The 58462-nt window shown below is 48.1% G+C and overlaps 2 protein-coding genes across 7 annotated transcripts; one reads left to right on the top strand and one right to left on the bottom strand.

The window, feature by feature from the left end:
- Positions 1-21230: 21230 nt before the first annotated feature.
- LOC123060818 (putative ubiquitin-conjugating enzyme E2 38) lies at positions 21231-26768 on the top strand. 5 transcript variants are annotated; one of them, XM_044483665.1, is made up of 8 exons: positions 21231-21527; positions 22163-22265; positions 22776-22802; positions 23746-23990; positions 24070-24133; positions 24884-25023; positions 25117-25254; positions 26267-26768. In XM_044483665.1, exons 2-8 carry the CDS (start codon positions 22196-22198, stop codon positions 26531-26533), a joined length of 951 nt encoding a protein of 316 aa, XP_044339600.1. In that variant the 5' UTR covers positions 21231-21527; positions 22163-22195; the 3' UTR covers positions 26534-26768. The 5 variants fall into 5 exon arrangements, with proteins under 5 accessions (XP_044339600.1, XP_044339596.1, XP_044339597.1 ...); XM_044483661.1 differs by having other exon boundaries at positions 21241-21527; positions 25117-25428; XM_044483660.1 differs by having other exon boundaries at positions 21345-21527; positions 22124-22265; positions 25117-25428.
- Positions 26769-26958: 190 nt separating this feature from the next.
- Positions 26959-30675, bottom strand: LOC123060816 (serine/threonine-protein kinase AGC1-7). 2 transcript variants are annotated; one of them, XM_044483658.1, is made up of 3 exons: positions 30325-30675; positions 28161-29077; positions 26959-28019 (listed from the first exon to the last, which is right to left on the bottom strand). In XM_044483658.1, exons 2-3 carry the CDS (start codon positions 29069-29071, stop codon positions 27143-27145), a joined length of 1788 nt encoding a protein of 595 aa, XP_044339593.1. In that variant the 5' UTR covers positions 29072-29077; positions 30325-30675; the 3' UTR covers positions 26959-27142. The 2 variants fall into 2 exon arrangements, with proteins under 2 accessions (XP_044339593.1, XP_044339594.1); XM_044483659.1 differs by having other exon boundaries at positions 28161-29071.
- Between the last annotated feature and the right edge of the window lie 27787 nt (positions 30676-58462).

The raw sequence follows: 58462 nt of genomic DNA, 5'->3' as shown, positions 1-58462 counted from the left end.
TTACACTTTGGCAACCCTTGGGGGCGGTCACCGAACCCTTACACTTTGGCAACCCTTGGGGGCGGTCACTGGAACCCGTCAAATTGCTCGGGGCGATCTCCACAACCTAATTGGAGACCCCGACGCTTGCCCGAAGCTTTACACCACAATGATTGAGCTCCGAACACCACCAACCATCTAGGGCACCCAAGCACCCAAGAGGAACAAGCTGAAGGGTACCAAGCACCCAAGAGTAATAAGCTTCTCAACTTGTAACTTCCACGTATCACGTGGAGAACTCAAACCGATGCACCCAATGCAATGGCAAGGGCACGCAGAGTGCCCAAGTCCTTCTCTCTCAAATCCCACCGAAGCAACTAATGCTAGGGAGGAAAATGCGAGGAAGAACAAGAAGGAGAACACCAAGAACTCCAAGATCTAGATCCAAGGGGTTCCCCTCACCTAGAGGAGAAAGTGATTGGTGGAAACGTGGATCTAGATCTCCTCTCTCTTTTCCCTCAAAAACTAGCAAGAATCCATGGAGGGATTGAGAGTTAGCAAGCTCGAAGAAGGTCAACAATGGGGGAAGAACACGAGCTCAAGAGATGAGGTTCATTGGGGAAGAAGACCCCCTTTTATAGGTGGGGAAAAATCCAACCGTTATGCTCACAGCCCGTACCCCTTTGAAAAACAACAGCGAGGAGGCAAAAGGCTAGTAGAACCGCTGGAGCGGTACTACCGCTTGTCCTCACGGTACTACCGCTCGACCTCACGGTACTACCGCAAATGGTAGCGGTACTACTGCTTGCGAGCGGTACAAAAAAAATACTTCCGTGCCTACTTCCGCTGAGCAAAACATGAGATTTTGGTCCGGAGCGGTACTACCGCTTAGGAGCCACGGTAGTACTGCTCTGGAGTGGTACTACCGCTCAGGAGCCACGGTAGTACTGCTCTAGAGCGGTAGTAAAAAATTACATCCGATCTAGCCACGGTAGTACCACTGCAGCCTTTACAAAAAGAACCATAACTTCTGCAAACGGACTCCGAATTCGACGAAACCAAGTTTGTTGGAAAGCTAGCGACAAGGGCTAACACAATCTTGATATAAATACCAATAAGAAGCAAATGAGAAAAGGCCCAAAAGAAAATGGTGAGAACCCTTCCTCGGATAAGACCGGTAAAACCTCCAACACCAAAAACAACATAGAAGACGCATGCAAACTCCGTTTTCGATGAACTCAAGCTTGTCATCAAGATGACCATAAGCTCTAAGACTCGAAAAGAGAACCAAACAAGAACCAAGAAAGATGATGCAAGGATGCAATGGTTTGAGCTCTCTATGAATGATACGATCAAGCTAGTTATCGAGAGCCCCCCTTGATAGTACGGCAATCGATCCTATAACCCGGTCTCCCAACTACCAGCATGAGACCGGTAAAATTGAAAACCTATCAAGGGCAAACCTTTGCCTTGCACATGGTCCACTTGAGCTAGATGATGACGATCTTGACTCCCTCAAGTTGGACCACCTTTCTTGATTGAGTTGGCTCGATGAAGACTAGTTGATTGCTCCCCCATACTCCACTATGGGTGAGCCACTCTTCCGCACATCTTCACAAGTCCATTGTCACCACAATGGATGGCAAGCTTCAAGCATTTGATCTCTTCGTGATGCTTCACTTGAATTTGCACACCGCAACCTAACCCCACAAAGAACTCTCACGAAGACCATGGGTTAGTACACAAAGCGTAATGGACAATGCTTACCATACCATGGGATCACTTGATCCCTCTGTACATCTTGTACGCTTTGTGTGTTGATCAACTTGATTCACTCTTGACTTAGTCTTGATCAACCTTGATTCTTTTCCAACTCTCTTCATTTGGATGATGTCTTGAAGGTAAACATGAATGATCAAACAATCTTCTTCTTCAAGACATGCTTGCAATAAGCTCAACTCTCAAATGATCAATCTTTGGATAATTCCTTGAATAGCACTTTGGTCGACACAAACTCTCCTTGAAACCAACACATGTACTCCAAGAAAAGCCTATGGACAAAACCTTCAAATATAACTCAAGGAAACTATTAGTCCCTAGAGATTGCCATCAATTACCAAAACCAAACATGGGGGCACCACATGTTCTTTCAGCTGCTATCATTTCCATCAAAGAGCACAAAATTTGTCCCCAAACCCTCCCGGATGAACTTAAACTGTGGGATGACGGTGGTTGGGACTGGCAGATCCGACAACTTTCTGAATTTCACTTCGCTGTGGTTTTCCCTTCCAAGAGTAGCCTCAGGATGATCTCCTCCTACACAAGCTTCACCCTACCTCTCAACTAGCTCATTGTATCTGTGAAGGCGGCTTCCAATGGTGCTAAACCTATCTCCCCCCTCTCGGAAACCTGTGTTCTTGTGGATGATATCCCCCCTACTTTACGCTCTGCTAAATTCGTGATGGCCTTCGGTGAGTTGATCGGCAAGCCTATCATGGTATACCCAGAGTCCCTCTCTGTTCGTGGCCCAGTGCGTCTCAACTCTGGTGGTGGATCCCTTGTGCATTCATGGTTCTGTCGATGTCTTTCCTTTGTCGGATGGCTTCAGGTTGCAGGTCCGCGTGGAGGGCGGCGCCAATTCCCACACTCCTCCTCCTACCCCCGGCCGAGAACCGTGGCAGAGGGGGGATGATGCTGGCAACCTGAGCGGGGGCTCACACCCTCACTTCACAACTTCGGAATGGGACGGAGTGGGCTCAGAATCCAGGGAGCTCTTCAAAGATAATGCCCCGAAGAGCAAGGAGGATGGAAAAGATATGGTGGTAGAGAAAGTGTTTGATCAGGTTGCTCCGGTTGCTCCTCCTGCGGGTACTCCTGTGTCAGGGGTCTGCTCCAACCCGCCGGTCCATCCGGGCTCTCCGTCTTTGTCTGGCATTGAGGACCTGCCCGCCCCCCCCTCAACATGCTACGGCTGGATCCCTCCCCAAGCGCAAGTCATCTGTCTGAAAGTTCTCCGCTCATAGTCGGGCTTCTTCGGGCACCAAGCTCTCCACGGCGGGGCTCTGCCACCGCCTGGATGCTGACTTGGGTGAAGCGGCAGGCCATGCCTCTCTGGTGGTGCCGCGCTCTACTCCGATGCGCTCCCCTTCATCTACGGCGCGCAAAAGTGGTCGGGTCCGTGACAGTGGAGTTCGGGTGGCTGACAAGGTGGCCCGCCGTGCGGCGGTTCGTGATCTCCCTGCTTCAGGTACTCCTCAAGCCCAACCTCCGTCGGTTCCTTCTTTTTCACCCTCCTCCCCTATTAGGCTTGTTTTGCCTTCTTATTCGGATAATCATTTGACAAAGGTCCTCACGGACGTTGGGATATCGCTTGACCATAATGTTGGATCTCCTTCCTCCCTTCTTGCTCTAATAAGGGCCAATGAGGTGGCCCAGGCTGCTATCGCCAAAGCAAAATAGATTGCGGCAGCGCCTCCTGCCTCTTCGGTTGTGGCCGTGGGGGTGCAGAGGGGGGGGGGGTCCAACCAGTTCTGCTGCCCCCGGGGCCTCTGTGAAAAAGGGTGCTCCTAAACCCTGCTTGGCACCCTACAGGTCGAGCTTACACATTAAGAACTTGTCCTTCAAATGAAAGCGCTCTTTTGGAATATTAGAGGTTTCGGGGCTCGGGGGCGCCGGGACCAAATTAAAGACGTTGTCAAGGGCAATAACATTGATCTGGTCGGTTTGGTTGAAACCTTCAAATCCTCCTTCTCCCCCCACGAGCTCTCTGCCATTACGGGGGCTGATCGCTTCGACTAGAACTTCCTTCCTTCCTCGGGCCATTCGGGTGGCATTCTAATTGGCTCTAAACGTGATGTTTTTGACTTGTTACTTTCGATCATGGTATTTTTGGGGCCAGTTTCATGGTGTCCCACCATCAACTTAATACGCTTTGGGAGTTTATGATGGTCTACGGCCCGACAGACTACTCCCTCTCTCCCTTATTCTTGGATGAAATCTCTAATAAAGTCGATTCTTGTACTCTCCCCCTTCTGATCGGAGGCGATTTTAACTTGCTGCGCTCCCCGTCTGATAAGAATACCAATAATTTCTCCTGGGTGCTGGCAGATGCTTTTAACGATTTTATTAGTTCCTGCGCCCTCCGTGAGATTCCTAGGGTGAGATCTAGATACACATGGACTAATCATCAGATCTCTCCTATTCGCTCGGTCCTGGATCGTGTTCTCGTATGCCCGAGTTGGGACTCTCTTTTCCCGCTTGCAACTCTCAAAACTAAGGCTATTGTAAGCTTGGACCATGCACCTCTCATTCTTGACGCAGGGCTTCAACGTGCTTTCTCCCCCCTTGGTTCCAGTTTGATGCCTCCTGGCTGCTTGTTGAAGGCTTTCATGACCTCCTTGGCTCTAGAATCCATGACTTTCTTTCGACAGCCCGTCGCTCCTTCGGTCCTATGGATGATTGGCACCAATGCTCATACTTGCTGCACAAGTTTCTGCGTGGTTGGTCTCGTAATCATTCGGCCCAGGAACGTAGAGAAAAAACCCTTCTCTTGGCCTAGATCGATACTCTCGATTCTCGGGCTGATTCTTCTGGTCTCTCTGACTCTGAATGGGCTTTGCACTTCTCTCTTGAACGATCTTTGGTGCAGCTTCGTCGTCTTAATGAAATTTACTGGTGCCAGAGGGGCACGATTAACTGGATGCTTAAAGGTGACTCCCCCACGGCCTACTTTTTGCCATCGCCAATGGGAGGCGGCGTAGATGCCTGATTGATAGCTTGTTGATTGATGGTGTTAGGGTTTCTGACCAAGGCATCTGTTGACACACGAACACGTCACGTGTACCCTCGACGCCGGGGGTGATGCACCGCAGCTCACGTCGAAGGAGACCCGACCGACAGCGCGATACGCAAGACAGTCGACGGGCGCTTTTGCAGACCCGAAAACCCCACACCCCCGGGAGGGACCCCGTCAGGGAGTGCGGCTGCTATGGGCTGCACTAGGTCGATTCGCTCGCCCCTAGAGCCTCGGAATTCGCAGCTCTCAAACACGAAGAACAGCGAAGAATGAGAGAGAAAACGGTGGAGAGATAAAACGTAGATGAAAAAGTAGTATATTGATTTGTTCGATTGTGTGTTGTTTCAATCGGCCGTCACCCCCAACATATATAAGAGGCGGCTGGACTTCCCGTACAAGCAAAGGATTTATCTAGGCTTTCCTTACAAGAAAATTACATCAATTCATGTCCAAAACCCTAGTCAAATTCGGACTGGTTTTATCCGAACTTTCCAAAACTTGTTCGGTTTAAACTGGCTGCACCTTGCGGGTCCTTTTTGCGGTGGTAAACGATCCCGGATGAAAACAAGCCCAAAAGCAATCTTGACCGTTTCGACGAGACGAACAACTTTCATGTTGAAGGTTTTTGATCAGAGATCATCTTGAGGGTCAGATCGGTCTCGCAACACAGGCTATCTCCTCGCGCTACCCGTCAGACATGCGTCTGGTGGGGCGCGCCACATCTCGCCTCGTGACAGGGCTGCACTCCGATTGCTCTAACTTTTGCATACAAACTCGGATTTGAACGATTTTTATATCAAAATCAATCGTTTCGACGAGACGAAGACAGCCCGTGTAGATCATTTTTTCATTTGAGGTCTTCTTGGGGCTTAATCGGCTAAACTATACTTTGAATATAAGATCTTGGTACTTCGAGCATAGTTTCGGCCTTCGAGATGAAATTGGACGGCGATGTCCCAAATTTCAAAGATGTTCATATCAGTAATACGGAACTCTTTCATGTAGATCACTTCTCCATTTGAGTCCATCTAGATAATCATTTGAGCCCATCTTCAGCTTCTGGTCGGATTGACTATCACGACCTCCATCCCAGCAGGCCTTCCACCCGGGTAAGCTTTCCGCACCGACAAGGTTTCACCCCGGCAAGGATTTTACACCGCCAAGGGTTCTCCCTAGCTCGGCAAGGTTTCTACCCCGACAAGAGTTCCTCCTCGGCAAGGTTTCTACCCTGGCAAGAGTTCCTCTTCGGCAAAGTTTCTCCCTCGGCAAGATTTCACACCGGCAAGCTTCTTCGCCGGCAAGCTTTCCATGCCGGCAAGCTTTCCACGCCGGTAAGCCCTCACATCGGCAAGGTTTTACCCCGGCAAGGTTTCATTCAGCCGGCAAAGGCCGAATACTTTCTCACTCAGGGCCGGCCCGCGAAGTGTTGCCTCTAACTTTTGCAGACGAACCCTGATTCGTGACCATGCCAAAATCTGGTGTCAACACATGCCCCCCTGTTTTTCGGCAAAGCTTGTGTGCCGAAAAATAACTTGTATTGTGTTTGTTCTAAGGACGATGTCAACACTCCATCGGCCATTTATTTTCCTCAGGACGATAATCAGGTATCGGCCATGTTTGTGCTAAGGGCGATAATCATATATCGGCCATTGCCCACTCAGGCTTCTTGCCACACACTTGGGTGGTATTTCTTCAAGTACTTGCCATTGAGAGCTCGAGGTAACAGTGCCCCTTGTATGGATTCCACCAAATAAGAGTTTCCGGGAACTATTCTTGCAATTCTAAAAGGACCTTCCCAACTTGGAGACCACTTCCCGAATTTTCTGTCTCTTGAACCAATCGGGAGAATTACTTTCCAGACGAGATCGCCAACTTGAAAATTCTTCAACTTAACTTTCTTATTGTAAGCCCTTGCTACCCTCAACTTGTCCTTCTCTATGGCCTTCAAAGCAGCCAAACGTTTATCGGCAACCTCATCAATATTGTCCATCATCAAGTTATAAAAGTCCACTGCCGATAAATCATTTTGCTTGGCTATTCTCAAAGCATTCAAATTCACTTCCATCGGTAAAACAGCCTCTTGGCCGTATACTAGCTCATATGGAGTCACCTTTGTAGCACCATGTCTTGAGATCCTATGTGCCCACAAAGCTTCAGACAACAACTCATGCCATCTCCTTGGATTATCCTCAATCTTCTTCTTGATGAGCTTGATTAAAATTTTATTGCTAGACTCAGCTTGTCCATTAGCTTGGGCATAATACGGAGAGGAATTGAACAACTTTATATTATAAGATTCGGCAAACTCTCTGACTTGGTGTGACATAAAAGATGAACCTTGATCTGTAGTTAACGTTTGAGGAATACCGAATCTATGAATAATGTGCTCAGTTATGAATTGAATTACCTCCGTATGTGTCATGTTCTTGAGAAGTACTGCTTCAGACCATTTAGTGAAATAATCAGTTGCCACTAATACGAATCGATGCCCTTTTGAGGAAGATGGATGGATTTGTCCAATGAAGTCTAAACCCCAACCTCTGAAAGGCCACGGCTTGATAATATGATCTAACATAGCAGCATGAGCCAATTGAATATCACCAAATTTTTGACAAGCTTCACACCCCTTATAATATCTGAAGCAATCATTAATCATAGTCGGTCAATAAAACCCAGCACGTCGCAATAACCATTTCATCTTGGGAGCCGACTGATGAGTGCCACAAATGCCTTCATGTACCTCTCCCATAGCAACTCTTGCCTGGTCTTCGTCCAAGCACTTTAGAAGAACATCATCGACTGTTCGGCGATAAAGACCGTCATCTCTCACTGTATACTTGAAAGCCATACGCCGAATAGACCTGTCCACCCTTTCACTCGGATTGCACAAGTAATCAACAATGGGCTTCCTCCAATCGGTATTGTCACCTGCACTAGATTTTTTGTTAAGGGCCGAATCAGTGGGTTCTGGGTTCGGCCTCTCCTAAATTGGCAAGACAAGACATTGGTCTTTGAGAAATATGAAACATGCCATGATCAGCATGATAGCCGGATGCTTGCTGTGCCAACTCATTTGCTCTCCAATTGTCATGCCTAGATATATGAGTAATGCTAAAACAATCCAATGTAGAAATTATATCCAGACATTTATCAAGATAAACATTAAGTGATTCGTCCAAACACTGAAAGACTTTGGATACTTGCTGCACTACTAGTAACGAATCACCGTAAGCCTCAATATGTGTAACGCCTATAGCAAGTAACATCTCTAGGCCGAATAACAATGCTTCATATTCGGCTTGATTGTTTGTGCAAAAATATTCTAGGTGGCACGAGGCTTCAAAAACAGCACCATGAGGAGATATATAAACAATACCAACACCTTGGCCATTGCTACAAACTGAACCATCAAAGTATAATCTCCATGGTACTACTAAAACAAGGTTCATATCAATATCATGCTTGTCATTAGTCCGATGTTCAACAATGAAATTAGCAACAATTTGGCCTTTCATGGATTTTAGAGATTCATATGCCAAATCATATTCAATCAAAGCATAAGCCCACTTGCCAATTCTACCACTAAGAATTGGCCTATGCAACATGTATTTAATGACATCGGTCTGACAAGCTACTACACAAGCACTCGGCACTAAATAATGTCTCAATTTTGTGCAAGCATAATATAAGCATAGACATAATTTTTCAATAAATGTATACCTTGTCTCGGCATCCAATAAGCGCCTGCTCAAATATGTAATAGCATGCTCTTTTCTTTCGGTTTCTTGAGTCAAAACAGCACCAATAACTCCTTCCTCTGCTGCAATGTAAAGCCTGAAGGGTTCCCTATGCTTGGGTGCTTTCATCACCGGAGGAGTGCACAAATAATTCTTGATCATATCAAATGCTTCTTGCTGTTTTGCCCCCCAAGTGAAATCAACATCATTCTTTAACCGAAGGATAGGAGTAAACGCATCAACCTTCCCTGACAGATTAGCTATGAACCTCCTCAAGTAATTGACCTTGCCAAGGAACTTTTGCATATCTCTCTTGCATGTTGGGGCTTCCACTTTCTGTATGGCCTCTATCTTTTTGGGATCAATCTCTATGCCATCTTCATGGATAATGAAGCCCAAAAACTTACCAGCTGACACACCAAATGCACAGTTCAAAGGATTCATCTTTAGTCCATAGTTTTTCATTCTTTCAAAAGCTAAACGCAAATCGGCCAAGTGAGATTCAAAAGCATCCGATTTTACAACAATATCATCAATATAGACTTCAAGTATGACGCCGAGTAAATCATGAAAAATCAAATTCATAGCCCTTTGATATGTGGCGCCAGCATTTTTTAATCCGAATGTCATCACTGTCCACTCGAATAAACCAAGAAAACCAGGGCAACGAAAAGCTGTCTTGGACATGTCCTCTTCGGCCATAAAAAATTGATTGTATCCGGCATTACCATCTAGAAAGCTAATAACTTTATGTCTAAAAGCATCATTAATAAGCATATCGGCTATTGGCATGGGATACTCATCTTTGGGTGTAGCCCTATTCAGATCTCTGAAGTCAATGCACACCCTCAACTTGCCGGATCCTTTCTTTTCCACTGGGACAATGTTAGAAATCCACTCGACATACCTGCAAGGTCTAATAAAATTAGCTTTAAGCAAACGACCGATCTCTTCCTTGATCCGGTTATATGTTTTTGGATTAAACTTTCTGGCCGATTGTTTATATGGTCTAAAACCAGCCTTTATAGGTAACCGATGCTCCACTAGCTCTCGGCTTAAACCTGGCATCTCATGATATTCCCACGCAAAGCAACAGACATATTCTTTCAACAACTCGATCAACTTAGCTTTATGATCGGCTCTTAAATTTGCATTTACAAATGTCGGCCTAGGAGTTGAACCATCTCCTATATCTATCTCTTCTAATGGATCGGTCGATGTAAAACCTTGTCCTAATTTATCCATATCATCTAACTCTTCTATGGACTCATACATATCGTTCTCATTGGACCGATATTCTACAAGCCGCTTTTGTAACCACTCTGAGTTAGGATCCATTTAAACATATCATACCTTGGAGCCGATTGCATTCAGTCAGCTTTAAAGAGACGGGCACGAAACCATTCTTGGTTGCGCTGAGAAAATCAAACTCTGACAAGTCACGTCCCGTCAAGCAAGTAGCATTTGGGTGTTGCCAATCCACTGATGCCTCGGCCAAAGCAACACAGGTTGAGTTATCTGCATGAATGACTTCCACTTCATCATCAACCCACTGGATCAAAAACTGGTGCATAGTGGACGGCACGCACTGGTTTGCATGAACCCAATCACGGCCTAGTATGACATTATAGTTACCTTGCACCTCAGCGACAAAGAATGCGGTAGCCAAAGTTTTACTTCCCACCGTGAGTTCCACATACATCACACCTTTGGCTTCAGTTTTCTCTTTGCCTTCAAATCCATTGAGCACCATGTTGGTCTTTATCAACTCTTCATCATGCAGCCCCAATTTTTTGAAGACCGAATACGACATAAGATTCACCACAACACCACCATCAACAAGCATCCGAGTGAGCAGTGATCCATTGATATGACCTCTGAGATACAACGGTTTCAGATGCGTTACTGGGTTTTTTGGCTTCTCAAATATTGCATTTTTAGGGCCAAAATCCAGCTGAGCCACCTCCCCTTCCTCATCTACAGCTCGAAACTCAGCAGGTAAGTAATACACCATATTGATATCCATACCTTCATGAACTGGCGTAGACTCATAGTCCAACATGTCATCCTCTTCTTCAACTGCATCCACCGATTCTGAAATTTGTCCAAGTGAAGGAGAAGTAAGAAGTGTCGCAGACGATGTAATAGCTGTCGCATCATCCTCCTTTGGTGGCGCAGGTGCTGCTGTGATAGGCGTAGAAGCGACTGCATCTTGTATTTGTTTAGGCCTCCACACTTGTTTTGTAGGCACCATGGGCCGAGTGTCATTGAACAACTTATCCCTCTGCTTCTCGGCTTCTTGTTTTGTCATCTCTTGACTCCTTAATCTCTGTAATTTCCTCTTTTGTGTTTTTGTCAGCCTTGGAGGACACCACTTTGGCTGAGTGTATTTAGGATCTCTCATCTTTACTTGGCTGGTGTTTCCTTCAAGGTCATTAGCCGAGTACTTTGGCGCGATAGCAAGTATCGGCTCAGTCGGATCGTTATGCATAATCGGCTGTTGTATGGCAAATGTTTCGGAGCCCAAGATGAGTGAATCGGTATTAGTTTTTTCCTTGCCTTTGCTTGACTCGACCATTGCAGCACTTGGCGATTTAACACACCATTCTTGCTTGCCGACCCTTTTTTGATTATCTTGCACTGGCCGATTGACACCATTGTTCAAACGGCCTCGTGTGGGATAAAAAAGTCTCTCATCAACGGGCCTCCTTTGTTCTGCCCAACCCGGATGAAAAGCATAAGGGGCCATTGGGGGCTGCCTCCATCCTCCATTGAAATCCCCCACGTAGTATGGCACATAGGGGGGTGGCGGCATCCATGGTCCTAACGCCCATGACCCATATGGCCTTGCATGATGCTGAAATTCTTCTCGAGGAGGTGACCTTGAGCACTTCCAATTTGATGACCGGTTAGAGCTAGAACCGGCCGCATGATTGGCATACTTGGACAACAACATATCAAAAGTTGGCTTGATTTTCTTGTGCTGCACTTTTGCCTCATTCCTCTTCCACTTGCCAACTTCTGGACTCTTGGGTTTGACAAATTTAACTCGAGTATTTTCTTGTACTTGCGGTTGCCCCCCGAGTGTAGGATTCTTAATGGTGATTTTGATTGTCTCCTTGCCACAGGGTTGCTTGTCAAGCACAACCTGTCTCCCCAAGACCTTGTCGCCCTCCTTGTCTTTCTTGGGCTCACCAACAATGACATTAGCTTTATTAGCAGATTCGGCAACCTCCGGCCGAATGAGTAGCTTCTTTCCCTCCAAATCCATGTTATTCATTGGAAAAGGCTGTTTATCAACTTGCATCTCAGAAAAGTTCAATCGTCCGTCATTAATGGCCGATTGTATCTGTCGTCGAAAAACATTGCAATCATTAGTAGCATGAGAAAAAGAATTATGATACTTGCAGTAAGCGCGCCGTTTCAGCTCTTCAAACGGCGGTAATGTATGAGATATTCTAATAATCTTAGCCTGCAGCAAAGCGTCAAATATTCTATCACACTTTAGCAATGTTAAAAGTAAACTTCATCTCCTCATCACGATTCTTATGAATCGGTTTTAGATCATTGCAAGTAAAGAGTTTGGCCTTAGATGGCCAAACAAATTCAGTAGAAAAAACATCACCCTCATCGTCCAAGTGATCACTATCATATTCCACCATATTCATCTTTGGACGATCGGCTTTGTATCTATGCACTTCTTTGAGGTCTTTGCTTCGGCTTTCCTGAGCCAAAGCCCTTTGTAAGACTTGGTTGATATTTAAGAACTCATAGCCTTCTAGCTTCTCTCTAATGGGAGTTCTCAAACCACTCAGCACTAGGTCCGCCAAGTCCCTCTCGGTTATCACCAAACTAAAACACCGATTTTTTGTTTCTCTGAATCTCTTGACGTATTCGGAGACCGATTCATCGTGCTTCTGTTTAACCGATGTTAGATGTGACAACTTGAGTTCATTGTCGCCGCTATAAAAGTGATCATGAAACTTCTGCTCTAGCTGCGACCAAACCCGAATGGAACCATGTGGTAAAGAAGAAAACCATGAAAATGCGGTACCAGTTAATGATAAAGGAAATAAACGCACTTTCAATTCATTCAATGAGCCTGCCTCACCTAATTGTGCTAAATACTGACTAACATGCTCCCATGTGGTTTTTGTGCCTTCTCCATTAAACTTAACAAAATCAGGAATTTTATATCCTGGAGGGCACTGTATGGCATCAAAATACTCGGGGTACGACTTTTGGTAAATCCGATTCTGAGGTAACTCAACTCCAAAATTCTCTCGAAGCATCTTAGCCATCTCCTCTCTAAGATTAGCTAGACCAACATCCATAGTGGACGATGAAGCTTGTGGCAGTGGCATAGGAGGAGTAGGGTTACTAGCTGTAGGTAAGAATTGTGGCATGTATGTCGACCCATAATTTGGTAGTGGTCGAGTGGTTGCAGCTGTAGGTAGGGTTTGGTTCGGCGTTGCCACCGAACCTGGCATGCTCATGATAGGACTAATGGGTGTAGCCACAATCTGATTTGTTTGGGTAGGATAATAAGCCATCGGCACGGGAGGCGCCGATGTAATAGGTAAAGCCAGATTATGGTTTTGCACACTAGCAGCTACACCATCATTACCACTAGACGATTGAGATGTATTCTTCTGAGCATTAGTATTTTCTATGAAAGTTTGGTAGACTAGATTGTTACCATCAGCAATACGACTTTCAATCTCAGCCCACTGCTCAGGAGAAAAGGCAGTACTTACAGAGGGTTTAACCTGCTCGGCTTGAAGAGGAGGGAACTTGATTTCCTCAATCGGAGTGATGTTGCCTTGGCGATCCTTCTTGAATTTTGCAAGGAATTCCTGTAAGTCCTTCTCCTCGTGAGCCTTCTTGTACTCCACATAAAGTTGGCGATGACCGGCCGATATCTCATCAAGACTGGGCTTAATGATGTTATCGGCGTCTACCTCAGATGGCTTGGGAATATCAGACATGGTGGATGATGATGATTGATCTTCGTTCCCCAGCGGAGTCGCCAAAAAGTGTGTTGACACACGAACACGTCACGTGTACCCTCGACGCCGGGGGTGATGCACCGCAGCTCACGTCGAAGGAGACCCGACCGACAGCGCGATACGCAAGACAGTCGACGGGCGCTTTTGCAGACCCGAAAACCCCACACCCCCGGGAGGGACCCCGTCAGGGAGTGCGGCGGCTATGGGCTGCCCTAGGTCGATTCGCTCACCCCTAGAGCCTCGGAATTTGCAGCTCTCAAACACGAAGAACAGCGAAGAACGAGAGAGAAAAATGGTGGAGAGATAAAACGTAGATGAAAAAGTAGTATATTGATTTGTTCGATTGTGTGTTGTTTCAATCGGCTGTCACCCTCAACATATATAAGAGGCGGCTGGACTTCCCGTACAAGCAAAGGATTTATCTAGGCTTTCCTTACAATAAAATTACATCAATTCATGTCCAAAACCCTAGTCAAATTCGGACTGGTTTTATCCGAACTTTCCAAAACTTGTTCGATTTAAACTGGCTGCACCTTGCGGGTCCTTTTTGCGGTGGTAAATGATCTCAGATGAAAACAAGCCCAAAAGCAATCTTGACCGTTTCGACGAGACGAACAACTTTCATGTTGAAGGTTTTTTGATCAGAGATCGTCTTGAGGGTCAGATCGGTCTCGCAACACAGGCTATCTCCTCGCGCTACCCGTCAGACATGTGTCTGGTGGGGCGCGCCACATCTCGCCTCGTGACAGGGCTGCACTCCGATTGCTCTAACTTTTGCATATGGACTCGGATTTGAACGATTTTTATATCAAAATCGATCGTTTCGACGAGACGAAGACAACCCGTGTAGATCATTTTTTTCATTTGAGGTCGTCTTGGGGCTTAATCGGCTAAACTGTATTTTGAATATAAGATCTTGGTACTTCGAGCATAGTTTCGGCCTTCGAGATGAAATCGGACGGCGATGTTCCAAATTTCAAAGATGTTCATATCAACAATACGAAACTCTTTCATGTAGATCACTTTTCCATTTGAGTCCATCTAGATAATCATTTGAGCCCATCTTCAGCTTCTGGTCGGATTGACTACCACAACCTCCACCCCGGCAGGCCTTCCACCCGAGTAAGCTTTCCGCACTGACAAGGTTTCACCCCGACAAGGCTTTTACACAGGCAAGGGTTCTCCCTAGCTCGGCAAGGTTTCTACCCCGGCAAGAGTTCCTCCTCGGCAAGGTTTCTACCCCGGCAAGAGTTCCTCTTCGGCAAAGTTTCTCCCTCGGCAAGATTTCACACCGGCAAGCTTCTTCGCCGGCAAGCTTTCCATGCCGGCAAGCTTCTCCGCCGGCAGGCTTTCCACACCGGTAAGCCCTCACATCGGCAAGGTTTTACCCCGACAAGGTTTCATTCAGCCGGCAAAGGCCGAATACTTTCTCACTCAGGGCCGGCCCGTGAAGTGTTGCCTCTAACTTTTGCATACGAACCCTGATTCGTGACCATGCCAAAATCTGGTGTCAACAGCATCATCATGAGTCACATAGTCGAATTTTTCTCCTCCCTCCTCTCTGCCAAACCTGATCAGGGGTTCAGACTATCTTCTAATTTTTGGGGCCAAGGGGTTAGGGTATCCCTGGAAGAAAACCTCCCCCTGTTGATTCCTTTTTCTGAAGAGGAGATTTACTCCGCTATTAACAAAGCCAATGCTAACTCTGCATCTAGCCTGAATGGCTTCTCTATTCCTTTCTTTAAAATTTCTGGCCCCAACTCAAGGCTCTTATCTGTGCGGTTATTCAAGGATTTTGTTTGGGGGCGGTGGACATCTCCAGGCTCAACTATGCTGTCATCTCTCTCATTCCCAAGATTAAGGGTGGAGAGCTCATTTCCCAATTTAGACCCATTGCTCTTATTAATAACTTTGCCAAATTCCCCGCCAAGTGTTTGGCTTCTCGTCTGACACCGGTGACTCATCGTACTCTTTCCCCTACTCAATCTGCCTTTGTCAAGGGGCGTTTCATTCTTGATGGGGTCCTCTGTCTGCATGAGATCATTCATGATATCCACAATTCAGGCAGCAAGACTGTTATTCTTAAACTGGACTTTGAAAAAGCCTATGATTCTGTGAGCTAGGGCTTCCTAAGACAAGTGTTGTTGGCTAAGGGCTTTGATGGTGGTGTAGTTCATCAAATTATGCAGTTGGTCATGGGTGGCCATAGTGCCATCTCTGTTAATGGGAAAGTTAGCAACTTTTTTAAAAATTCTAGAGGCCTTAGGCAAGGTGACCCGACCTCTCCCATCCTCTTTAACTTTGTAGCGGACGCCCTCTCTAATATCCTGTCTAGGGCCACGGGGGCTGGCCACATTAATCTTGTTAGCTCCCACCTTATCCTGGAAGGGATCACTCACCTTCAGTATGCGGATGACATGATTATTATGGTGGAACTCAATGATCATTGCATTGCCCATCTCAAATTTTTCCTCCTTTGCTTTGAGGCACTTTCTGGACTAAAAATCATTTTCTCCAAGAGTGAAGTCATTGTCACTGGGGTCTCGGGCACTGAGGCCTCACGTGTTGCCCGCTTACTGAATTGCCCTCTTGGCACCTTCCCTCTTAAATATATGGGTCTGCCAATTATGTCTGACAAGATCTTGGCTAAAGATTTTGCTCCTATGGTGGCCGAGGTTGGCAATCGTGTCATGCCCTGGAGGGGCAGATATAATACCCAGGTCGGGAAAGTAGCCTTGATCAATGCCTACCTTTCTTCTCTCCCTATGTTCCTTATAGGATTCTATTTGCTTACGAATGGCACCCACGCCGGGTTTGATGAACATAGATGCGTTTTTTACTGGAACGCGGCTGATAACAAACACAAGTATCGCATGATCAAATGGGACCATATTTGCAGACAAAAAAGCCTTGGGGGCTGGGTATCATTAACACTTTAATCATGAACAAATGCCTGATCATCAAATGGTGGTGGAAGATCATGACCATTACCTCGGATAAGCCTCTTTGGTACAACATCCTCAAAGCTAAATACTTCCCTTCTTCTAGTCCTATGTTTGCCCGCGCCTCGGGGGCCTCTCAGTTCTAGAGAGACCTCGTTAAACTTAGGCCTATCTTCCAAGGTCTCGTAAAGTTTGTTGTTTGCAACGGCAGGTCCACTAGGTTCTGGCTTGATTGGTGGTGCGGTTCGTCCATGTTGGCAGTTTCTTTTCCTGTTCTTTTTTCTTACTGCTCTGATCTTGAGATCTCAATCTTTGAGATCGCCTCCAATAACTGGGATCTGCATCTGCATCGCTCCCTCTCTCCTGAAGAGTTGGCTGATTGACAGCGCCTTGTTGCCTTCTTCCCTATGCTCTCGGAGGAGGAGGACACGATGGTCTGGCCCCACTCCCCTTCGGGTCGTTTTTCTGTGAAATCATTATATGGTAAGATGATTTCGGGGTCCACCACTTCCAATTTCAAGTGGATCTGGAGGCCTCGCATCCCTCCTAAGATTAAGATTTTCCTCTGGCAAGCCTCCCGCGGACGGTTGCCGGCTGGTGACCAGATCCGCAAACGCAACGGCCCTGGGTCTGATCGATGCACCTTGTGTGGGCTTAGAGAAGATACGATGCATTTTTTCTTTCATTCTGTATTGGCTAAATTATTCTGGTGTTGTGTCAGATCTTGGTTGCGTGCTCCCTGGAGACCATCTTCTTTTTCTGATCTTCGACTCTTGGCTAATAACTTGGTTGGGGCCCAGAGGAGAATGTTTTGGGTGGGCTTCGCAGCGATTTGTTGGACTCTTTGGACGACAAAAAACAAATATACTATTGAACATGTCTTTCCTACTAAACCTGTTGATTGCTTATTTAAAACTTGCATATTCTTGCAGCAGTGGAGATTATTGACTAAGGAGGAGGACACGGATGCGTTCGACATGATGATATCCAAGATTCGGGCTTCTGCTATCTCCCTTTCTCCAGTTCAAGCAGGCAATTAGGAGTCGTTGGCCTTGTTGTTGCTGTCTTTAGTCCTTCCGGCATGCGTGTCGTGTATTGGCCTGGGAGCCATGTACGTTCTACTTTAGTCTATGCGGTTCTAGGCGTGCTATGTGGTTGATTGTTGTGGTTGTTATGACTCTGCCCGGTGGCTTTATTTATAAAGTCGAGCTCTGGCCTTTTCTCTAAAAAAAAGAAGAGGGTTGGCCGGTTAATTAATGGAAGACAGGGCAAAAACCGTCACAACACGCTCGCAAAAACTAGGCACCCTAGGTGAACTGGCAGCCCACACAAGAACAAACACGTCGACTAGGAGAAAAGCGCCATTAAGGTTGCAACCCGGTGTCATCGTCATCACACCTTTGCGATGGCGACTCTGACTCCATCATCGACGGCCACCAACTAGCTTGCACCGCAAAAAGCGCTAAGGCCTGCGCTGATCGAAGCCAAATAGTCAATCGATGACCAGGCAGCTTCGACTTTGTCGACGAGCATTGTAGGAGAAAAGCGTTGGGCCTACGCCGAAACCGACTACCCACCTCGTGTCATCGTCACCGCAAGGTCCTCCTCAGCAGCACTAACTTTCATAGAGACAAAGTGAGCACAACAACCCCTTGAACACGAGGAAGAGACCGACCACCAGAGCACAACCGCAAACCTGACTCCACCTAAGCCGCCATCGTTGCCACAAACAGGAAGCTGCACAAACCTCTGCATCATCGGACGGACACCTGCCAACCGCAATGTCGCAAGCGTCCGACCCCTGGAGCACGCAAATAGGATCCGAAACTCTTCAAGATGACGCCCCAAAGAGGGAAACGATGATGTCGATGGCGTCTCCCAACCCCGCGGGGCCTTAGGCTTTCACCTGAAGACCTGGATTCGAGGGTATGCAGGGGGTAAACTCCACGATGGCGCCTCCAATGAGGTAACACGACGTCCATGGACGCTGATGCCATCGGGCACCCAAAGCCCATCAAGCTTTAGCCAGGATCACCACCGAACACCACACTCCACGCACCGCACCTCTGCCTAGCTTGCACACCTCTCACGAAGCAGCCACGGCATGACCAAGTAGGAGACACAACAATTATCACCGCCAACTTGTTCGGCCGTATTTAACCCTTTAGAGCAACTCCAACCGAACGAATCATTTTGTCCGCTCACGTTCGTCTGGGTCACCGCGGAAAAAAACGATGGCCCAACATGCCGACCCATTCCCAAAATCGGTCCACTTCACGTTTGCGTAGACCCCTTTCTGGCCCAAATACGCGTCCCTTCGGTGTCGTCCCCTTAGTGTCTGCCGTGGCCCCACATGTCGGTCGACCAACAACCCAAGCAGTCATAATTAATGCGGTCACCTACCGAAGGCCCGCCTGGCAGTGTGTGCATGGGCCGCATGGCCGTCCTTTTTAATGGACGCGTGTGGCGGGGCCGGCCTCATCCACTCCTCCCGTCCACATCTTGCCACCTTTGCTCCCTCGCCGGCGACTAGGAAACCCTAGCTAGCTAGCCAGCCCCAAACCCTAGCAAAGCCATGGGCATCTTCAGGGGGAGGGGGGAAGGGGAGGTTCCGCGACGGAGCGAGCTCTTCCCGCGGGCTCCTTCCTGCACCGCCGCCGGCTAGACGCGGCACGCCACCATGGGAGCAGGAACGGTTGCACATCCTAGTCCACCAGGCGCGGTAGCACTGGGAGTACCGTCAGCCCCTGCTATATCCAGATGTGAACTTGTCGCACGACTGGCATTTGGACCCGCAGCGCATCCCCATCCCGGCGGCGCCGCGGTCCACGAGGGCAGACGCGGAGGAGGTTTCCTGGCGGTGTGAGCTGAGCTCCTTACGCCGGAGCAGCGCGTCATACGTGCCTACGCGCCAGACTCTCCTAACTGGGAGCGCTGGTTTGCGCTAGAGCATGAGGAGGAGTGCCGCCTCGGTGCCCACATCGACCACGACGTTCCACGCCGCCCGTGCGGGTAAAACCGGAGGAAGAGCAGGCAGAGGCGGACTACCAAGCCGCCCTCGAGGAGGCCCTGTAGCACGCGTTGGAGGCGAGCCGGCTCGAGGAGGACGCCCATTGGGATGGGCTGGAGCAAGCTCTTGCTCTGTGCGCAGCGAGGGACTACGTCCACGTGCCCTTGTTCGTGTCGCCACGGCCGCCGTCGCCGACCCTCGTCGAGCCAAAGGCCGAGCCAGAGCTGGAGCCGAAGCGCGAGCTAACGCCCACACGGAAGTGGTCACCGCCACCCCCCACTTGGCCTCAGGAGTCCTATTTGTGGACCGACCAGCTCCGCGAGTGGGTGAGTGCGCCTCCCTGCTACTTCGCCTCCACGCTGGATGAGGAGGCGACCCACTTGAGCGCTGGAAGGCGCATTGGATCGTGAAGGAGGGGGTCGACGCCGAATTGCAGATGCGTTGGGAGTAGCAGCAGCGACGCGAGGAGGAGGAGGAGGAGGAGCACGCCCGCCTCGCCGCAATGCCGCCGCCGTAGCAGATGCCGGAGGAGGCTGACCTGGCGGCCTATCAAGCCTCGTTCGGTTGGGCTGGGCCGCCTCCTGTCTTCATCGTCCTCACCGGCGGCGGCAAGGGCAAGGCGGTCTATTAGGGCAGCGTGTGGGCGTTTATTAGAATTTGTAATTTTTTTGTTATGTTTAAGTGGACTTTGGCCGGCGTTTGACCGGTCATTTATGTATAATTATACTTAATTACGTCAGTGTCGGGCACGTCGGCAAAAATGTATATGCCTTCCAATGAGTGCACCTGCCGACCCAAATAAAAACGCGTTGGAGTTGCTCTTACCCTAATTTTTTTTAGCAATTTTATCCTTGGGGTTGCCTAGAAGCACCTCCATGCAATTTTACGAGAATAACCTGCGGAAAAATAGACTGCACACAATTAAAGAGACAGAAGAGAGTCGTAAAATACTAGTATCTCTCTCTTCTCTTTCTCTGTCAAAGAGCGCAGGATATGTGTTGAAAAAGATGGGTGGGCTGAAGGGAGTGCGGGATGAGTACTATGCCCATCACCGTCGTGCGACAGTGATCGCTCGACTGAAGTGTCCGAAGCCGACGACCGGTCCACGCTCCGGGCTTGGCCGTATCTTGCGTCAGACGAAAGCCAAGCTGCGTGCGCGTGATGTTCGGCCGGATGCGTCCATGCGTGCCTCTCTTTTTCCCGAAAAAGAGAAAATGTTTCCATTTTCCGTATCCACGTCCCGTCTTCTTCTTATCTCGTGCTTATCTTGCTATATAAACCCGTATATATATACATGGAAAAAGGAGTCGCGGGCAGGCTGGCACTTTCCACTCCTGTATGCACGCGAGATTCCCGGCCTTTTAACCTAGCATAGCACAGAGGCACGCACAGCACAGGTAGTAGGTCCTATGGCCGTAGGAGGAACGCAGGCTACAGATCACATGCCGGATTTCGCCATTGTCGCTTCCTTTCAGAGTCTCAGGGAAAAGGAAGGGCTCCCAAAACGAGCAGGAGAAGAGAATCACCGGACGCGCGCCCCTGATCACGGCCACGATGCCAAATATGCGTATGGTAACCCCGGCTTGCGGTTGCAGAGGGGGACGCGGTGCACCGTGCTTGGGGCCGGTCCGTCTGGTCTGGTCTTGCGGGGCGGAGGCGGGGCAGGCAAAAGCGCCGGTTGGGGCCGAGCTTTGCCTCCCCGGCACGCAAGCGCCCTCCCCATCCGTGTGGTGTGACCCCGGGTTCCCCTCCCCGCAAACCCGGGCTCGGGCTCGCGCACGGGCGCAGTTGGGCCACTAACAGGTGGGCCCGAAAGCAAGTTGGCCCACCTGTCAGTAACCCAACTGCGCCCTGCAGTACGTCAGGGGAGCCGAGTCCCCCTGACCGGCCGTCTCCTCCCCCTCCTGCACTCTTTTTCTCGCCTCGCTCTTTTTCTCGCCTACTACTGGCGACTGCACCACTACTACTGACTGTTCCCCTTCGGCGCTTCCCTTCCCTCCCCTTCCCCGGCGACCGGTGTCGGCGCCAGGACCGACGGAGCAGGCGAGGGTTCCGGTCTGCTCCTCCTCCGACTCCCTCCTGCTCTGCTCTGCTCTGTTCTCCTCCGTGATCGTGCTGGTTTGCTCGCTTCTTTCTTCAGTACCTCGCGATGGTGCTCTACTCTTTTGATTGATTGTGCGATCTGGGGAGGAGGAGGGAGGGGATGCCCCCGAGATTCTGCAATCATCTTTCGGTTTCTTTCTGGCCTTGTGGAGTTATTGTCATGATGCGATGATACTCTTTGCCCCCATGATGTTTTGTTTTCTTTCTCTCTCCTGCGGTGTGATGTTCTTGCGTGCTTTGTTTCGTTTTGTCTGTTGCTGGGTTTGGTCGTGTCGTGGGTCCATTGGCCCGACCATGGCGTCACTCAGGCACTGATTGGAGTGCCTGGGTTTTGTACTACATAAACAACTCACTGGGGCCGACGAACATGAGTTCTTCATATATTATATATATATAAAGCGGAAAGGAGAACAAGAAATCAACTAAGTGGGAAAAAAAGTTCCTCCTGTCCAAGATTATCATGTTCTTCACTTCCATGCATATGTCGTTCATGCGCATGCGTCGATTTACCTCTGTTATCCGCCTAATTGCGTCATCTTTCTTTCTAGCTGTTGGTTCCAAATCCAATGGCGTTTCATGCTTTTCAGGTGCTTTCTCTGTGGCGTGGATTGGATTAGAGGATGGTTCTCAAGAAGCTGCTTCAATTCTTTGGAGTTGGCAAGAAAAAGAAGAAGAATTCCAACAAAAAAGGTGATGATGTACCTTCCCTGGTTAACTTGGTTTATTTCTCAGCGGGGGGTGCGCATCACATGATCACTGGATGCTCCTTGCCCTCTTTAAAACAATAACCTGGTTTGTCCAATGGTGGTCTCATCCGATAACCATGTGTTTCTTTTTTTGGGTAATGATGATGCATGTGTGTGTTCTTGGTGAAACTGCATACCAATGGGGCAGTCGTAAGTTGTTGGAATAACAGAATAATTAGAGCCTGTTGTATGGTCCAGGTAGTTATGTCAGGATGCTTAAATCTTTATACACTTATTTGTCTTGATTGTGTTGGACCTACTCAAGTATGATATCATTGATAGAATCTGAATGCTACTATGTTATAGTTGGATATAAACTGGCATATGAATGCATGTCTGTGATGATCGACGATGTTTTGGAGTTTGTTATATCAAACCAATTACTTGTTGGAAAAACATTTTATAGAACTTGTTATTTCCCTGAATGTTCTAATGAATGGTTCTATTTATGCAGGCAAGTCCATCGACCCTCTTTGGCAAGGTAGCTTCGGATGACCAATGTTAAATTTTGAAATGTTCTGTTTGTGCCTCCTGATTGGTTTTTTTATTTTTATACTTTAAATGGCATCTGATAGTATCTGAGAAATATCTATTACAATTTATTTTTCACTTGCAGTACTGATTACAGCCCTCAAATGGGTATCTGAGTTGTGACTCTTGACTATAAAATACTTATGTCATTCTTACTACATGCGAAAGAAGATGCACGATGCAGCTACTTCAGTGGTTGTACTTCCATTATCTGAAAAAAAATGCAGCCTCTTAGAAATATAGGAGTCTGTATCACTGGTTTCAGGAAGCAATTAGTTTAGTGCTCTGTGTAAACAAGGGCTGGATGTCAGGGATATACTACATGTATTGTTTCATGCTTGAGGAAATTACAACTATTAGCTTAATGTTATGTAGATTTTACACTGTACCATTCCTTTATGGCTTCTTGCTTTCACTAAATTTAACATGACATTTAGCTGGCTTTCATTAGGAATGAGAGCAGGCATTAATGAAATGGCATTAACCTGTCGTTGAACTGGTAGAGGTTTCAGACCAATTTTAATGAAACCTTGATGTTAGTGCTCCCAGCAAAGAAATACTTTACAATTGGCAGGGATAGCACCATTAAGAAAGCTGATAACCAGCTACTAGTAAATTTTTGGAATGTGTCTTTTATCCTTGATGATGGGCAATCCATGTGATGGAGGAACCACATAGGCATTGTTGCTGTGGCCCCCAACGAGATGAGTGATCTTGGCTGCATTAGATGGGATCCCATCCTGTACAGGCTTGTTCTTCTTCTAAATTAAAATGCCGTAGTTGCTAGTGCCTGTTGGTCGAGTTTCTCCCCCTCTGTATCTGTCCAAAATTCTAAAAGTATGTACATATGTGGTGATAACATTCATACTTAGGTCATAATCTTCTGAATTCAGGTGCTAGTGCTGCTCCACACTCCACTGTAAACGTCCTTGCAAGTAACATTCTTTTGAATCCCTGTTCAAGTGGGTCTGGTAATGTGTTGTCACTGCAAAAACATGAACCTGAATGTTCAAGTAACATCTCATCGGCGATAAAGGCAGTAGATGGATCTGAGAACGAGGATCACAAGTTATTTAACCAATTTGACGTTGTTCAAGATTACTCTGACCACCACTATGCAAAGACCTCAACAGGGAAGGTATGCTATGTCCTTTTTTGAACTCTATATCTATTGGGTTCAACTGTGAATTAATTTCCTGCCACCAATATGTGAACAGACGAGCAAAGATTGGACGAAAACAATCCAAAATGAATGGAAGCTTCTACAGAGAGATCTACCTGGTCGGTACATATATTTCTTTATGATTGGAGTATATAATTTTTATCATCCAACTATCATGACATTGACGACGAATACTGAAAGCATCCAATGGTCCTTTATTATTGTCATCAAACTGTTGTTTGTGCTAATTATATCTAATTTATTTGACCTGCTAAATATAGTATGCTAAATATTTGTTGACTTCAACGTAGTATCACATTCACAACACCGTATCTGAACTTCATTAGGATATGCTCATTGATTCTTCTAACTTGATTGAGTTGTGTGTGCTTTAACTAATGTCCCCCCAGTGGAAGAATTCCTTGATACCATTTTTGTATGTACTAGTGTCCCCCCAGTCTGTAACTATAGAAACTTTAATGAATGGTACTATTGTTTCCATATAGGCATCGTTCTCTGCATTTCTTGGCCCTTTTCTGGCAACATCTAGTATGTACACCGGGGTTTAGGTGCACTCCTGCAATAAGCCCCTAAGACAACAATTAAAAAAGTCATGATTATTTTAGAACTCCTTTCCTATCATATTGGATATACCGTGTCAGATAGTATCATTCAATACTTGGAGAAGAATGGGAAAAATGGAAAAAATAGTAACTGTTAAATCATGTTGGCATATCACTAACCCTAACCTAATTTGTCAGCGACTCATGTCATATTTGCACTGCAGCCTTTCTTTTAGAGGATTTACACCTGAAATCACTTTTTTATTAATAAAAACGTGGGTCTCAATTTGGTTTCAAATTATGCAGGATCTATATATGTTAGAGTTTATGAGGACAGGATTGATCTGCTAAGGGCTGCTATTGTTGGGCCTTCTGGAACTCCATATCATGACGGTCTTTTCTTCTTTGATGTTCGTTTTCCTCCTGAGTACCCGCGATGTCCACCGGTAAGTTGGCACTTCACACCCACCTTCCCCTTCTTTTTCAGATTTATCACCACAAATGCAATCTCTTAACAATTACCTATCCAATATGCACAGAAAGTGTACTACCATTCAGGTGGGCTTCGACTAAATCCAAACCTGTATGAGAGTGGAAAGGTGTGCCTTAGCCTGCTGAACACTTGGTGGGGTTCTGGATGTGAGAAGTGGAGCAAGTCGAATTCCACCATGCTGCAGGTGTTGATCTCCATCCAGGGCCTTGTGTTGAATGATAAACCATATTTTAATGAGCCAGGCTACAAAAACACGGTTAATACACCTCTTGGTGAAAAGCATTCCATGGCATATAATCAGACTGCATTTGTACTATCCTGCAAGACTATGTTGTATTCACTTCGGAAGCCTCCAATGGTAATTACAGAACCCTCATTTCTTGCCATCGTAAATAGATGTCTTGGTTACTCTTCATGGCGTAAAAGAAGATTCTCAGTTGACATGGTTACAAAATTGCTGATACCCGTCCTTAAAATAAACTGCATAGATGCATATTGGGTTAGAATAAGCTCCGACGATACATAAGTAAATCAAAATCTTTTGTGTTATCATTTTTTACGATGAACATGGAAGCATATCTTTTTTATTCTGAACAATTTGAGAAACAATCACAGATTACTGGGACGCCCTAATAGCTAAATTTTGTTTCTGTTGTAACAATTGTACCTGCCATCTCCTTAATTCCTTTTTAACTGTGATAAGTCAGCTCTGTAACGTTAGACAATCTGCACCCATAGAGAGAGGAGTTGTTTCTTGTGAGTTGTGACATGAAATTACCAACTTCAAATTTTCCACATCTTCATAACACCTTATATTTTTATTAATGGAATGTTGAACAAATAGAGCAAGAAAAATGTGTTTCTGAAATATCACCACCATTGCGCACCAGTATTTTCTAAAGAAAACCGAGGTCCCATCCCAAGTGGAACTGGTTTGTACTCCCTCTGTTCCTAAATATAAGTCTTTTTAGAGATTTCAATATGGACTACATACGGATGTATATAGACATATTTTAGAATGTAGGTTCACTCATTTTGCTCCGTATGTAGCTCATATTAGAATCTCTAAAAAGACTTATATTTAGGAATGGAGGGAGGTAGCACATAGCAAAAAATACATCCTTCAGTTTTGTACCACATGTGCATTGTTCTTCATGCCACCGAATTCATTCTTACAAGCCTTTCACCTGGTGCAGCATTTTGAGACCCTTGTCGTGCACCATTTCCACGAGCGGGAGCGTGCCATCCTGGACGCATGCAGCGCATACGCGTCTGGCATTATCGTCGGATCATCGGTCAGGGATGGCGCGAAGTACGCCTGCGATAAGTGCTTTGCCGGTTTCAAGAAGTCTCTGGATGCACACACCGAACTTCTCGCAAAGGAGTTGGCTAAGAACAGAGCTCAAGCGCTGGAACTGAAGGGAGACACGCCAGCTGCAGATGAGATCGCGTCTACCAGCTAGGGTTCTTGGGCTACCTGACCATTGCTAAATTCACCTACTTAGGGAGTAACTCGGAAGAAAAAGGGTGTGTAAATCACAATCCACACGAAAGTTATGGAAGAAGTCCAGGGGTGGTGGTATAACTGTAGATGAATTGGTCGTAGTTTAGGCCGTTTCTGGAAGATGAAATTTCGCCACGTTATATGTCTACCTCACTTTGTGATTTTATACATGCTTGGTGCATGAGGTGTTGATAGCTTCAGTGCCTCTGGAAGTGTGAATAGAACATGTGCCACTTTTATGACCACTAGCAAAATAAAAACAAGGAGGCAAAACAAAAGGATATTACAAAACTTCAGTCATGTGCACAATCTTCAGCTTTCAGGTTAGAAAGATAAGCAGACATGTCTAATCTAATCTAACTATAAAAGAATGTCTGCATCTCACAAAACTTGATAGTTCAATTAGCAGCCGTTAGCAAATGAGACATCTCATCAGGTATATAACGGAAATCACAACAGTACAGTACAGTACAGGAGGTTTATACAGTGATATAAGAACACGGGGTATCTGTATCTGTATCTATGGTGTCCAGTAGTCCTACAAGCACTCAAAAAACCCGATGCAGCTCTAGAAATACTCGAACTGGCCGGAGCCCGTCTTGGCTGCCGCAACAGCGCCCGTCGACAAGCTGCTCAGAGTGGTGCCAAGGCCACGCTCTGCCGTCTTCTTCTCTTTGCCTAGGTACTGCCTAAAGTCGACGGGGTCCGGCACCGACGGCGGGTGAGCGCTCCTGACGAGCGCCCAGTTCACCCCCTCGAAGAACGGGTGCTGCTTGATCTCGGTGGCGCCCCTCTTGGTCGCGATCCTCTTCTGGGGGTCCTTGGTCAGCAGTCCCCGGATGAGGTCCCGCGCGACGTTGCTCACCGGCGGGCTCTCCGGGAACCGCAGCGGCTGCTCCACCACGTTGCTCAGCGTGGCGCGGTTGCCGTTGCCCTTGAACGGTGTCATGCCGTGCAGCAGCTCATAGAGGAAGATACCGAAGGTCCACCAGTCCACCGCGCTGCCGTGGCCCTCCCCTCGGATGATCTCCGGCGCCAGGTACTCGTGGGTGCCGACGAACGACATGGACCGGGCGTCCGTCGGCTCCGCGTTGAACTCCATTGTCTGCAACCCGTGGAGGCTGAGGTCCGACTTGGTCTTGTTGCGGTTCCTCTTGCTCATGCTCATGCTCAGCATCCGCGGGAAGAACGCCGACGGCTGGATGCACCCGTTGCTCATGCCCTCCGTGTTGGCCAGCCCTTTCTCGATGCCGTTGGGGCCTGCGTGCACCGACGACGACTTGACGAGCATCGGGCTCACCGAGCACCGCAGCGACAGGTCGAAGTCGGACAGCATGATGTGCCCCCCGTCTCGGACGAGCACGTTCTCCGGCTTGAGGTCTCGGTACACGATGCCTAGCATGTGGAGGTACTCCAGTGCCAGCAACACCTCAGAGGCATAAAATCTAGGCAAAAACAACCAGGGAAAGAGAATTATGATGAGCAATTGAGTTATATATGTGTCATCGCACAAACACTGAACCGAATCGAGTACCAATAACAAGGTTGTACTAAATACAATAATCTGAACTCTGAAGTGAACCAACCTGGCTGCTTGCTCGGAGAAGTGCTTGTTCAGCTGCTTCTGCCGAAGCGAATGGAGATTACCGCCGCAGCAATACTCCATGACAAGGCAGTAGAACTTGTCTGTCTCAAAATGAGTGTACAGCGTGGGCAGGAAAGGGTGATCGAGAAGGCCGAGTATCTCCCTCTCTGTTTGCGCCCTGATCAGCTTGTTCCTGCTGATGAGTGATTCCTTGTCCATCACCTTCATCGCGAAGAACGTGTCTGTGCCCCTGAGCTCCACAAGGTAAACACTGCCAATGTCTCCGTATCCAAGGCGCTTCAGAAGTCTAAAGTGGACTAGGCTGAGAGGGGAGTCCCTGGAGGTGGCCAGCTGGACGGCCTCCCATCGGCAGTCCCCTCCGGTGTGATGCTTGACATGGCCGGAGATGCAGCTATCCAAGCTGTTACTTCTTGGACTGTCAGTGCTACCTTGACGAATGGTTAGAGCGGAATCACTAAGTTTCTCTGGTGTATTACTGTTCATGCCTCTGGATGCTGCTTTTGTTGGTGTCAGCACAGGGCTCTCCGCAGGATTAACGAGGCGTTTTGTCATGTGGTTTGGGTTTCCTTTGTCAGCAAAATCTTCTTTCTTGGGACGTGGTTTCTTATCCGAAGGGATCTGCGAGTGTGCAGCCTGTTTGGATGCTGTGGATGGATTGGCTGAGACACCTGGTTGATTCCGGTCTAAGGCGCCATTGAACGCTGTATTTCCACGAGTGCTGAAGTCCATTGGGATCTGCGAGTGTGCAGCTGGTTTGGATGCTGTGGATGGATTGGCAGACACACCTGATTGATTCCGGTCTAAGGTGCCATTGAACGCGGTATTTCCACGGGTGTTAAAATCCATTTTGTCATTCGCAGTGTCCAGTTTGTTGTATGACCTGGAGTTCATCTGAAACTTCACAAAATAGTTTATTATTACAGTAAGAATGTGCAATAGTAGAACCATTTAACGCTAGAAATAGAATTTGGAAGACCAAATGGTGCATTATAATTCCAAACAAAACAACAACTTCACAATGATCATGATGACTACTTCCTCCGTTCCTAAATATTTGTCTTTCTAGAGATTTCAACAAGTGACTACATACGGAGCAAAATGAGTGAATCTACACTCTAATATATGTCTATATACATCCGTATGTGGTAGTCCATTTAAAATCTCTAAAAAGACAAATATTTAGGAACAGAGGGAGTAGTCATTAGTCAACTTCCCAGGAAGAAATAAAAAAACTGAAGAACTTTTTTGCTGTCATAACCATTGCTCTAATTCTGTATTCCTGGGTAAAGCCTTCTCATATGATACATCATTTTGAAGACATATACATTGTTTTAGACCGACAATGTCTAAAGTGATAATAACGCATTACCTAATAATAATGAATTTGTACAAGAATGAAAATACAATTGTATTGATCATTAATTCCAAATGCTTATATTGACATTGTTGCCTTAATAAGCTGTATACAAATGGACATTGTTACCGTCCTCAAACTATCACATATGCCATTTTAAAATAAACATATCCATGAATATGCAAGAAGTGTAATTTAGAGACAGAACATGCACATACAGACCAGTCAACTATATGAAGTCATGTATCTCCTAGACTCCTAGCTCAGAAGTTACACATTTGTCTGTCATGGTATTACATAACAGTCACGGACAGGCATACATATGTAGAATACGATTATAAATCCGTGAGCCGTTATCTGAAGGTGTTTAAGTAGTAAAATTGGCCTAGCTGGGAACTGTATGCAGTACAGCCCTCTTTTGACTTTCTCTGAACATAACAACGCTGTGTCAAACTGGCATGTGATCGTGCCTGATCATGTATGCAAGCACCGAACAATCGCGAAGGTACATATTCAAAACCAATCAAAATTGAAGCGCCAAACCAAGCAGACATGTATTTCACACCTTGCATTTTACAACGCATTGGAATTTATTGATCTATCTACTCCCTCCGTTCCACAATACATGCCTTCCCTCTGTCAAAATATAGATGTATCTAGACATGTTTTAGTATATAGGTACATTCATTTTTGGACAAATGAAAGTCAAGTATTTTGGAACGGAGGGAGTAGCACATTGGAACAGGCCAGCAGGGGTGGCTGATCGCCGGGGGAAGAGGCACAAACCAACCTGGAGTGGATCAGATGAGGCGGACCAAGCCCCGGCGGCCCCTGCAAACGCCACGGCAAGGCACCGTCTGGAAAGGGGGCAGACGCGAGGTCACCCTCCCATGGGCGGGGAGGCGGCGACGGTGGAGGTGGTTGTTTCGCGGGGAGGCGACGGGGCCTGGAGAAGGCTGGGGTGGGACGGGGAAGGCGCGCGGGAATGGGTGGAGAGGAGGCATTGCTAAATTTAACAAGGAGCACGCGCTGGCGCGGCGGAAGTGGGATGGGGAGGCGGCGGGGAGAGGAGGAGGAAGGGGTCGAAAGAGGTGACGGCCGGGGCGGCGTTTCCCAAGGCGGGCCGGACTGCGGAAGACGAGCCGGCACTTGGAACGGTGTGGTGTGGTTGCGTGATTTTGAGGTTTGGAAATAAACTGGGAACACGACATGTCTCAATTTTTTTTTTTTTTTGTATTTTCAAAAGGGGGTTAGAGCATCTGCAGCAGTCTCCCAAAAAATATCTCCCTATACAGGTGTGTGCCCTTGTAAACCTTTCCCTATAGTTAGAGCAACTCCAACGGACCGATCCAAACGAACAGCGATTTTGTCCGCTTTTTGTCCGTTTGGATCGGTTAGGCGGACACAAACGTCCACTTCCATATTTGAGTCGACGTATGCGTCCAACGCTCACCCGACCCATTCTGATGGTGCTAAATCCTATTTGGGCAGTGCTACGCGTCCGCCGGGTGATAAACCGATAAGATCAGCCGCCTCGGCAACCGTCGGATGCCATCCAAAATAGCCGTCCGATCTACCGTCCTAGCCAATTGGGCGCCTTCGCAACAGCTAGTTTGTTGCGCTCATGGCTTTGCAACAAGGACCTTGTTGCGAAGGTCCACTGAGACAGCACCACTGCCTCGCCATGGACTGAGTAGCTCGGCCATGGAGCATCCCCGGCCACTGGAGTCGTCACGCCTCCTCCAAACCAGCACCCCGGGCATCTGCCGCTACTCCAGCACGACAACGATGAAGTCTTACACCAGACACTCCTCTGGCGATTTCTGCAACCGAAGCTATGTTTCTGAAACATGTCTCGTGTTGCAATACTTGCCCTCGTACGCTCTGACGCGGGGTGCTCATTCTGCGCTTTCTGCAGCCGGGGCTATGTTTCTGAAACACTACCCTTGTTGCAGAAGAGAAAATATTCATCGTCGAACCATTTTTCTTCTTTCTAAAACAAGACCTCTATTGCAGAAACTTTCTAAAACTAAACCCTGTTGCCGAAAGAAAAACTTCACCGCCAAACACCTTTTTTCTTTCTGAAACAAGATCTCTGTTGCAGAAAGCTTCTGAAACAAGACGCTTGTTACAATAAATAAATAAATAAATAGTTGCACGAGACTTGTCGCCAGTGCGAGCGCTCGATCAAAATCAATCCGACGGCTACGCAGGCGGCGGATGTTGTGCATGCATCAGCCGGCTGAAGGTGAGTGTTTTCCTATTTAAAATAGAAACAACTTAATTAAATATTAAAGCCGGTCAGGAAGGCCGGCGAGAGTCCACGCGTCCACATTAGCATTAAATAAAACTAAAAATAAACTAAACTACGAGGTGGCGCGTTGCCCTAGGCGTCGTCCTCGGGGTTGGTGAAGTCGATGAGCGTCGGCGCATGGCCGGTCCAGGGGAACGCCGTGTTCCAGGTGGCGGTGATGTCGGCCGCGGGCAGCTGTGCCGCCTCGGGCAGAGCCGGTGAGTGGGGACTGTGCAGCCGCCTGTGCAGCCGCGGCCTGGCGCGCCTCCTCCTCGGCCTCGCGCTGCTCCTCCTCGAGGTCGCGCTCAAGTATCTCCTTGTACTCACCGCGACGACGCTCCTCGGTCAGCCGTCGCTGGCGCCACGTCTCGAGGTACGCTGCCTCCGGTGCCGGCGTCCTCTCCATCCAAACCGGTGGCGCGGAGACCCACTCGCGCACTACTCCCGTCCAGGAGTAGCATTCGTTAGGGGGCGGCTCCGGCTCGGCCTTGACGCGGCGTCGGGGAGGGGACGGCGGGGCCACCGGCGGCAGCACGCAGTCGCCTGCCGCGAAGAGGGCAATGGCCTGCACCATGACTGCCTTGTACCAAGCCTCCTCTTCCTCCACTGCCTCCACCCTGCACCGCTCGTCCTCCTCGCTCTCCCGGTAGACGGCCGCAAGGGCCGCCTAGTAGGCGTCCTCCACCGCCTGGTCCTCCTCGCGGATGACGAGCGGCGGCGGCACGTTGCGGTCGACCTCGCGCACGCTGCGTCGCCTTGCCTCCTCGTGCTCAAAGGCGAACCACCTCACCCAGTTGGGCGAGTCGGTTGCGTAGGCGAGGTCGTGGCGCTGCTCCAGCGTCAGCATCGCTCGTCGGCGCCGCACCTCCTCCGCGTGCGCCCTAGCCGACCGCGACGACGCCGACACTGGGATCCTCTCCGGATCCAGATGCCAATCGTGCGGCAGGGTGGCGTCGAGGTACGGGAGAGGCACGCGGTGCTGTCAGCACCATTCCGCCTGGTGCACTGGCACGTTCACGCGCTACCTCTGCCGGCGAGCCGACACCGGCGGATGCGGGAGGAACTCTGAGGGGAAAGGGATGGCGGGGGCCTTGCCCTTGGCCTTGCTACTGCTGGCACCGAAGAAGAGCCCCATCTCACTGTGGTGGTGGTGGCTAGGGTTTGCCGGCGACGGGGAGCAGAGCTTGCTAGATGTTGACGACAATTGGGATGAGGACGGCCTCGGTGCACGGTCGGCATAAAAAAAGACGACCGTCGTCGCTGACGCGTGGGCCCAAGGTCATAAATTAAGCTGGCCAGGTTGGCCACGGGCGGTTGGACGACCGCCAGGTGGGGCCGCGGCGGACACCGAGAAGGTGTGCGTGGCGTCCGTTCCGCGTCCGCGCCAACGCATTTGGGGCACAAATTTGGGCCGCAAATGCGTCGGCGTGAACGCGAAACGGACGAGATTTGGGTTTGGGTCAGCGCGTTGGACCATCACTTTTGCCCACACCGACCCAAACGGACGCATGCGGACGAAATGGGTCGCCCCATTGGAGTTGCTCTTATACCCTAACATATGAACCACATATGTCAATGACCAATTTATCTTCTTCTTCTCTCCTACATACATGTTAGACATCGACGGAGCTTCGGCGACCCGCGGAACTGTGCTTGCGGGAAGCGATGAGGCAATAGTGGTACGACATGGTGACGGAACAGGCTGCAGCGGCAGGTGTCGGTGTCAAAACTGGCAGATCTCGGGTAGGGGGTCCCGAACTGTGCGTCTAAGGATCGGAGGTAACAGGAGGCAGGGGACACGATGTTTACCTAGGTTCGTGCCCTCTTGATGGAGGTAAAACCCTACGTCCTGCTTGATTGACTTTGATGAATATAGGTGTAACAAGAGTTGATCTACCACGAGATCGTAATGGCTAAACCCTAGATGTCTAGCATGTATGATTATGATCCCTCTACGGACTAAACCCTCCGGTTTATATAGACACCGGAGGGGGTTAGGGTTGTACAGAGTTGGTTTACAGAGAAAGAAATCTTCATATCCGAATGCCAAGCTTGCCATCCACGCAAAGGAGAGTCCCATCCGGACACGGGGGAAGGCCTTCTATCTAGTATCTTCTTGGCCCATTAGTCCGGCCCATATCACATAGCCCGGACGCTCGGGGACCCCCTAATCCAGGACTCCCTCAGTAGCCCCTGAACCAGGCTTCAATGACGATGTGTCCGGCGCGCAGATTGTCTTCGACATTGCAAGGCGGGTTCCTCCTCCGAATACTCCAAAGCAGTTAGTCAAAAGAACTATGTTCGGCTCCGTATAACAGTCACAACCCTGAACCACAAGGGCAAAACACTTAAACAAAATAAGCCATGTCCATGGACAGCTTCTTCGGCGAGACATTATGTTCTTGCCTTATTATTATTATTATTATTATTATTATTATTATTATTATTATTATTATTATTATTATTATTATTATTATTATTATTATTATTATTATTATTTCGAACCGTTTTTAGCCTCCCGCTTCGTATTTCGAGGCGCGGTCCTCATTGACACGCCTTGTCAAAACAAAGATCGTGTCCCCTTATTACGGGATTCTCATCAATACGGGTTTGGGTAATCCAACTGTGCCATAAGCACGACCCCTTGGGCATAGGCGAGCTTTAAGGCTGGGGGGCTTGATATTCACTGCCTTTATAAGGAGATAAAGATTCATCTTTTTACCCCGCGCCTTCCTCCTCCTCAGCCCATCCGCCATTGAGCTCTAGCGCCCGAGTTCAATTCCTTCCGACCCCGGCAAACAGCCATGTCTGGATCTGGCGCTCAAGGCAAGTGGATGGCCTCCGTCACGGAGGAGAACATCCAGGAGCTCCGGGAAGCAGGGTATTTAGCCAAGGAAATCGCCCACCGGCTTCCGGCCAAGAAGCAGACCATACCTACTCCGGAGCCCCATGAGAGATTAGTATTTATTCCTCATTTCCTTCACGGATTAGGGTTTCCCTGTTGGGGAACGCAGTAATTTCAAATAAATTCCTATGCACAGTCAAGATCATGGTGATGCATAGCAACGAGAGGGGAGAGTATTGTCTACGTACCCTCGTAGACCGTAAGCGGAAGCGTTATGAGAACACGGTTGATGTAGTCGTACGTCTTCAAGATTCGACCGATCTAAGTACCGAACATACGACACCTCCGAGTTCAGCACACGTTCAACTCGGTGACGTCCCATGAACTCCGATCCAGCAGAGCTTTGAGGGAGAGTTCCATCAGCTCGATGGCGTGATGACGGTGATGATGATGCTACTGACGTAGGGCTTCGCCTAAGCACCGCTACAATATGACCGAGGTGGATTATGGTGGAGGGGCGCACCACACACGGCTAAAAGATCAAATGATCAACTTGTGTGTCTTGGGGTGCCCCCTGCCCCTGTATATAAAGGAGCAAGGGGGGAGGCATCCCGGCCCTAGCAGGGCGTGCCAGGAGGAAGAGTCCTCCTCCTAGTGGGAGTAGGACTCCCCTTTCCTAGTCCCACTAGGAGGGGGAAGGAAGGAGTGTGAGAGGGGAAAGGCAAGGGGGGCGCCGGCCCCCTTCCTTGTCCTATTCAGACTCAACGGGAGGGGGCACGTGGCCTGCCCTGGCCGGCCCCTCTCTATCTCCACTAGGGCCCAACAAGGCCCATTAACCCCCGGGGGTTCCGGTAACCCCCCAGCACTCCGGTAAAATCCCGATTTCACCCGGAACTATTCCGATGTCCAAATATAGGCTTCCAATATATCAATCTTTATGTCTTGACCATTTCGAGACTCCTCATCATGTCCGTGATCATATCCCGGACTCCTAACTACCTTCGGTACATCAAAACACATGAAATCATATTACCGATCATCACCGAACTTTAAGCGTGCGGACCCTACGGGTTCGAGAACTATGTAGACATGACCGAGACTCGTCTTCGGCCAATAACCAATAGCGGAACCTGGATGCTCATATTGGCTCCTACATATTCTACGAAGATCTTTATCGGTCAAACCGCATAACAACATACGTTGTTCCTTTTGTCATCGGTATGTTACTTGCCCGAGATTCGATCGTCGGTATCTCAATACCTAGTTCAATCTCGTTACCGGCAAGTCTCTTTACTCGTTCCATAATACATCATCCCGCAACTAACTCATTAGTTGCATTGCTTGCAAGGCTTATAGTGATGTGCATTACCGAGAGGGCCCAGAGATACCTCTCCGACAATTGGAGTGACAAATCCTAATCTTGATCTATGCCAACCCAACAAGTACCTTCGGAGACACCTGTAGAGCACCTTTATAATCACCCAGCTACGTTGTGACATTTGGTAGCACACAAAGTGTTCCTCCGGTATTTGGGAGTTGCATAATCTCATAGTCATAGGAACATGTATAAGTCATGTAGAAAGCAATAACAATATACTAAACGATCGAACGCTAAGCTAACGGAATGGGTCAAGTCAATCACATCATTCTCTAATGATGTGATCCCGTTAATCAAATGACAACTCATGTATATGGTTAGGAAACATAACCATCATTGATTCAACGAGCTAGTCAAGTAGAGGCATTCTAGTGACACATTGTTTGTCTATGTATTCACACATGTACTAAGTTTCCGGTTAATACAATTCTAGGATGAATAATAAACATTTATCATGATATAAGGAAATATAAATAACAACTTTATTATTGCCTCTAGGGCATATTTCCTTTAGTCTCCCACTTGCACTAGAGTTAATAATCTAGATTACATAGTAATGATTCTAACACCCATGGAGTCTTGGTGCTGATCATGTTTTGCTTGTGAGAGAGGCTTAGTTAACGGGTCTGCAACATTCAGATCCGTATGTATCTTGCAAATCTCTATGTCTCCCTCATTGACTTGATCGCGGATGGAATTGACGCGTCTCTTGATGTGCTTGGTTCTTTTGTGAAACCTGGATTCCTTTGCCAAGGCAATTGCACCAGTATTGTCACAAAAGATTTTCATTGGACCCGATGCACTAGGTATGACACCTAGATCAGATATGAACTCTTTCATCCAGACTCCTTCATTTGCTGCTTCCGAAGCAGCTATGTACTCCGCTTCACACGTAGATCCCGCCACGACGCTTTGCTTAGAACTGCACCAACTGACAGCTCCACCGTTCAATAAAAACACGTATCCGGTTTGTGACTTAGAGTCATCCAGATCAGTTTCAAATCTTGCATCGACGTAACCATTTACGACGAGCTCTTTATCACCCCATAAATAGGAAACATATCCTTAGTCCTTTTCAGGTATTTCAGGATGTTCTTGACCGCTGTCCAGTGATCCACTCCTGGATTACTTTGGTACCTCCCTGCTAAACTAATAGCAAGGCACACATCAGGTCTAGTACACAGCATTGCATACATGATAGAGCCTATGGCTAAAGCATAGGGAACATCTTTCATTTTCTCTCTATCTTCTGCAGTGGTCGGGCATTGAGTCTGACTCAACTTCACACCTTGTAACACATGCAAGAACCCTTTCTTTGCTTGATCCATTTTGAATTTCTTCAAAACTTTATCAAGGTATGTGCTTTGTGAAAGTCCAATTAGGCGTCTTGATCTATCTCTATAGATCTTGATGCCCAATATATAAGCAGCTTCACCAAGGTCTTTCATTGAAAAACTCTTATTCAAGTATCCTTTTATGCTATCCAGAAATTATATATCATTTCCAATCAATAATATGTCATCCACATATAATATTAGAAATGTTACAGAGCTCCCACTCACTTTCTTGTAAATACAAGCTTCTCCAAAAGTCTGTATAAAACCATATGCTTTGATCACACTATCAAAATGTTTATTCCAACTCCAAGATGCTTGCATCAGTCCATAGATGGATCGCTGGAGCTTGCACACTTTGTTATCACCCTTTGGATCAATAAAACCTTCAGGTTGCATCATATACAACTCTTCTTCCAGAAATCCATTCAGGAATGCAGTCTTTACATCCATTTGCCAAATTTCATAATCATAAAATGCGGCAATTGCTAACATGATTCGGACGGACATAAGCATCGCTACGGGTGAGAAGGTCTCATCGTAGTCAGCTCCTTGAACTTGTCGAAAACCTTTCGCAACAAGTTGAGCTTTGTAGACAATAACATTACCATCAGCGTCAGTCTTCTTCTTGAAGATCCATTTATTCTCGATGGATTGCCGATCATCGGGCAAGTCAACCAAAGTCCACACTTTGTTCTCCTACATGGATCCCATCTCAGATTTCATGGCCTCAAGCCATTTTGCGGAATCTGGGCTCATCATCTCTTCCTCGTACTTCGTATGTTCGTCATGGTCTAGTAACATGACCTCCAGAACAGGATTACCGTACCACTCTGGTGTGGATCTTACTCTGGTTGACCTACGAGGTTCAGTAGTAACTTGATCCGAAGTGACATGATCATCATCATTAGCTTCCTCACTAATTGGTGTAGGAGTCACAGGAACAGATTTCTGTGATGAACTACTTTCCAATAAGGGAGCATGTATAGTTACCTCATCAAGTTCTACTTTCCTCCCACTCACTTCTTTCGAGAGAAACTCCTTCTCTAGAAAGGATCCATTCTTAGCAATGAATGTCTTGCCTTCGGATCTGTGATAGAAGGTGTACCCAACAGTCTCCTTTGGGTATCCTATGAAGACACATTTCTCTGATTTGGGTTCGAGCTTATCAGGTTGAAGCTTTTTCACATAAGCATCGCAACCCCAAACTTTAAGAAGCGACAACTTTGGTTTCTTGTCAAACCACAGTTCATAAGGTGTCGTCTCAACGGATTTAGATGGTGCCCTATTTAACGTGAATGCAACCGTCTCTAAAGCATAACCCCAAAATAATAGTGGTAAATCAGTAAGAGACATCATAGATCGCACCATATCTAGTAAAGTACGATTACGACGTTCGGACACACCATTACGCTGTCGTGTTTCGGGTGGCGTGAGTTGCGAAACTATTCCACATTGTTTCAAATGAAGACCAAACTCGTAACTCAAATATTCTCCTCCACAATCAGATCGTAGAAAATTTATTTTCTTGTTACGATGATTTTCCACTTCACTATGAAATTCTTTGAACTTTTCAAATGTTTCAGATTTATGTTTCATCAAGTAGATATACCGATATATGCTCAAATCATCTGTGAAGGTGAGAAAATAACGATACCCGCTGCGAGCCTCAACATTCATCGGACCACATACATCAGTATGTATGATTTCCAACAAATTTGTTGCTCGCTCCATAGTTTCGGAGAATGGCGTTTTGTCATCTTGCCCATGAGGCATGGTTCGCAAGTACCAAGTGATTCATAATCAAGTGATTCCAAAAGGCCATCAGAATGGAGTTTCTTCATGCGCTTTACACCAATATGACCTAAACGGCAGTGCCACAAATAAGTTGCACTATCATTATCAACTCTGCATCTTTTAGCTTTAATATTATGAATATGTGTATCACTACTATCAAGATTCATAAAAAATAGACCACTCTTTAAGGGTGATGACCATAAGAGATATTACTCATATAAATAGAACAACCATTATTCTCAAATTTAAATGAATAACCGTTTCGCATCAAACAAGATCCAGATATAATGTTCATGCTCAACGCTGGCACCAAATAACAATTATTCAGGTCTAAAACTAATCCCGAAGGTAGATGTAGAGGTAGCATGCCGACTGCGATCACATCGACTTTGGAACCATTTCCCACGCGCATCGTCACCTCGTCCTTAGCCAATCTTCGCTTAATGCGTAGTCCCTGTTTCGAGTTGCAAATATTAGCAACAGAACCAGTATAAAATACCCAGGTACTACTACGAGCATTAGTAAGGTACACATCAATAACATGTATATCACATATACCTTTGTTCACCTTGCCATCCTTCTTATCCGCCAAATACTTGGGGTAGTTCCGCTTCCAGTGACCAGTCCCTTTGCAGTAGAAGCACTCAGTCTCAGTCTTAGGTCCAGACTTGGGCTTCTTTACTTGAGCAGCAACTTGCTTGCCGTTCTTCTTGAAGTTCCCCTTCTTCCCTTTACCCTTTTTCTTGAAACTGGCGGTCTTGTTAACCATCAACACTTGATGCTCCTTTTTGATTTCTACCTCCGCAGCCTTTAGCATCGCAAAGAGCTCGGGAATAGTCTTATCCATCCCTTGCATATTATAGTTCATCACGAAGCTCTTGTAGCTTGGTGGCAGTGATTGAAGAATTCTGTCAATGACACTATCATCCCGAAGATTAACTCCCAGTTGAATCAAGTGATTGCAGTACCCAGACATTCTGAGTATATGTTCACTGACATAACTATTCTCCTCCATTTTGTAGCTATAGAACTTATTGGAGACCTCATATCTCTCAATCCGGACATTTCCTTGAAATATTAACTTCAACTCCTGGAACATCTCATATGCTCCATGACGTTCAAAACATCGTTGAAGTCCCGGTTCTAAGCCGTAAAGCATGTCACATTGAACTATCGAGTAGTCATCAACACGCGACTGCCAGGCATTCACAATGTCTGCAGTCGCCAGCGCGGGTGGTACACCTAGCGGTGCTTGCATGACGTAATTCTTATGTGCAGCAATGAGGATAATCCTCAAGTTATGGACCCAGTCCGTGTAATTGCTACCATTATCTTTCAACTTTGCTTTCTCAAGGAACACATTAAAATTCAATGGAACAACAGCACGAGCCATCTATCTACAACAACATAGACATGCAAAATACTATCAGGTACTAAGTTCATGATAAACTAAAGTTCAATTAATCATATTACTTAAGAACTCCCACTTAGATAGACATCCCTCTAATCATCTAAGTGATCACATGATCCATATCAACTAAACCATGTCTGATCATCACGTGAGATGGAGTAGTTTTCAATGGTGAACATCACTATGTTGATCATATCTACTATATGTTTCACGCTCGACCTTTCGGTTTCAGTGTTGTGAGGCCATATCTGCATATGCTAGGCTTGTCAAGTTTAACCCGAGTATTCCACGTGTGCAAAACTGGCTTGCACCCGTTGTATGTGAACGTAGAGCTTATCACACCCGATCATCACGTGGTGTCTCGGCATGACGAACTTTCACAATGGTGCATACTCAGGGAGAACACTTATCCCTTGAAATTTAGTGAGAGATCATCTTATAATGCTACCATCAAACTAAGCAAAATAAGATGCATAAAGGATAAACATCACATGCAATCAATATAAGTGATATGATATGGCCATCATCATCTTGTGCCTGTGATCTCCATATCCAAAGCACCGTCATGATCACCATCGTCACCGGCTTGACACCTCGATCTCCATCAAAGCATCATTGTCGTCACACCAACTATTGCCTCCATGACTATCGCTACTGCTTAGTGATAAAGTAAAGCAATTACATGGCGATTGCATTTCATACAATAAAGCGACAACCATATGGCTCCTGCCAGTTGCCGATAACTTGTGTTACAAAACATGATCATCTCATACAATAAAATTTAGCATCATGTCTTGACCATATCACATCACAACATGCCCTGCAAAAACAAGTTAGACGTCCTCTACTTTGTTGTTGCAAGTTTTACGTGGCTGCTACGGGCTGAGCAAGAGCCGTTCTTACCTACGCATCAAAAACCACAACGCGGTATAGTGATTGCCTTTTGATATTTAGAAAGAACCCTGTTCATTGAATCCGATTCAACTAAAGCTGGAGAAACATACACCCACTAGCCACCTGTGTGCGAAGCACGTCGGTAGAACCAGTCTCGCGTAAGCATACATGTAATGTTGGTCTGGGTCGCTTCATCCAACAATGCCGCTGAATCAACAATCAACTAGTGACGGCAAGCAATATGTATATACCCACGCCCACAACTCCTTTGTGTTCTACTCGTGCATATGGCATCTACGCATAAACCTGGCTGTGATGCCACTGTTGGGGAACGTAGTAATTTACAAACATTCCTACGCACACGCAAGATCATGGTGATGCATAGCAACGAGAGGGGAGATTATTGTCTACGTACCCTGAACGCGGTTGATGTAGTCGTACGTCTTCACCATCCGACCGATCCAAGTACCAAACGTATGGCACCTCCGAGTTCAGCACACATTCAACTCGGTGACGTCCCAGGAACTCCGATCCAGCAGAGCTTCGAGGGAGAGTTCCATCAGCACGATGGTGTGATGATGGTGATGATGATGCTATCGACGCAGGGCTTCGCCTAAGCACCGCTACGATATGACCGAGGTGGATTATGGTGGATGGGGGCACCGCGCACGGCTAAAAGATCAACTGATTAACTAATCAACTTGTGTGTCTTAGGGTGCCCCCTACCCCTGTATATAAAGGAGCAAGGGGGGAGGCCGACCGGCCCTAGCAGGGCGTGCCAGGAGGAGGAGTCCTCCTCCTAGTAGGAGTAGGACTCCCCTTTCCTAGTCCCACTAGGAACGGGAAGGGAGTGGCAGAGGGGAAAGGCAAGGAGGGCGCCGCCCCCCTTCCTTGTCCTATTCAGACTCAAGGGGAGGGGGTGCGCGGCCTGCCCTGGCCGACCCCTCCCTCTCCACTAGGGCCCAACAAGGCCCATTAACCCCCGGGGGGTTACGGTAACCCCCCGGCACTCCGGTAAAATCCCGATTTCACCCTGAACTATTCTGATGTCCAAATATAGGCTTCCAATATATCAATCTTTATGTCTCGACCATTTCAAGACTCCTCGTCATGTCCGTGATCATATCCGGGACTCCGAACTACCTTCGGTACATCAAAACACATAAACTCATATTACCGATCGTCACTGAACTTTAAGCGTGCGGACCCTATGGGTTCGAGAACTATGTAGACATTACCGAGACTCGTCTCCGGCCAATAACCAATAGCGGAACCTAGATGCTCATATTGGCTCCTACATATTCTAAGAATATCTTTATCGGTCAAACCGGATAACAACATACGTTGTTCCTTTTGTCATTGGTATGTTACTTGCCCGAGATTCGATTGTCGGTATCTCAATACCTAGTTCAATCTCGTTACAGGCAAGTCTCTTTACTTGTTCCGTAATACATCATCCCGCAACTAACTCATTAGTTGCATTGCTTGCAAGGCTTATAGTGATGTGCATTACCGAGAGGGCCCAGAGATACCTCTACGGCAATCGGAGTGACAAATCCTAATCTTGATCTATGCCAACCCAACAAGTACCTTCGGAGACACCTATATAGCACCTTTATAATCACCTAGTTATGTTGTGACGTTTGGTAGCACACAAAGTGTTCCTCCGGTATTCGGGATTTGCATAATCGCATAGTCATAGGAACATGTATAAGTCATGTTGAAAGCAATAGCAATATACTAAACGATCGAATGCTAAGCTAACGGAATGGGTCAAGTCAATCACATCATTCTCTAATGATGTGATCCTGTTAATAAAATGACAACTCATGTCTATGGTTAGGAAACATAACCATCATTGATTCAACGAGCTAGTCAAGTAGAGGCATACTAGTGACACTTTGTTTGTCTATGTATTCACACATGTACTAAGTTTCTGGTTAATACAATTCTAGCATGAATAATAAAAATTTATCATGATATAAGGAAATATAAATAACAAATGTATTATTGCCTCCAGGGCATATTTCCTTCATTCCCCCATCCTTTCGTCCACGGCCTTATGTTTTACTATGGGCTAGATTTCCATGGTCTAGCCCCGAATTCCTTTCTCAACATTTCGGCGTTCATCGTCGTGTGTGAGGCATTCCTCTGCATCCCTCCCCACTTCGGCCTATGGCTCAAGGTCTTCAATGTGAAGCCAAAAGTGGTGGACGGTCAACACGCGGAATGCGGTGGCGCCATGGTGAGCAAGCTCCCCAACATCACTTGGCCCAAAGGCACCTTCATGGAGACCGTGAAGTGTTGGCAGCAGGGGTGGTTCTACGTCACGGAACCCCGTGACTCCACATGGGCCGCTCCTCCCGAGTTCAAGTCCGGGCCTCCACTGCGGCTGACATCCTGGCTCAATAAGGGCCTGGACTGGGCATCATCCGACGAGGTGACGATGCTGCAGAAGCGCATCAAGAGTATGGTAGACAAGAATACCAACCTTGCCAGTGCGATCCAGGTAATGCTCTTTCGCCGGATTCTCCCCTGCCAAGGCCGAACTCAGCACATGTGGGAGTTCGACCCGGCCGGTCCCCGGACCCTGCAGCGATTCTTCGGCACGAAGCATGAAGACATGTGGAAGCTGCTGTTCAAGACCCAAAAGACATGGCCGAACACGACCGATGACCTCGGCCTCGACTGTACTCATGCGTCATCTCCCGTAAGATTTCATGATAACTTTACTATTTGTAAATCCAAGGGGCATACTAAGCTTTCCATTCTTCCCACATGGCTGGACTAAGAAGGCGGAGCGGATTCACTGTCTGGCTCCGCTACCCGAAGACCCAACCATCCCTCTATTAGCGAGGATGCTGGTTCCGGTGCCATATCAGGTGTTGGAAAAGAAGGCCAAGAAGAAGGGCAAGGAGGCCAAAAATGGCCTCTGCTATAAAGGTGCTTCAGACGTAGTGTCCGAAGACACCGAGAGTCACTCCTCCCCTGACGAAGACGAAGGGGAGGAGGAAGAGAGTGATTCTCCCCTTTAGGGGGGAAAGAAGAAAAGGGGGGCTTCCGCGGATTTGGAGGCGGAGGCATCCAAGAAAGGGAGAATCTCCCTCACGGATGACTCCGAATCAGACGCCGATGAGTGGTGCCCCATGCCGAAGCCCCTGGTCGGATCGTAAATACCCCAAAGGCACTTGTACTTATATATCTATCTGGTTTTCTGTCTTGTGATTTTAATATACTAAATTGTAGTCCGGCTCGCGTCCTCCCCCAACAATCCTCATCTTCGGGGAATTCGCTGGATCAAAACATGATGGATAGCGGGTCGCCTCCACCGGCCTCCTCCCCCAAAGCTACAGACAATGCCGAAGTGTTGTCCCGAAGGACCCTTCCGGGCTAGGGAGAGGTGCGAGAAGCCGTCGAGGTGGTGCCAGAGGGCGATACCTCTGCTGTCGGAGACATGGGAGGACCGACCCCCATGGAGACTGGCGATGGGGGCCATGCCCAATTCGGCCCCCAATCGGACATTATTCCGGAGACCCATACGGTTCTGAAATCAGGTGAGCAGCCTCCTTCAAAAGAAGGGGGTGCGCCAATCCCACCGACGACCTCTGTCAATCCGGAGGCGCCGGATACTCTGGTGGAAGCGCTTCAGAGTGCCACCACTGTGGAAGAACATCGTACCCTTATGGGTACGGTGGTTGAAAGGGTTCGGTCTGCTAAAAGCAGATTGAACGAGGCCTACACTAGCCTTCTAAGAGGCTTTGAGGTGTGTAATGTAATATTTTAGCTATGTACAAGGAATGCCTATGTATAGATAGTAGCCGCCTGTAACGCCCCAAGACCGTTGCGCCAGGTGTCTTCCAGTTATCCGTTGTCCTTGCCATGTCATTTGCTTGCGTGTTGCATTTTGCCTTGTCATCATCCGCATTGCATCTGCATGTTTTCAAAACTTGCATCCGTCCGGGTCCCCCAGTTCTGTCCATTGTCCGTTTTGAGCCCACACATGCACTTGGCCTCTCATGTTCGAGCGCTCGGAGAGGAGCTACTAGGCACCTCAGCCACCCGGCGCCCGACCCCAACAACCCACCGTCATCGACTCGACAAGCACGACACCCCTCCGCGCGACCCCTTCCTATGCTACTCCTCCTTCCACGCCCTACTGCAGCTTCTTGATGACCCACAAGTATAGGAGATCTATCATAGTCCTTTCGATAAGTAAGAGTGTCGAACCCAACGAGGAACAGAAGGAAATGATAAGCGGTTTCCAGTAAGGTATTCTTTGCAAGTACTGAAATAAGTGGTAACAGATAGTTTTGTGATAGGATAATTTGTAACGAGCAACAAGTAACAAAAGTAAATAAAGTGCAGCAAGGTGGCCAAATCCTTTTTGTAGCAAAGGACAAGCCTAGATAAACTCTTATATAGAGAAAACAGCTCCCGAGGACACATGGGAATATTGTCAAGCTAGTTTTCATCACACTCATATGATTTGCGTTCGGTACTTTGATAATTTGGTATGTGGGTGGACCGGTGCTTGGGTACTGCCCTTACTTGGACAAACATCCCACTTGTGATTAACCTCTATTGCAAGCATCCACAACTACAACAAAAGTATTAAGGTACACCTAACCATAGAATGGAACATATGGATCCAAATCAGCCCCTTACGAAGCAACGCATAAACTAGGGTTTAAGCTTCTGTCACTCTAGCGACCCATCATCTACTTATTACTTCCAAATGCCTTCCTCTAGGCCCAAATAATGGTGAAGTGTCATGTAGTCGACGTTCACATAACACCACTAGAGGAGAGACAACATACATCTCATCAAAATATCGAACGAATACCAAATTCACATGACTACTGATAGCAAGACTTCTCCCATGTCCTTAGAACAAACGTAACTACTCACAAAGCATATTCATGTTCATAATCAGAGGGGTATTAATATGCATATAGGATCTGAACATATGATCTTCCACCAAATAAACCAACTAGCATCAACTACAAGGAGTAATTAACACTACTAGCAACCTACCAGTACCAATCACAGACTTGGAGACAAGAATTGGATACAAGAGATGAACTAGGGTTTTGTGAGGAGATGGTGCTGATGAAGATGTTGATGGAGATTGCCCTCTTCCAATGGGAGGAGCGTTGGTGATGACGATGGCGATGATTTCCCCCTCCTGGAGGGAAGTTTCCCCCGGCAGAACAGCTCCGCCAGAGACCTATATTGGTACCGCCAAGGTTCCGCCTCGTGGCGGCGGAGTTTCGTCCGAGAAGATGGCTTCTTATTTTTTTCTCACCGAAAGACTTCATATAGCAGAACATGGTCATCGGAGGGCCACCAGGGGGCCCACGAGGTAGGGGGGCGCGCCCAGGGGGGTAGGGCGCGCCCCCACCCTCGTGGGCGGGGTGTGGCCCCCCGGTGCACTTCTTGCGCTCAGTATTTTTTATATATTCTGAAAACGTCTTCCGCGAAGTTTTAGGACTTTTGGAGCTGTGCAGAATAGGTCTCTAATATTTGCTCCTTTTCCAGCCCAGAATCCCAGCTGCCGGCATTCTCCCTCTTTATGTAAACCTTGTAAAATAAGAGAGAATAGGCATAAGTATTGTAACATAATGTGTAATAACATCCCATAATGCAATAAATATCGATATAAAAGCATGATGCAAAATGGACGTATCAACTCCCCCAAGCTTAGACCTTGCTTGTCCTCAAGCGAAAGTCGAAATCGAAAAATATGTCCACATGTTTAGAGATAGAGGTGTCGATAAAAATAAAGTACGGACATGAGGGCATCATGATCATTCTAAGAACAACAACTTATATAATTCTTGTCATATGATCTCTTATGCTAGAGTAATAATTCAATCACAATTTCAAGTATTAATCGTAAACTTCATTGAAAACTAAAAAACTATAATCTCAGTCATTGGAGCAATTGCAATTTATCATAACATAGGAAAGAGTCAATATATAAGAGCTTTTCAGCAAGTCCACATACTCAACTATCATATAATCTTTCACAATTGCTGACACTCACGCAATACTTATGGGTATGGAGTTTTAATCGGACACAGAGAAAGATAGGGGCTTATTGTTTTGCCTCCCAACGTTTTACCTCAAGGGTAATGTTAACAATAATAGTTCATGAAAACTCACATCCAATTAGCCATATATACCAGGATCTTTCCAACATACTGTGCTTGCCAAAGGATAAAATGTAAAAAGGAAGGGTGAAGATCACCATGACTCTTATGCAAGGTAGGAGATAAAAGTAAAAGATAGGCCCTTCGCAGAGGGAAGCAGAGGTTGTCATGCGCTTTTATGGTTGGATGCACAAAATCTTAATGCGAAAGAACATCACTTTATATTGCCTCTTGTGATATGGACCTTTATTATGCAGTATGTCGCTTTTATTTCTTCCATATCACACGATCGTATAAAGCTTATTTTCTCCCACACTAATAAGTCATGCATATTTAGAGAGCAATTTTTTATTACTTGCACCGATGACAACTTACTTGGAGGATCTTACTCAATCCATAGGTAGGTGTGGTGGACTCTCATGGAAAAACTGGTTTAAGGGTATTTGGAAGCACAAGTAGTATCTCTACTTGGTGCAATGAATTTGGCTAGCATGAGGGAGAAAGGCAAGCTCAACCATGTTGGATGATCCATGACAATATAATTTATCTCAGATGTAAGAAAACATAACCCATTATGTTGTCTTCCTTGTCCAACGTCAACTCTTTAGCATGTCATATCTTAATGAGTGCTCACAATCATAAAAGATGTCCAAGATAGTATATTTATATGTGAAGACCTCTCTTTCTTTATTACTTCCTATTAATTGCAACGATGACCAAAACTATCTTTGTCAACTCTCAACAACTTTTATTCATCATACTCTTTCTATGTGAGCTCATTACTCTCCATAAGATCCATATGATCTCTTTGTTTCCTTTTTATTCTTTCTCTTTTCTTTTATTCACTTAGGATCATGGCAAAATAATCAAGCCCTTGACTCAACACTAATCTTTATTATATATAGCTCACAGACTCGATTACATAGAAGGATCATAAAGCAAAACTCACAACTAGATCATACTAAGAACTTCTATTCTACTAGATCAAGATATTACCAAAAGGATCGAACTAAGAAAAACGATAAAGATAAAAGTGATGGTGATACGATACCGGGGCACTCCCCCAAGCTTGGCAGTTGCCAAGGGGAGTGCCCATACTCAGTTCTTCTTTGTTGGTGAAGAAGGTGGGGTTGTTGATGATGGGTAGTCACACATCGAGCGTAGGAGGTCTTCTAACTTGCGGATAATGCCTTTGAGTGCGATGATATGCTCCTTCAACAAAATATTTTCACCTGTGAGATACTTATTTTGTATACGAGCTAACTCAATCATCTTAAAAGCTTCGATCTCAGTTGGGGTAAGAAGATTGTGATCAAGTTGAAGGATGTCTTCTGTTGCCGGATCTTGGTCCTCCGTGGCCTTCTTGATCCCTTCATCCTTGTTGATCTCCATGGGTTATTCTCTCTCCAGCTCTATCTTCATTAGCCAAACATCGTTTCCCTCATTGTTGGAGGAGGAGGGAGACGACATGATACTTAGCTTTAACAACCCTGGCAGAAAACAACTCGAAACACAAACAGAGGATAATTGCGTGATACGGGAGTCAAAACCTCCGGGAAATTATATAATGAATTTTTACCGACCAAAATACGCGTCGTGTACGAAAACGGAGTCTGGAGAGCGCACGAGGTGCCCACGAGGTAGGGGGCGCGCCCAGTAGGGTAGGGCACGCCCTCCTCCCTCGTGGAGGCCTCGTGTCCTTCCCGGACTGCTTCTTATTTTTCTATTTTTCTAAATATTCCAAAACGGAGAAATATTTCCTTAAAAACTGTTTTGGGGTCGGTTTACTTACCATACCACATACGTATTCCTTTTCGGAGTCTGAAACATTCCGGAAAGTGTCCCTTATTGTTGGTGTACAAAAAGAGGGGTACACTTTTTTGTACCCCTATAACTATGCACGGACAGTCTGAGCCACGGGCACCACCACACCAAGCAAGGAAAGGGAGGTGAGCCAGGGTAAGACCGAAGCTCAAGGGAACTAGGACGACGCCAAGGCCAAGACCACGAAGAGCAAAAGGGACGAAGCGGACTCCCCCGGCAAGATCCTTGCCGGGAGACAGCTTTGGCAACCCCAGCAAGACCCTTGCCGCGGCGACTCGCCCCATGCCTACGGAGCAAATTACCCTTGAGTCCACTGCCCCCAAGGGGCAAGGATCCGGGAGACATCCCCGTGGTGGCATGCAGATCTTTGTGAAGACATTCAAGATCAGATACGCACTAAGAAGACGACGACGTTTGGCGAGATAGCAGCCAGGGAAGACCACGAGACCCCCGGCAAGCGCCTTGCCGGGGATGACAGCAGGCGCCTTGGCAAGACCCTTGCCGGGGCCCCAACAAGGCCCTTGCCAAGGACATCTGCAGGGCCACCATCAGGCCCACGCCGACTAAACCTCCACCACCGTACGCATGCAGCTGCCGACCCAACCAGCTGGGCAGGCACCTGCGTGGCGGCATGCAGATCTTCGTGAAGACCCACCACTGTGCCACCTCAGCTGCCTGCCTACCTACATGGCATCACAGGCATCGTTGGCCAGGGCGCGTGTTGACACAAGAAGGAGCGACGACGGACGAGACAGGTTTCTCCCCCGTCCCCGATAAAGCAAGGACACCTAAGCAAGACGCATTAAATGCGCCTTGTCATGTAATGCGAGGGATAACCTCGCATCACTGTACCCTTTCCACCTCCTGCGTGCCACTGTGGCAACCCCTTTTTCTATAAAAGGAGGCCCGAGGCGACCAGGAGGAGGATTCGGCTTTTTTGGAGCTCCTAATGCCCAGAGCTAGCTCAAGAACAGGAATATACATCCACCAAAGCAGGAGTAGGGTTTTACGCATCCTCGCGGCCCGAACCTGGATAAACAAACTGTGTACTATCTGTTTGATCCGCTCTTCTCACGACCCCACGCCCCGCTAACCATAGTAAGGATTCTTGTGATCCCATAGGTGTCATTCCCACCGACATCTTTGGCGCGCCAGGTAGGGGGCGCAGTTGTGAGAATTGGCTCCAGCAGTTAGCCCAGCACTCCTTCGTCTTCGTGGCCCTTGGAGAAGAAAGGAGGCCAGAAGATCGGCACTCGAGTGACTGCAAACAGAAGCTAAGTTGCACTGAACCCTTATTTGTTCTATCCTTCTTATATGAGATTATTCCCCCCGGAGATGTCACGCCTTTGTATGAGAAACCTACACGCCAGGGGGCTCTCCCACGATCGGCAACGCCCTTGCCCTGTTTCGAGTCCGCTCAACAGCTCAAGCGGCTGCGTCGAGAATGTCAGAGTAGCCTTCCGCGATCAACAACGCTCTCGATTCTGACTCGAGTCAAGCTCGACAGTTCGAGCGGCCGCGTTCAGAACGGTAAGGTGGCTCGTCCGGCAGCACGCATACCCGGCAGGCCCATGGGGATCCATCCCCAAAATGCCGCTAGGGGCTTCCGCACCGGCGAACCTACCCAATCGACGTAGGGCGCACATACAAAGAGAAATTGAACGGGGAAATAACGTGCATGAAAATTAAGAGTACTGCAAAAGTTATGTTACATGACATCATTACTGCGGTTCTAACTAAAGATAAAATTTGTCTTGGTCGGGAACCTACAGCGGCGAAGAAGAACGGGATGCCTAATCCCGGCGCTGGCCTTCCACCCTCTTGATTTCATTGATACTGTTGATGATGGGCTTGATGCGCTCCTTGAGCACTGTGAGGTCAGTACCATCCGGCAAGCTATCCATCGCGGCTTCGAAGTCGAGGTTGGGTTTCCAGTACGCCATCTTGGTGAGGACCTTGGTCATGACCCCCCGGCAAGGTCGCCGGGCCTCCCCGGCCAATGTGGCTGCTCTGTTGGAGTGAAGATAAGCCAAGGCTCCAAGGACGCCCTCGAAGAACTGGGTCAGCTTGGCGTTGACGGTCCCGCTGCGCTCAGGGGCATACCTCACGTTTGGCATCCCCATGGTGGCCAACTGTGAGGTGACCCTGCCGGCGACGTCCTCCAGACGGCTGATCCATCTATTCTCGCCCGCCACATATTCCTGGTGGGAGGCGGCCTCGTTCGCCCGCAGTTGCTTCTCCTCCTCCAGGCTCCTGGTCAAGGTCTCCTCCCAAGCTCTGCTCCCTGACAACATGTTCTCGAGATTCTCCAGCTTCAGCTTGAGATCTCTGATGGAGTTTTGCGCTTCAGAGAGCTCCCCAGCCCTGCTGATGACCGCTCCTTGCGCCTCTACCAAGGCACTGTTGAGCGTGCTCTTCTCGTTGGACAGCTTGAGGGCCTGCTCCTTCAGCTCGTCCCGCTCTACCTCCAACTCCTTCACCTTGCCGGCATGGGCCAGAGCTTGGGCATCGAGTGCCTCTTTGTGCCTCTGCTCTAGCTCGTGAGTCCGTCGCACGACAAGGGCCTCGAGCTCCTCATCCTTGCCGCAGAGAATTGCGGCAAGCTTCGCCTCACGCACGAAGAGGTCCTCTTCCTGGGAATCCAATGCGGCTTGATGCTGGTTCCGGGCGGCCTCGGCTGCGGCATCCAAGTTCGCCGCCTTTTCCTGGGCCTTCTCGATGTCAGCCATCTTCATGGTGAGCTCTACAGTGCTTGGCCAATTCCCCCTGAAAGGCCCTCTGCTCCTCGCGAGTCTGGTGAAACTAGGTCTGCGTCTCAGCAACGCGCGCCTTGAAGTCCACCTCCGCCTTGTCCACCGTTGCCATCCTGGACTTGACCTTGTCCAGGCGAGCACGGTAGAGCACTTGGAGCTTTCGGAAATTGGCCCCCATGGCACGGGAAAGCTGCTCTTCTGGAAAACCATCAGCGCCAACGCCCGATTCATCGACCACCTCGAGCCCGGTGGCAGCAAGCACCTCGCCGTCAAAGACTTCCCCTTCGGCGGGCGCTCGGGAACTTGACGCCCCTGGAAGATAGACGAAAAGATCGTCGCCCACCTTTAGATATCTGCCGGGGCTCGAGGTTGAGGAGGAGGGAGGCTGATCATCAACCACCTCTTCCTCGGCGGTGGCCTTGCCGGCTTCCCCGGCAGGCCCACCGCTAGCACCCTTGACAGAAGCCTCGCCGGTCGCCTTGGCGGCCCCCGCAGCGGTGTCCTTGGCAACATCCTTGGCGACCTCATCGGCGGCGACCTCGTCAGCATCTCTGGCGGCCTCCTCGGCGGCAATCCTGTCGGCCTCCACCGCGGCCTCCTCGGCAATATTCCCAACAACAGTATCCACGTCCTCCATATCTATTGAAGGAGGGCCTGGGCAGTAATGGGAGCAGTGAAGCCAAGAAAAAGAATAAGGGAAAAACAGAGACGAAGGACAGGCGACTCACCAGTGCCAGGCTGTGAAGCAGAAGTCCCCTCCCCGCCAGCATTTGGCGCCGTGGCAGAGTCACCAGCGCCCAAGTTCCCCTCTTCCTCCATGGGTGTGGGCTCCGTGCTTGATGCCCTTGCAGGGGACGCCCCTCGTGGCGGCGTAGTCGATGGGGGTGGTGTGTTGGGGGTAGCCCTCTGCGGCTCCTCCTGCTGCCGCTCCCCTCCTGCAAACCTGACAAGGTCAACACCATAGCATCGAACGCCTACCACATGTCGAATAAGAGGAGGGTGATGAACTTACGCTGGGGGCTGTGCCGGGGGCTGCTGTCCGGGCTGCTCAACACCACCAGTGGCGTCTTTGAAGCCCCAGCCGGGGGCTGACTGCTCGCCGAGGCCTTCGCCCTCTTCACCCTCTGGGCCAACGTCTCTACATCCCTGCAAAAGCAAAAACGGATCAGGAGAGGTGACTTAATTTGGGGGAATGGAAATGGCAGTAAGGAACGGAGTACTTACTCGTCATCCATCTCCTCCTCTTCCACCACTTTCCTTTTCCTCTTCGGGCTAAGAGGCCTGAGATCAAAAGCGACCTCCGCGTCGACATCCGAGTCGACATCTGCCGGAGGAGGCGAAGAAGGCGGGGTTTGTGCGCGCCCAGATGAGGAAGGGACCGTTGTCTTCTTCTTCTTAGCGGCCTTCGTCAGCCTCTTCACTGCCGTGGCCCTCGTGTGACGCCTGGACCCCTCCAGGGTCAATTGAGGCCGCGTAGCCCTGCCGGGATGGACCGGCTCGCCGAAGCCAGACCGCCGCAGGACTCGCACTCTTCCCCTGGCTGGCGTCGAGCCCGCCGCCACATCCTCCTCCCCCGACGACTCATCGGCCGCATCTTCGACAAGCAGAGCTCCCGTGTCAGCGCTGCTAACCTCCCCGGAGGCCGCCGCCCACCGGGTGAGCTCCTCTTCCTCCGCAGCCATTGCGGCCTTGTCCTCCACAACCCCGGCACTGCCGGCCTCCATGGCAAGTTGTGCCTCCCTCGCCCTAGTGGAGATGTAGTCCAGCTCTACCTGGGTAGTGTCCATGACAATCCACCGCTCGGCGTCAGCATTGACATATACCTCGATCAGGGTGTCAAAGAATTGCTGCACATCCGCATCCTTCGGCTCCTTCCAGCCCGGGACAGGGCCATGCGCGTTACAGTCCGGCATCATAGCGATGATCTCGGACCGACGTGAATTATTGCACAACGGGACCACCCCCGCTAGCAACTTGAAAAACGGCCCCTTGAGGGCCTTGCTGACCTTTATGGCAGCCCTCGCGGCCTTGCCGGTCCGTTCGACCTCGCCGTCGCGACCCACATCAAGCTGAAAAAGCCGCTGGCAGAAGTGGGCATGCGCCATCACCGTGAAATTATGGTCGAGGCCAGGGCGGAGTCACATAATGTCAGCCGGATTCGTAAAGAGCCAGGCTGGCCTCCCCTTGTTGTGCAACGGGGCGATCCGGCGGTGAATGAAGTCCGCCCCGATCATCTCAAGGGTGAGTCCAGCCCGGGTCAGCAGGAGAATCCTGGTGGTGGCGATAGTGAGCCTTGCGTCGGCGGCGTCGACATCACCCCAATCGCTGCTGCGAACCGGCGGCACTCAGCGGACCTTGCAGAATTTCGGCGGGTCTTCATCTTCAATCCAGCACCACCGGCCACGCCATTCCTCCCACCTCTCCTTCACGGCACCGTCCGGGTACGCCCCCTTGGATCTTGGGATCCAGGTGATGCAACCAGAGACGGCACCTCCTGGCTGGATCCAAGGAGAGAAATAATGGCGGAAGAGTGCCGTGTTAGGCCGCACCCCGGCAAAGCCTTCGCAAAGATGCGCAAAGAAAGCCATGCACGCCACTGCATTCGGAGTAAAATCCAAGAGGCGAAAGCCGAAGGTGTGCATAATGTCACAGAAGAAATCAGAAAAAGGGGGGCATAACCCGCAAGAAAGATAATCGACGAAAAAGGGATACCGATTTGGGGCAGGATCGGCGCAAGCGGCAGGAATGACGCGCATCGCCGGATGTCCCGAATTCTCTCCCCCCGTCTTCACTCCCCATAGAGGCCTGAAGGAGGCCCGGAGCTCACGAACATCAACCGTCGAGGGGAAGAAGAAGGCGGACTTCGTCCGGTCCCCCAATAGCGCACTCTCCGGCGGCTCCACAGTCCCAGCGCCCTTGGCCACCCCCTTGCCCTTGACGGATTTGGGCGCCATGGCGGCTAAGAAAGTTAGAGGACTGAGGGAGGGGGATGGCGAAGCAACAATGGCGGGCGATGGCGGAAGCTTAGGAAGGAAGGAAGAGAGGAAACGGCAGCTCTGAGATTGGAGAAGGCACGAGGAAAGAGGAGAAAGTGAGCAGCACGCCCACAGTTATTCCTTTTTTATGGGGGAAAACACGGGCCGCCTCCTTTCACATTAACTGTGATGTGACGCATGCCCGCGGGAACCAACCCCACGCATGCCGCCCACATCACACGCATCTCCCCACGCCGCGCCACGCGTGAAAAATCTTACCGCGGTAAAAAACCGCCCCGCCTGCCCGCGCACCATTTTTGGGCCTAGCCCAACAACGCGTTGCGCTTATGTGTGGCCCAGGCCCCGGGCTCCTGTCGGTGTACAAAAAGAGGGGTACACTTTTTTGTACCCCTATAACTGTGCACGGACAGTCTGAGCCACGGGCACCACCACACCAAGCAAGGCAAGGGAGGTGAGCCAGGGTAAGACCGAAGCTCAAGGGAACTAGGACGACGCCAAGGCCAAGACCACGAAGAGCAAAAGGGACGAAGCGGACTCCCCCGGCAAGATCCTTGCCGGGAGACAGCTTTGGCAACCCCGGCAAGACCCTTGCCGCAGCGACTCGCCCCACGCCTATGGAGCAAATTACCCTTGAGTCCACTGCCCCCAAGGGGCAAGGATTCAGGAGACATCCCCGTGGTGGCATGCAGATCTTTGTGAAGACATTCAAGATCAGATACGCACTAAGAAGACGACGACCTTTGCCAAGATAGCAGCCAGGGAAGACCACGAGACCCCCGGCAAGCGCCTTGCCGGGGATGACAGCAGGCGCCTCGGCAAGACCCTTGCCGGGGCCCCGGCAAGGCCCTTGCCAAGGACATCTGCAGGGCCACCATCAGGCCCACGCCGACTAAACCTCCACCACCGTACGCATGTAGCTGCCGACCCAACCAGCTGGGCAGGCACCTGCGTGGCGGCATGTAGATCTTCGTGAAGACCCACCACTGCGCCACCTCAGCTGCCTGCCTACCTACATGGCATCACAGGCATCGCTGGATAGGGCACGTGTCGACACAAGAAGGAGCGGCGACGGACGAGACATGTTTCTCCCCCGTCCCCGATAAAGCAAGGACACCTAAGCAAGACGCATTAAATGCGCCTTGTCATGTAATACAAGGGATAACCTCGCATCAATGTACCCTTTCCACCTCCTGCGTGCCACTGTGGCAACCCCTTTTTCTATAAAAGGAGGCCCGAGGCGACCAGGAGGAGGATTCGGCTTTTTTGGAGCTCCTAATGCCCCAGAGCTAGCTCAAGAACAGGAATATACATCCACCAAAGCAGGAGTAGGGTTTTACGCATCCTCGCGGCCCGAACCTGGATAAAAAAACTGTGTACTATCTGTTTGATCCGCTCTTCTCATGACCCCGCGCCCCGCTAACCGTAGTAGGGATTCTTGTGATCCCATAGGTGTCGTTCCCACCGACACTTATGTATTCCTCCGGGGTTTCGGTTTCAATAACATTGGTTTCAACATTTATGGGATTACCTGAGATATAATGTTTGATTCTTTGACCGTTCACCACCTTCGGATTTGTGCCTTCGAAGTTTTTGATTTTTATGGTGCCGGAACGATAGACCTCCTCGATAACGTAAGGACCTTCCCATTTAGAGAGAAGTTTAGCTGCAAAAAATCTTAAACGAGAGTTGTATAGCAATACATAATCACCTACATTAAACTCACACTTTTGTATCCTTTTATCATGCCATCTTTTAACTTTTTCTTTAAACAACTTGGCATTTTCATAGGCTTGGGTTCTCCATTCATCGAGTAAGCTACTATCAAATAACCTCTTCTCATCTGCAAGTTTAAAATCATAATTGAGCTCTTTAATAGCCCAATAAGCCTTATGTTCTAGTTCGAGAGGTAAGTGACATGCTTTTCCATAAACCATTTTATACAGAGACATACCCATAGGATTTTTATATGCAGTTCTATAGGCCCGTAATGCATCATCAAGTTTCTTGGACCAATTCTTTCTAGACCTATTGACAGTCTTTTGCAAAATTAATTTGAGTTCTCTATTACTCAATTCTACTTGACCACTAGACTGTGGGTGATAAGGGGATGCAATTCTATGATTAAAATCATATTTAGAAAGCATTTTACGGAAAGCACCATGAATAAAATGTGAACCACCATCAGTCATTAAATATCTAGGGACTCCAAATCTTGGAAAAATAACTTCTTTAAGCATTTTAATAGAAGTGTTATGATCAGCACTACTAGTTGGAATAGCTTCTACCCACTTAGTAACGTAATCAATATCAACTAAAATATGTGTATAACCATTAGAGGAAGGAAAAGGCCCCATATAGTCAAAGCCCCAAACATCAAATGGTTCAATAACGAGTGAATAGTTCATAGGCATTTCTTGACGTCTACTGATATTACCAATTCTTTGACATTCATCACAAGATAATACAGACTTACGGGCATCCTTGAAGAGAGTAGGCCAATAAAAACCAGATTGCAATACCTTATGTGCAGTTCTATCTCCAGCATGGTGTCCTCCATAAGCTTCGGAGTGACACTTGCGTAGGATCTGTTCCTGTTCATGCTCAGGTACACAACGTCTAATAACACCATCTACTCCTTTATAAAGATGTGGGTCATCCCAAAAGTTCTGCCTCAAATCATAGAAGAACTTTTTCTTTTGCTGGTATGTGAAACTAGGCGGTATAAACTTAGCAACAATGTAATTAGCATAATCAGCATACCATGGAGCAGCATGAGAAGCATTTATGACATTTAATTGCTCATCAGGAAAGCTATCATCAATAGGTAGTGGGTCATCAAGCACATTTTCTAACCTAGACAAGTTGTCTACAACGGGGTTCTCAGCTCCCTTTCTATCAACAATATGCAAATCAAATTCTTGTAGCAAGAGAACCCGCCTAATAAGTTTTGGTTTAGCATCTTTCTTTTCCATAAGATATTTAATAGCAGCATGATCAGTGTGAATAGTTACTTTAGAATCAACAATATAAGGTCTGAACTTATCACAAGCAAATACAACTGGTAAGAATTCTTTTTTAGTGGTAGCATAATTTCGTTGAGCATTGTCTAGGGTTTTACTAGCATATTGAATAACGTTTAATTTCTTATCAACTCTTTGCCCTAGAACAACACCTACAGCATAATCACTAGCATCACACATAATTTCAAAGGGCAAATTCCAGTCAGGTGGCTGAACAATAGGTGCAGAGAT

This window comes from Triticum aestivum, chromosome 3A (genome assembly GCF_018294505.1).
Source record: "Triticum aestivum cultivar Chinese Spring chromosome 3A, IWGSC CS RefSeq v2.1, whole genome shotgun sequence".
NCBI classification, from domain to species: domain Eukaryota; kingdom Viridiplantae; phylum Streptophyta; class Magnoliopsida; order Poales; family Poaceae; genus Triticum; species Triticum aestivum.
The sequence above is the reverse complement of the archived record's forward strand: the minus strand, read 5'-3'. Positions and strand labels throughout refer to the sequence as shown.

Coding starts and splice junctions, on each gene's coding strand:
- LOC123060816 (XM_044483658.1), bottom strand. CDS start 29,071: ATGAACTCCAGGTCATACAACAAACTGGACACTGCGAATGACAAAATG. Junction 28,020..28,160: donor TTCTCCGAGCAAGCAGCCAG/GTTGGTTCACTT, acceptor GTTTTTGCCTAG/ATTTTATGCCTCTGAGGTGT.
- LOC123060818 (XM_044483661.1), top strand. CDS start 22,196: ATGGTTCTCAAGAAGCTGCTTCAATTCTTTGGAGTTGGCAAGAAAAAG. Junction 25,024..25,116: donor AGTACCCGCGATGTCCACCG/GTAAGTTGGCAC, acceptor CAATATGCACAG/AAAGTGTACTACCATTCAGG. Junction 25,429..26,266: donor CACTTCGGAAGCCTCCAATG/GTAATTACAGAA, acceptor CACCTGGTGCAG/CATTTTGAGACCCTTGTCGT.